The sequence below is a fragment of the Onychostruthus taczanowskii genome, unplaced genomic scaffold, assembly GCF_017590055.1.
Source record: "Onychostruthus taczanowskii isolate IOZ18803 unplaced genomic scaffold, ASM1759005v1 scaffold6, whole genome shotgun sequence".
NCBI classification, from domain to species: Eukaryota; Metazoa; Chordata; class Aves; order Passeriformes; family Passeridae; genus Onychostruthus; species Onychostruthus taczanowskii.
Genome location: NW_024503679.1, coordinates 15,864,998 through 15,926,598, shown reverse-complemented (window position 1 = coordinate 15,926,598; position 61,601 = coordinate 15,864,998). Strand labels below are relative to the sequence as shown.

The 61,601-nt window shown below is 52.1% G+C and overlaps 3 protein-coding genes across 3 annotated transcripts in view; all 3 read left to right on the top strand.

Annotated features, from left to right (window-relative positions):
* Positions 1-13,704: 13,704 nt before the first annotated feature.
* On the top strand, positions 13,705-50,634 carry PCSK6 (proprotein convertase subtilisin/kexin type 6). The gene is made up of 21 exons (XM_041418943.1): positions 13,705-13,759; positions 21,598-21,702; positions 26,306-26,416; positions 27,021-27,164; positions 27,741-27,817; positions 28,475-28,563; positions 31,678-31,850; positions 35,464-35,676; positions 37,038-37,138; positions 38,671-38,774; positions 39,244-39,361; positions 40,189-40,377; positions 40,632-40,768; positions 42,695-42,874; positions 43,453-43,555; positions 44,103-44,299; positions 44,726-44,813; positions 45,922-46,013; positions 47,276-47,405; positions 48,399-48,511; positions 48,950-50,634. The coding sequence occupies exons 1-21, from the start codon at positions 13,724-13,726 to the stop codon at positions 49,045-49,047; spliced, it is 2,598 nt and encodes an 865-aa protein (XP_041274877.1). The 5' UTR covers positions 13,705-13,723; the 3' UTR covers positions 49,048-50,634.
* Positions 50,635-53,819: 3,185 nt separating this feature from the next.
* SNRPA1 (small nuclear ribonucleoprotein polypeptide A') lies at positions 53,820-59,622 on the top strand. The gene is made up of 9 exons (XM_041418725.1): positions 53,820-54,000; positions 54,701-54,848; positions 55,342-55,420; positions 55,772-55,818; positions 56,545-56,647; positions 57,315-57,394; positions 58,499-58,574; positions 58,928-59,021; positions 59,446-59,622. The coding sequence occupies exons 1-9, from the start codon at positions 53,919-53,921 to the stop codon at positions 59,502-59,504; spliced, it is 768 nt and encodes a 255-aa protein (XP_041274659.1). The 5' UTR covers positions 53,820-53,918; the 3' UTR covers positions 59,505-59,622.
* A 169-nt stretch (positions 59,623-59,791) lies between these two features.
* The window catches only part of SELENOS (selenoprotein S), a 5,705-nt gene continuing 3,895 nt past the window's right edge, over positions 59,792-61,601 (top strand). The window contains exons 1-3 of the mRNA XM_041418727.1: positions 59,792-59,934; positions 60,060-60,194; positions 61,560-61,601. The exon at positions 61,560-61,601 is cut by the window's right edge and continues 65 nt beyond it. Of these exons, the coding sequence (XP_041274661.1) occupies positions 59,853-59,934; positions 60,060-60,194; positions 61,560-61,601 (259 nt within the window). The 5' untranslated portion in view covers positions 59,792-59,852. The remainder of the gene's footprint in view (positions 59,935-60,059; positions 60,195-61,559) is intronic.

The window sequence follows — 61,601 nt, the reverse complement described above, 5'->3', positions numbered from 1 at the left end:
CCCGGCCCCCCCGCCTGGCCCGGCCCCGGCCCCCCCGCCGCCGACGGGGGTGGGAGCCCCCGGGACGGGCTGGGACTGAGCCCAGGGGAGGGGCAGGAGCGGGGTCCGTGCGGGCAGACGGCGGCTACGGGGTGGGACGTGGACTCTGGGGTGGGCAGAATAACCAGGGATAACAGGATAGCCGGAGTGGGACAGGGAGCTCGGGGTAGGAGAGATCCCCCCGGGTCGGATGGGGTCATCAGGGGTCAGGCAAAACCGTGGTGGGACAATGTCTGTGAAATCCGAGGATCACTGAAATCAGAAGGCCCCCTGTGTCTGTCGGGGTCCCCAGGGTCCAATGGGATCCCCAGGGTTAGGCAGGGTCCCTGGGGTCACATACAGATCCTGGGGTCAGGCAGGGTCCCCAGGGATCAGGCTGGACCCCGTGGTAGGAGAGTTCCTGAAATCAGCAGGTCCCAAAGGTCAGGGGGCTCCCTGGTGTCTCACACGGTGCCCTGGGATCAGAGAGGGTCCCATGAGGTCAGGCCAGACCCCTGTAGTAAGACAATATCTGAAAGCAGAGAGTCCTCATGGTCAGGCAGGGTCCCGGGGGCGAGGCAGGGTCTGGGGTGGTGCAGTGTCCCTGGAGCTGGGGTGGCACAGTGTCCCCAGGAGCTGCAGGACAGGGCACAGTGTGGAGAGAGGCAAGGGATGTTCCATGAAGCAATGTCCAGGGCTCGGGTCTGTGTAGCCACGTGGCTCCCTCAGCCACAGCAGTGGCTCCTGGCCATGGGGTGGTCTCTGGACACTGGATTTTGGCAGAGGGGTGATGCCCCAAGGAAAACAGCTGGGGAATGGTCTTTGGTAGCAGAAGTGGTTAACACTAGTCGTGCTTAGAGCTATTGTTCTCCGCTGGTGTTCAGCTTTGCAGACTTCTGCAGCTATTTCAGGCCTGCTGGAGGGCTCATGTACCCAACAGCCTGCCTGGTTTTTCTTCTAATTATTTCAGTCAGTCTAAAAAAAGACATTACCTCCCTCTGCAAACCTTGCCTCCATTGTTCTCAGCACAGAAAATAAGAAGGAAAGGAGAATAAAAGTCTGACACCCTCTACCTCCAGGTTAAATGCTCTTCTGCATAGGTGTGGCAAGTGCTGAGAGGAAAAACAGGAGGCAGCTTCTGCTAACCAGAGGTGGAAGGGATAGCAGAGCATCCATCAGGGCAGGCTATCCCCATCCTGCAGGGCCAAGGGTTAATGGAGGAGCTGGGAATCACCCTGGGACACACCAGGGCTTGAAATGAGAAATCCTGGTACTGTCAAGGCACGTTGACAGGAGAATGATTGCCATGTCAGCAGAAAGACATCTCACATGGGAGGGAGCAGCTAATAGCTGTGCTGTGATGAATCTGGCTTTTGACAAGAGGCTGAGGCACCAGACACACTTGGAAAAGCCAAGGGAGGACAGACAGGGTCTAACTGGTTGTAACTGGTGTGAGCAGGAGAGAACATCAAGAGGGAGGATGCCTCTTGCTGGCCACTGTGGTCAGGGCATAGCCCAAGCACTGCACTTGTCCTCCCTCTCCTCTCACCTGCAGGATTTTGGGGTAAAACCCTCCTGTTTGCTCCAGTTTCACAGGACTGCAAGAGCATCAGGGGCTGAGCCAGGACTGGAGCTCCTAAGAGAAACTGCACACAAATAATTATTAGTGATAATTAGCAAAAACACACTGATGACATCTCCTTCCTATCAGCTCAGCTCAGTTTGGCAAAGGCTCTGGTCTCACCAAGACAATCCCCATGTTGTATAAACACCTTCTGTGCCTCCCCTGCTCCTCCTCCATGGCCAAGAGCCAAATTAGGCATAGAAAATGCTGCCACAAGCATCCGTGATGGCACAGAGGGGCCTGGCCAGTGGCCGGGGGTTTGACAGCATCCTTCAGGTTCCTTCTTTACCTGGCACATCAGGCACCTCTGAAAGAGATGTCAAGAAAATCGTGACTGGCCATCAGCATTCAGAGCTGTCACCAAGCCAGCGTTAGCTCTCTGTTGCCTAACACCAGGTGGGAGCTGGTTTTAAAACATATTTTCTTTGTTTAATTTCCTGAGCCATCAAAATGGGATTTTGGGTGGGAAGTGGGATCATCCCAGCTCACCCACAGCCTTCTCAGTGGGTGTATGAGAGCAAGACAGGGCACCAAGTTTAGCTCCAGAATGGTGCCAGACATCACAAAATAAACTATTGAAAAAAGATTATATTTTAGCCAGGCTTTTAAGGGAACCAAAAACGCCCAAATTACCAGAACTGTTGTTCAGTATTCTCTGTTTTCCTGGCAGGGCTGGGGGAGGTGAGGGGAAGCCTCTGGGTATACAGATTGGGTGGGGGCTGTGGTTCCAACTCTCCTGGAAAATTTTAATCGGTCAAAAAGTGAAGAATATTTTTAGCATGCCGTCAACGTGCATGTGAGGACGTGTGTGCTGTGAGAGCATGTGGTGCAGAGGCCACATCCCAGTGATTTATCAGCTATCCTCACCCTTGCAGGCAGACCTGGAGGGACCCACTCTGACCCCCTCCAGCATTGCATGGGAACCTGTAGTTTACAAGAGGATGTTCAGTTCACAACCATGAGGAGGTTGGTCCAAAAATGCTGCAGGGAGAGGTGTTGGGCACATGTCTGCAGCCAGGACAGGCTGCCTGTTGTCTTCTGCATTGATAAGAGATGGTGAAATGCTGCTGCAGCAAAGTGAAACAGAGTCACGAGTGACACCAGGGAGGGTGGGATGGTGAGTCATGGGCTGAGGAAGTTTCTTTGCAAGGGGACCCATGAGTCCTGCTGCTCTGTGCCTCAGTGGCCACATTTGGGGTCTTGCAAAACTTGGGGTGCAGGATGTAGAGGAGTTCCACCAAGGCAGGTGTCGGGATCTCTGGCTGCAGAGACACAGCTTCCCCAAAGCCACTCAGGGATGAGACAGGACTGGGATGGGTGGGGAGTCCCTCCTGCCCTCCCAAACCTGGACAAACCAGTCTCTCCAGCCACAGACACCACATTAGAGAGCTGTGGTCGCCCTCGTGTCTACCTGCCATCCTTTCCCTGCTCCAGGCAGGGAGCTCTGTCTCCTGCATCCAACCCGAGGTACCTCGTGACCAGGGTCAGCCACTCCACCTGCTCTCGCCTTGGTTTTCCTCCACTTCAAATGGCAATAACCCATCTTTGCTCTGAAGCCAAGTTCATTAGTGCCTCCTTGCTTTGTTAATTGCTTTGAGCAGGGCTGGACAGACAGAGACTCATTATGGCAATTGCCCTGTTATCTCCTCAGCGTTGGGGAGAGAGGAGGTGAACATGCCTGAGACTGGAAGCCAGTGCTGGGCTCACTGGGGCCACAGGGATCCTGAGCTGGAGGAGAAATACTCAACCCCTTCATATGCATGGGGAATTAATGGGGATGTTCTTAATTTCATCTGCTTGGTTGGAGCTAAAACAAAGAGGCCCAGAGAAAGTGCTGGATCCGAATGGGTATGCAAAGGTAGGGCTCAATTCCAGCTCTTGATGCCAAGTAGAGCCAGTGGCATCTTCTCAAACTGTACCATGGTTGTGGGATTAAATCAGTTCTCATGTGGACAGCAGTCCTCCAAACTACCTGTGCTAGACAAGAAGTGTGGGGGTGGCCAAATCCTCGGGTGATGCATGGGGAATTAGCAGCAGCAAAGGCTGGAGGAGATGGGAGACCACACATCTGGAGCTGGCATGGAAGAAGGTCTCTCTTCACCTATCCACCAGCTTTCTAGGCTTAAATCTTGTGTTTTATGGACAAGCCATGTGAAAGGATGGTGCTTCCAGCCACATTCCCTGCCGCAGTGGGGCAGTCAGGATTATTACACCTGGTCTGAGGTTTGGCCAGTAACTCCTGACCTGCCAAAATCCTGGTTTTACCTGTTTTCCTCTTGGCTGATATCAGTCCAAGCTTCTGCCCAAATCAAACCTTTCCAGATACTCGTGCTCCCTATTTTAGCTACATGTCTGGAAGAGAAGACCCAGCTATCTACCAAAGCCATCAGCCTGCAAGCGCTCGCAGGAACCCGTGTGCTCTCCCTGCTGATCTTGCTGGTTTTGTCAGGAAAAGCAGTCCTGGCTGCAGAGGATGTCTGGTGCTCACAGCAGGGACAAAGTAGATCCAAAACTGTAGGTAAGGAGGTCACTTGCTGGGAGAAAATTGGGGAGGTGAGTGGTTTAAATGATCTTAAAACCAGCAGTGAGTGGAAGGAATGTGGCCAAGACCTGTGGCACAATGGCAAGTGGGCAAGAGCGATGCTGCTTTGTGCTCTCTTCTTCCTTTCTGTTTTAACTCAGCATGAGCAGTAAGTCCTGGTGAAAGACAGCGAGTGCAGGCTGGAAGAGGTGACTGATGATGCCAGAACATCACTGTGGGTGCCCAGCTGATGGCCACCGTTCGTGCACAGGCAGGAAAGGTGGGAAGGAGTGAAGCACCTGGTGGGTGAGGGCTCAGGATGACACTCCTGCTTCATTGCTGCATGGGGTGAATGGGAGCAGTGTGGGGCTGGAATAGGGCTGGAACAGGACAGTCCATGCTGTTCTTAGTTCTCAGGTGTTTTGAAGCCAGGGCTGTGCCCCACATCCTGCAGGCAAAACCCTATCCCTGTGTAAATGGCTTGGAGCAGCTTCCCACATCCCTCATCTCATCATCCTGTGCCTGGGGCAGTTGCCTTTGGGCTTTCCCAACAGCTCTGCACTGTTCCTGGCCTTCACTGACATCTCCACCAATGACAAAATATGCCAAAAATAACCCCTGCTCTCCGGCAGGAAGGTGGGATATAAACACACTGACTATTTGTTAGTGTTAGTGCTTGCCAGGCTTTCAAACTGGACTGAGTTTGGGGGGGATCACTTCCTGCTCCGCAGTCCTGACCTCCCACTGCCTCCCTACTCTGTCTAAGCATGGGAGCTCTCCAAAACACCTCTGCTGTGTGCATGCCACTTTGAGAAGGTGAAGCTGCGGCCCCAGAGGTTCTGGAGGGATTTTTCTGGGTGAGTTTAAGGTAAGGCAGCATCTCTGGGCGCATTGCAGCCACCAGCTTTCCTGTATGCAATGCAGCATTAAGGTTTTCCTGGAGCTGCTGGGATATTAAAAAATATTTTATATATATATTTATGATAATGTCCTCAGAATACCTGATTTTGTTTGCTGTGGCAAGAAACAAACCCTCAGAGAATTGTAATCTGGTACCTGTAGCACTGATGACCCCTGGTAATAAGATCCTGCTTCATGCACTCTTGCTCTCAGGGCTCTCCTTGGCCATCCTGATTCTGATCCCTACCTGCCACCCTGCCTGGTTCCTGAGCACAAAGGGACTCGTGTGTTTTGGGGGCTGATGGCTTATACAGCAAGCAGCCATGGATTTTGTCTGAAATTATGTTCTGTCTGATTTGGATGAGCATGTGAGTAACATAGAGAGGCAGCAGAAGGGGTTAAATCAATAGTTACATTTAAATCAATATTCTGATTTGTGCTCCTGTCCCAGTGGTGCTGACTTCCTTTGCCCCCTGATTCGAGGGTGCAGACCTCAGTGTCTCATTCTGAGCCACCATTTCCGAGGTGAACATGGATTTTGACAGACATGCTGCAGGATTGGGCTGGTTTGTTTGGCTTTTTTTGAGAAAGAGGGGAAGCAAAAATTAAACAACTTGACCATGGCTGTGATCTATGCACCTAACCTGGTGGTGAGACCAGCTCCTCAAAATTTGGTGTAAAAACGTATATGAACAGTTATTTCTCACCTCTGGGTTTCCCTGCAGATACTGATGGCCAAGTTCCTGCTGCTGGTGCTTGGGTCCCTGCAGAAGGAAGCTGGAAAAATCCTGTCTCTTGGATCAGGACTTCAGGGTGATGCTTTCCCTGAAGATGCTTTGTGCAGTGACTTTGGAAATGAGCTGAGTCTTGGTGTGAGCAGGGAGGGGGTGACATTTACACTGTGCCCTGGTTTTGGTGGTGACTCATGAGGTAAGACTGGATCAAGTGAGCCCTGTAAAGATTTACAGCAAGTAAACCCTTTCACGTGCAGGGCTTATTGCATTGGCCCAGCCAGGTTCTGGAGGTACTGCATGGCCGAGCAGCCAGTGTGAAACACTCCCTGTGATGGAGTTTCCCTCCTGGCATGGACCCATCCCTCTTTAGCCCTGCAGTGAGGTGGTGCTGAGACCACAGGCACTTTGCATCCCTCTCCCAGCGCTGTAGCCACCCCCCAGCCTTTCCAAGAGCTTGGTCACCAACTGCCCAGCTCTCAGCTGTGCCAGTGTCCCACCTTAGCACAGAGCCGTGGATGGAACAAGCTGTGGGATGCAGAAGATCTGACTGAGAACATGTGGGAAATACTTTCTAAAACTTCAAAATGTAATTAACATCAGTAAGAACCTGAGTGGTTACGAGCCTGAGTGGTGCAAGGAGAGGGGCTCAGACCTCAGACCGTCTGACAGCCTCAGCCTTGGCAGTAACGCCTGATGTGCTACCGGCTCCTTGCTGCCTCCAGCATCCCTGCCACTCTGCCTCCAGCACCGCAGCCCGTATCCCTCCCCTCCTCCTTTCCCTACAGCCCCTCTCAGCCCATCCCGGCAGTCCCCCGCAGCCCGAGCAGCAGCAGCAGCAGCAGCCCAGCCCGAGCCCCGGCGCTGCCCTTCCTCCCGCCCTTCCTCCTCCCCGCGGCGTGGTGCCATCCCCACCTAGTGCCGGCCCGGCGCACCGGCCGCGGGCAGCCTTGGGGCTCCCCGGGCTCCCCGGGCTCCGGGGCATCTCCTCCTGCACCCGCACACCCGTGGCACGGCCCTGCGGGGAATTTTCGTGCCCCGGCCCCGAGGGGTGCTGCGGGGTAAAGGAAAAGTGGGAGGAAATGAGCTGATGCAGCCTTTGTGCTGCTACAGAGGACAGGGACAGGCAGAGGACAGGGACAATGGATCCCACGTCTGCTGTGGCTGATGGCTTCCTCATGCCCCATCCTGTGGCCCGGAAAAACGGGATTCCCCCTTTCCAGGAGGAGGAAGCCAGCTGGGGACGAGGGACAGGGCCACATCCCGTCCCCAGTCACTGAGCTTGTCCCATCACCAGGGCTGGATCCCTTTGGGTATCACTTTGGGGATGCTCCTGCACATCACAGCTTTGGAGTTCTTAGTGGCATTTCCCAAGGACACATTGCCATGGACCCCACAAATCTCCGTGCCTGGGGAGCATCACCTCCCTTGCCCCCCTCCAGACCCTGTGAGCACCAGTTGTAGATGTGTAGGGCAGAGTAAGAAGCCAGGAAAAGCCTTCAGCAGTGCCCCCCTGTACCAGGTCTGCTTTTGTCCCCCTCCAGCTCATCAGAGACTCCCAGAGCCACCACCATGTCTTTACATTTCCTTCCCTTCCTTCACCCTGTTACACCTCAGATCCACATACAGCTTCTTACCAGCCCTGTCCCTGTGGCCAAGGGCTGTTCCCTCTGCCCAAGTGCTGTCCAAGCCAGCCAGGGCATCCAGAGCTATCTTCTCACCTGGAACAAGGAGGTGAGCAGTCATCCTCTGCTCAACCACACCAGCTTCCCTGCTTGCAGCATACTCATCCAGTATAATTTTGGTTGGATGGACCCTCTACATGTTGCTGCACCCAGTCCCTGGAAAGAAGTGGCTCTTTGCCCTGACATTTTCTGAAATTTTGCTCCTTTTTTTTTGTGCATTCCTATCTTTTGTCTGTCTCCACTCTCCCTGGCTGTTGCATAGGCACTTTCCTCAGCTCCCTCAGGTGCTGTGGCCTTGCTGTCCCTGTCCCACGGGAGATACCAAGGTCCCCTGGAGTTTCCCCATGGCTCAGGAGTACACAGAGGGAGGATGCTCTGCAGGGGAATGCTCCTGCTTGCCCATAGCATCCTATGGAAATCTGGGAATATGCTCAGAAATTTCTGGAAATCACAGGAAAGCACAGGAAAGAAAGACTGCAGGGTGGGAGAGGAGGCAGGAAGAAAGGAAGATTAAGGGGTGATGTGGCCTCTTTCATATTTCCTGATGAAACAAGGAAAAAGCCCAACACTGCCCCTATTTTTTGTTGGAAAACCCCTTGCAGCTCAGCCCTGAAAGCAGGATTCAGCAGCTTGGCGCAACTCAAAGGTTTCCTCTGCTGCTTTAAAGAAAATGTTGGAACAGAGCGGGCTTAAAGCCTTCTGAAGAGGCCCATTTATCTGGGAACTGAAAGAAAATATTGGGATAATATTTGGAAAAGCCTGTGAATGGGCATGGCTCAGCATGTGCCGGGCAGCAGCAACCTGTGAGCTGCAGGGGGAGAAGCCACCCTCTGCGTGTGGTTAATTTTCCCCTTTTCCTTCATTTCCTTCCCATTTCCTTCCTGGCTCTGAAAGGTTTTGCCGTGCCTAGGTGGGTCCTTGAGATGTATTTTCCCCAGGACAGTGGTAGTGCTGGAAGAAAAAGGGATTTTTCATGAGCAGGGTGGGCACAAACCCTGCACAGTCTGAGTGTCTGGGGGAGCTGATGGGGAGAAGGTATTTCTCTCCCCTGGTTAACAACTGAGGCTGATCTGCAGGACACACTTAATCAGATATCACTAAAAAGCAGGGTTGATTCCTGACTAATTGGTCAGTAATAAGCATCTAATTGGCAAAGCTGCAGTGAAGCTCCAGCCCTCCCTTCCCAGAGCCATTAGCAGCATCTATTTTATCATTTGGAGCCTGGCTGGGATTCAATAAATAGGGTTTTGTTGTTTTTTTTCACATTTAAAAACATTAACGTGTGTTCAGAATTCAGTTGGACATCTCATTTGGCTTTGAAGCATAATTATGCTTGATGAGGACTAATAAGCAGCTTTCAAATCAAGACCAGGTTAACATCTCTCCTGCTGTCTCCTGCAGGGAAGCCGATATGCCACAACAGCTGATTTTTATGAGACTAATCCAGATATGTCCAGGGCTCCATAGAACCCTGCTTTGTCTTGCTTTTTCCACCAAGGATGATTTATTATTGTTGTGGAGTTTTGCTCTGTGTGGGATTTCCACCCACTGTGGGTCTCAGGGTGCTTTTGCAGGATGCAAAGGGTGATTTGCTGAAAACAACCTTTTTTACCCCACCTCACTAGGTAAGAAAATAAACATTAGAGGGGATTTTTTTTTCAATGTGATTATGGGAATCTCTAAATTTTCAGCCCAAAACTGATCCCTTGGTGTTTGCTCCAAGTCTGGCTGCAGGCTGAAGCAGATGTTGCCAGTCCCTGGTACAGATGATGGCTGATGGCTGATGGTTGAATTGGTGTCGAGGTCGGCCCTGCTCCAGCACCAGCGCCTGCCCTAAGGTGGAGCTGCTTCTCTTTGAGCATCGAGGCTGCCCAGAGAACACTGGATCCAGTCAGGTCACCCAATACCACTCGCCTGCAGCTTCTGAGCAGGGCTCAGCCAAAAGAAAACCCATCCAAACTGTGGGTTTGTGTTTGTTTTCCACGCTCCACCATTGAAATTCCATGTCAAAGGTAAGCTCACTTGGAGATTAGGCTTTGGCAAGTCTTGCTATGCTGCCCAAAACCTTCAGAAATGCCCTTGGTGAGCCCCAAGCATGCTCTGCCCCTGGGATGGGGAGTGAGTCCTGTTTCTGGCTTGCCAGGGGATGAGGGGACACAAACCCATGGGACACTCCCTTCTCCCCCAAAAGCTGTCCCTTCCCAATGGGGGCCCTCCTGTTCTTTGCCAGCAGAGCCCCTCCACTGTCCCATGGAGCTGTTCTCACCCATCACTCCCACAGTTGTCTCTCTGGCGAACCACAATGCTGCTGCTCTAAACCCCCCAGATTCCTAGCTGAGTCAAAATGCTCCCAAAATCTAAAGGTGGCAAAGGAGAAAGCCCCCCCTGTCCTGTCCTGTCACCGCTCTGGAGGCTGGTACAGGGGTTAATGGCCATCAGCCAAAAGCTGTGGAGGAAAGACCTTCAGTTGTGAGCACTTGGTGCTTGGGCAGCTTTCCTGCATTTTTTTCTAAGACATTTTGCAGCAATTAAAAAGCTGCAGGTAAATGCCAAACCCCAAATCCTGGCAAAGGTGCCAGCTGCTCTGCAGTCAGGACAGACCCAGCCACTGACTCCGGGCTGACCATGTTCCAGCCCTAAATAGCTGCTTTTCAGGGACAGGTGGGTCACAGCAAACTTTATTTTTCTGGAAACAGCAAGCACATTGTGCAGGGCAGGCTTTCCAAGGATGCTCCCCACACCCTTTTCAGGAAATACCACGCAGCTCTCCTTCGTGCCATGCCAGTTTGGTTTTTTTTTTTTAATTGGCATAAATGATAGCCTCGGCAAGGACACACCGTGTTTTCCCTGGGCTGTTGGACTTTATTTTGAAATCGCTGCTGGTTTGATCTTTGCATCTCTCCACCCCCAGGCTCATTGCTCTCCTCTTGTGCTTCTGCTCCTGGTGCTTGCTCCAGTGCAGTGGGGTTTGCTGGGAAGTGAGAATGCAGTGGGGAGGCTCATCCTGTGCCAGTCACAGCCAAGTCCTGGCACATCACCCCACCTGGGGGTGAAATAGAGAAGTCACGTTTGATCTGACATAGCCACCATAGAGAGCAGACAGCAGCTGTCCATTCCTGCTGACCCCCAGCCCCTTCTAGGAGTCCAGCTTTTGATTCCAAATCCAGCCCTGGAGCCATCATTCCAACAGCAACAGCCGTGCTTCCTTTGGGGGAGCCTGAAATAGCCTCCCCCTGCATGGTGACACCACGTGCCCCACGTGGCACCGGTGTAACCGGCTCTTCCAAGACCTGCTCTTCCAGGGGTGGGGTTGGCTCGGCTCAGTTTATTACCAGCACCCTCTTGACTCCAATGCTTCTCCCTGGTACAGTGCTGTCAGATGAAGTGGGATAGTGGGAACAACCAGGAGAGGTGGAAGGATTCCTATTTCACAAGTGGTATGGGTGCCGCATCCTGTGGTCCCCTCCCTGTCCCGGCACCCTCTCCAGGAGAAGCATTTTCTCATTCTACCCCTCACTTGGGCATTTCCTTCCTTGCCCTAATTTCCAAAAAAGCAATAAACCTGAAGCCTATTTGAGGTGGGCAAAAAGGCTTGGGTTTGTTCCTTTTTAGTTCAAGACCAGCACACAGTCAATTATCTTTGATTGATTTCCCCACCCTATGAATGTGTGTGCTGGGCCCAGCAGTCCCCAGAGTGCCCTTTAGCCACCAAGCTTCAATTGTTTCTAAACTTCAGGATCCATCTTTTGGATATTTTTTCAGGCCTGAGTACATAATGGGCCCTTTCTCTTTTATTTTTTATTACTAGCATTTTTACTAGGATGACATTTGAACTAGGTAGGGAAATCTTCTTGCCTGCTACAGCAGTACCTGACAATCAAGATTTAATCTTTCTGGAGAGGAAGAACTCATCAGATGGAAAAAAAAAATTTCTGATATCTGTGAAATTGCAGAAAAGCAGAGCAGGAGGAGCCTGTGGGAAATCTCCAGCCCAGCCTGGAGCAGCACAGCAACTGCGCAAGCCTCAACCATGGCCGGACAGATGTTGGTCTAATTACAGCTAAAACCTCTGGTGCTGGGGATGCTCTGTACCCCGAGTGTATCACTGCAGCCAGGCAGCCTCTCTAATCCCCAATTTAAATCCCTTTGGCTGCTGCCTTCAATGCTTGGAAGAGGTGCTGGACGGCAGAAAACCATTGGCACATCCTCCTTGGTGATCCCTGTGCTTCTCAGCTCTTCCATCCTGGCCAAAGTGCTTTTTCCTCTGTAAGTTTCCCCATTTCTCACTGAGAGATGCCAGGAGTCGGAGATTTATAAATGAGTGTTTCAGGAATTTGGAAATTAATTTCCCTGTACCTGTAGTGTTGTGACCAGGGCTGGGCATCAACACAGAGCTGCTGCTTGTCCACACCTCCTTGGGCCTTGCTCCACCTCATCCCCTCCTTCCTCTCCGTCACATTTGATGTCACCTCTTCAGCCTGAAAGCTTAATCCAGATTTAGAAAGGGAAGGAAAAAGGCAGGGACAGGATTTTTCCAGTGAGCATGAATCTCCTGGGAATTCACCCAGGGCTTTCCCAGCTGCAAAGCTGGTGGCTGCTGCACGTTGACAGCAGCGGTGGCATTGCCAGAGCCAAGTGCTGCTGTGACACATCAGCCATGGGGATGAAGCTCCACGGAGGCTCCAAATCTTATTTTCCACTGGCAAGTTTCACTGGCAGCTCACTTGTGTGCAGGATTTTACCATTAATATCCCCAAAACCATCTGGCCGCTAGTGAATCTGGGGTTATTTTGACACCCAAAAGGGCAAGCAGAGAGGGAAAAAAAAAAAAGAAAAGAAAAAAAAGATTGTTTGAGATGAAGTGAATATAAATGTGTCATGGTTTAACATAGTTAAAATGGAAGAATACTGATTTCTCCTGCAGATTTACAAGTCCCTGGAGGAGAGCAGGGACTGCAGCCGAGAGCCATCGGTGTTTTGCCATCTCTGCTGTGTGCTGGAGCGAGCCGGGGCAGCTGCCGGAGGACGCTGGAGGCATTGTGCTGCCGGACAGGTTTGAAGGCTGGTGTTAATGAACTGATGTTAATGGGCTGGTGTTAATGGGCACCCTGATGGTGAGAAGTCAGCACTGGAGCCGAGCCGTGCAGGGGCTGGAGCTGGGGGCTCTTCCACGTGGCTGTCACCGGAGAGTGAAGAGTCGAGCTGCAGTAACTCCCCGCTGCAGACAAGATCCTGAACCGCATTGCTTTAATTACGCCAGCGCAAATTTCATTCATTTGGTTAAGCCTGGGAGCTACAGAAAGAGCTATTTCCAGGTGTGCTGGTTTAATTATTGCATGCCCTGGATTACCCACCGTGCGCGGCTGCATGGTCGGGGTTTGTCGGGCTCTCCGGCAGACCGGGACAAGTTCGCAGCCATCAGCACGGCGATGGCCCCGCTCACGCCTCTGCACATCCCAGCACACGGGCTCTGCTTGGGTCAGATAAATGGGTTTTAACCTGATTTGTGCTGTAATCTCCATGTCGACAGGCTCTCATCACGCACAGGATAAAACCCCGGCTCCTCTGGCTGGGCAGCTCCTGCCAGCAAGGCTGGCCGATGGCTCCAAGCCAAGTGGCTTCCCTGTTCTGGCATCCCAGGGACACCTCTGAACCGTGGGTGTTTGCAAAACTGCTTTTGTTTGCTTAACTCCTTGCACTGGAGCAGGCAGAGGCACAGCTCCCACTGTCCTGTCCCTCCTCCACAGGCAGGAACAGGGTGACAATCCTGCTGCCCAGGGCAGCCAGCTCAGTGCCAGCCCTGCCATCCCACCCCTGGAAAAAATAGCACCTTCTGGGTGCATTATTTGTACTTTCCTTTTCTGAACGTGCCTTAAAAAGAAGGGCTTGGTTTTCAAAGGAGCAGCATTTAAATTACATTCTTCCCTGCTCGTCCAGCTCTTCGCTGTAATCTTATTGCCGTATGGAGCAACGAGCGTGCGTGGGACGTGGTGGGATTTTAACTGTAATTCATGGACAGATATAAAATGCCAGGGTTATTATGAATTTTATTCAGGAGAGTTTAAATGTTACTGGTTCAGCAGTGCCTCTTTCCATGCTTCCTTTGCAGCAGCTTCTGTTTAACCTCTCAGTACATAAAATTTATTGTATTGTTGGTGGCTCACTGTAATTCTCCAGGTTTTCAAATAATCCCAGGAAAAGAGTTAACTGGAGCCTCTGCCTTAGTCTACATCCACTGCAAAGAATGTGGGGCCAAAGTGTGTCTTTCCTGACACCCCTGGTAAGTCCCTTGGGTTCATTTGGGAAAATTGCCACTCTGAATTTCAAAATTATGTCAGTGGGAGATGGGTCAGGAGCAGTGCAGGGACCAGGGAGCAGCAAAACTGGGGTCCCAACATTGCAGTCAGCATCTGGGCAAGCTCTCACCCAGCTCACATGATGTTGCAGGCTGAGCTGGGCACGTGGTTTTACTGGTACCAGTAACTATTCCCCATACATTGGGAGTTGTGGTGAGTGGCCTTGGGATGGAAAGTCTGTGATGTAGCTTGTAGCACGGTTTTGATGGCCATGATGATCACTGATGAGCATTGCAGTGGGATGTAGAGCAATCCCAAACATGGATTTAGCCTGATTCTCCTGGGATTTGCCCATTTTTTTATCACCTAGCACAGACACAATGAGGTTTTGCACACACACTCCAACAAAGGCAACCTCTTTCCTCTCTTCACTCTCTTCTGAAAAGCTTCAGAAAGCTCTTCCCACTGCCATAACCTAAATCCTCCCTGCTGCTGCCAGAGCTCATTCGCCCTTCTCTGCTCCCTGTGGAGATACTTTGCCCCTACTTTGCATCCCCTGCCGACGTTCCTTCCCCGGCAGAGGAGGTGGATGTTTTGAAACCAAAGGGTTTTCTTTCATCTATTCCCACCTCTCCTCTGGCTCTGCCCCTCTGCATCTCTCTGGACGTGCATCACACACAGAGCACACCCAGCACCAGCCAGCACTGCTCATCCATCTCACACACCTTAATCAATGAGAAACTTGAGGAAAAGCCCATAAACCAGATGGGAAGTGAGGATTGGATTTGCAATGTGGTGGTGCTAATGGAAACCATCCTTCACTGCATAATCAGAAGGAATGGTCACACACAACCCATCATTCCTGCCCAGGGTGCTCACAGGGCAGCCCTGTGAGGACATGTGGGGTGATGAGCCCTGGAGGCTCCAGTGTCCCTGCAGTGATAACCCACAGTGATTGCAGTGAGAGTCACCAAACTCCCCAGTGCCTGCAAATTGTGGCAGCAAATTGTCACATCCCTCATGCCAGCACAACACTGTTTGCACACAGAAACCCTCCAAATCCCCATTTTGCTGATATTTGTAATTTCCTGGGATAAGCCTGCTGTGGCAGAGGGACTCACCTCCATCTGGCCCCCCCATGTATTTGCTGCCTGGAAATGGGTCAAAGTCAGCCCAGTGCAGGAGCTGCCAGAGGATTTTGGCCCTGTCTGATGCAGAAGAGGCTCCCTATAAATTTACCTTGGGTTTATCTCATGGCTGAGCTGGGAGTACTTCCCTATTTCCTCAGACTCTCAATAGCTCACCTGCTCAGTGGCAGGGCCGGTACAAGTGGGTGGCACCAGACTGTGATTTTCCTCTCCAGCTCCAGTGATGGGTTGTACTTACTGCTCTTTGGATGCCCCCTCACCCCTGCACACCCAGGTAGGTTTTGCAAATCTGTTTGGGGCTGGGGAAGGTGTTTGCATTCAGAGAGACGGGATGTGGGGCTTGTGCCTAAAATACCAGTCAAATCTGGTCAAGGTCTGGAAAACAAACATCCACTCCAGGAATCACAGCCACCCTGAAACCATCCCGGCTAGAGCCTGTGGATGCAGCTGCTCAGTGTCAGGGCCCTGGGAGCCCTGGGCACGTTTCTGAAGGTCAGATGTGATTCAGGTGAAGCTCTGGTGTGATGTGAGTGAATGCAATGCCACTGAAACATCTTTTCATTTTGGGCAGCTCCCTGCCGGCCTGGGCCCGCATTGGCAGGGAGGGCTGTGGAACAGAGCATCCCCGGGCCGCTCCTGAGCCCGGCCTTTGTATGTGCCACCACCTTCCCCAAACAAAGCCCAGTTTCTGATATCCCGCGAGGTCCCTGCTGTTCCCTGAATGGCATCCGTGGGAGGCAGAGTCAGCACTCCAGCCTGTGTGCCCCAGCCCGTGGCTTATCGGTGCCCCTCGGGTGGCCACGGCCAGGTTTATCCCGAGTCCTGTCCCAAAACTCTCCCCCAGCAGCCAGTTCCTCCTGGCCTTTCCCAAGCCCAGGAGGAGCTGTCTGGGGTTCACCTAGAGGTGCAGGGGGGATGCCAGGGGTGTGGGGGCAGTGCTGGAGGGATGCAGGAGGGAGGTGCAGTGGGATGTGCCTGTGGGGGTAGTACAGAGGGGTGAGGGTAGGGGAGATGCCTGGGGGGATGCAGGGAGAACGGGTGGGGGAGACGTGGGCAGTGCCAACGCATTCCAGGGAGACAGAGGGGGAGGGGGGCTCAGGCTGGCTGCCCAGGGGGATGCAGGGGCTACGTGGGGAGTGGAGCCAGGGAATGCAGGATGGGCTGGCTGAGGGAATGCAGGGGCAATGTGGGGAGTCTCTCTGCGGGGTTCAGGGAGAGCCTGCAGAGCAGATCTGGGAGGATGCATGGAGGGCTGCCCGGGGGGAATGCAGATGCACAAAAGAAGATGCAGTGCCGGGGCACGCAGGGGGATGCGGGGGCGATGCGGGGGCTCTCTCTGAAGGGTGCCATGGGTTACCTGAGGAGCAGAGCTGGGAGGATGCACGGGGGCTGTCTGCGGGGGAAGGAGGGGAGGTGCCCCGGGGAATCGGGAGCACAAAGGACGATGAAGTGGGGCGCAGGGGGAAACCCGGAGGGCATGCTGGGGCATTCAGAGGGATGCGGGGGGATGCAGGTGGTTGTTCACGGAGGAGCACCGGGGCGCGCAGGGGAGGATGCAGCGGGGACAGGGGATTGCCCGGTCACATGCAGGGGGAGGCAGGGGGGGTTCCGCGGAGCAGCACCGCGGCACCCGGGGGGACGCAGCGGGTCTGTTCGGGAACCAGCGCCGGGACGCGTAGGGAGAGCGCCGGGGTGCACAGGGAGTTGTCCGGAGATACGCGGGGAAGAGACTCAGAGCCGTGCACGGAGAGGTCCGGGGAGCTGCCCGGAGTCGGGCAGGGGGGCTGCAGAGGTGTGCGGGGGGGTTTCCGGGGAGCAGCGCCCGGGGGTCCCGCAAGCGGAGAGGAGCTGAGGGTTCCGGGAGGCTACCGAGGGTCCCGGGATCGGAAAGGCGGAGCGGTCTCGGGAAACTGCCGGGGATTCCGGCTCTGGGAGCCTGCGGCAGATCCCCGGAGTGGGGAGCTCGGCGCCGGGGAGCTGCCCGGGTGTCGCGCTGGGACTCCCGGTACCGGGAAGCTGACGATGGTCCCGGGACCGGGGAGCCCGCGGGGGTCCCGCGGAGCTGCCGGCACTCCCGGCACCGGATCCCAGGAGCGGGAGATGGACCCCGAGATCTCCCCGTTGGCGGAGGTCTCGCCGAGCTGCCCGGTCTCCCGGGACAGAGGCGATGCCGGGGGTCCGGGAGCGGGAACGAGCCCCCCGGAGCCGTGGGGATGAGAACGGGGCCGATGCGGGGATGCTGTCGGAGCGCTTTGGCCCGGGGGCGGGCTCCCCCCGGGTGGACGCCCCTCCTCGGGGTGCCCTCGCCCCCACCGCTGGGGGGTTGCACAAGTTCCTCCCACCCCGGAAAGTTGTATTTGTGGGTTTAACAAACTTTGGACTCTCTGGCCCGGGTTTTTATCGGAGATCCTGGGAACACAGAGAACTTTTGCTTTCAAACCCCCGCAGAACACTGGTGTCTTAAAAGAGATTTTCCGCACAGCAGCTCGTTTTCCTTTCAATTTCTTCATCCTTTGCAATCCCAGATGCAGACTGGTGTCCTCGGAGTTTGTTCCAGAGTTTAGTGCCATGGCGCTGCCCGGCGCTTTTTTGGCTGGGTGACACTTCAGGTTGTCCTCCTGCCCAAGGTGTCTCCCGGACTACAAATTATAACCTTGCTTTATATCGCAACCCTGCTTTTAACTATAATTAAAGTCACGGGGTGCTGCATAAACATTTTTTTGGGGGGGGAGGCTGAATTGAGCACGTTGTCTCCTGCACCCGTGTTTGTGACCTCCCGTGGGGGATAACCCCTCACATCGCACCCTCAGTCTCCTACCTGCGTGCTCAGCTCCCGTCCCACCAAGGAGAAAATCACATGGATTGTTCATTTGCGTCTATCACAGGGCTGGGCGAAGGTGGTTGTGCAACCCAAAGGGCTTTTCAGTGTTTATCCCTCTTCAGGCAGAGAATATCTTGATTGAACTTCCCACTCTCCCAAGTTGCATCAGCCTAACGTCAGCTCCTGGTTTGGGGTTTTGCTGTGTCCCTTCCCTGCTGGAGCATCTGTTACCCCTCCCTCCTTCCCCAGCATCCCGGTTATGTGAGCTCATCCCTATGATGCTGGAGGCATTTGGCCCATGGGTGCGATGTGGCTCCACTGGAGCATCCATCCTTTTCCCCTGAGCTCTTTCCCCGGGGCAGCCCTGTGCAGGCTGGAGAGCAAGGGAAATATTTCTGTGGTTGCATCAGGGTGTTCCTGGCTCCCGCCTTTCCCGTGGATACTGGGAGCTGGTGCACCTCTGGGCCTTCCCCAGCTGCACTCAACGCCCTGCCTTCAGCCCTCCAGCTCTCCAAGCATTTCCCACTGGCTTTTGGGCTTTTTCTACTGGGTCCTGTCCAGGGTTAAACCTTGAGGGACTGCTTTCCCTTTGCATGTGCTCATTTGTGACATTTGCAGTGTTGTGCTCAAGGTTCGTGGTGTGTTGAGCCTCGTGGGGACCTGGGTGTCCCCCTCTTCTCCTGCATCATCAGCTTGTGGAGCTGCTGGTAATTGCACTGTCCCCAGTGAGATGTGGCCTCCTAGGGGCCTGATTCTGGAAAAAAACCTGCTGGAAACCTCTGCCAAGGATGTTATCACCCTGGGAAGATGTTTGAGTGGAGTCCAAAGTGGTAAGGGAGGAGGAGAGGTGATGGTCGCTGGAGGACCCAGCCGGGTGCAAGGAGGCTCAGCCCTGCCTTGGTGGCTGGTGACATCTTTTCCTTTGCAATGCAATCCTGCAGGCTCCTGTCCGGGAAAGGCACTGCTGGGGTTGGCACACAGCTCTGAGCTCTCCCCGCATTTTCCCGTGCCCAAACCACGAGCCAGGACACTCTAAACCCTTCTGGGTCATGGCAGAGTGACATTTCCCTTGGGGAATCACTTGCGTCAACTTCTATTTAAGTGAAGCAAACAACTAAACAAAAGAAACGGCTTTTACACCCTCGAACGCCTGCTCATTCCTCCCGCCGGGCTTTGTTCCCGGCCGTGCCGGGGCGAGCCGGGACAGGCCCTGGCCGAGGGCAGTGTGGGGACGGTTCGGTGCCGGAGCCCCGGGCAGCGCTGCTGGCAAGGGGTGATGGTGACCCCCTTCCCATCCTGCTTGCAGCGTTTATATGAATTCTTCCATGTGTGGTGTCCAACTCTAAGTTTTGGAAGGGCTGACACATCCTCAGTGGTCTCACCTGCAGTGCAGGAGAGGGATGGGATTAATTTTGGGCTGTATTTGGAGCTTTCCTGGATTCCTGTTATCTCACAGCTCTTGGCTTGAGCCTTACTGAGCTGAACACATCCGTGATCATTTGAGAATTACATTCCTGAAGGCAGGAGCTCATTGACTGGACCCCTTGTCCCTGATGGGAATGGGTGGTGTCCCCAGGAGGGGAGGGCTCACTGCCTTCTCGGTTGGATCCACCCTTCTGCAAGGCACCAGTGCTGGTGTAGCTGTACTTTGAGCAGATGAAATGGTTTGGGTGAGATGGGGTTGCATTGCAGAACCCTTACTGAGCTGAGTGACCACGAGGAGGACAACAAATCCTTTTTCATTTAAAAGAAAAATGACATTTACAAGTTCTTCTCCTTAGAATATCTTACGTGGAATAGGACATTTGGAGGTCTACCAGGCTGGTCCGCTGGGACCAACCTCTGCTCAGACTTTCAAGGTATTCCCAGCATGGGAAGGTTTTTCTTATTTTCCTGCCCATAAATCCCAGGAGGATAAAGAAGTGGGGCACAGAGTTCTTTTCCTGCTGCTATCCCCAGAGCCTGTGATGAGATCCAGGAGGATAAAGAAGTGGGGCACAGAGTTCTTTTCCTGCTGCTCTGGCTATGTATCCCCAGAGCCTGTGATGAGACCATTACCTTCCCTGTGCTCTTGCTGCTTTGCATCACACGGTAATTTTGCATTTATTTGTGAAAAGGAAGGAAGAAATTCTTTACTTGGGAAGGAGTTGTTTATTGTGGGCATGTTGGGGCACTGGCACAGGTTGTCCAGAGAAGCTGTGGATGCCCCATCCCTCTTTAAGGCCAGGCTGGATGAAGCTTGGAGCAAGCTGGTTTGGTGGAAGATGGCCCTGTCCATGCAGGGGGTTGGAACTGGATGTTTTTAAGATCCCTTCCAACCCTAAACCCATTGCAGGATTTTGTGGTAAGCCCTGTACTCCAATTTCCAGGCAGAGTGAGCAAGAGGCAGGGTGGCCTTGTCAAGGTTTCCCTAAAATATGGAGAGGTAGAAGCACTCTGCTTCTCTTTTTTAAGTGCAAATAGATTTGAAGAATGGGTTTAAAAGGCAAATGTAGATTGCAATGAGCAACCTCTTTATGTGGATGTTAAAGAAAATGCCCAGCTATGCTGTAATGTGAAGGGGGAAGAGGGAGGGTTTAAATTCATTTGAGTGGAAATAAATTATAAAAATCACACTAACAGCAGTAAAGTTGGTGAAATGACATCCTGGCATAAAAGGCAGAGGAAGACTAATTAAATATTTAATGCTTGTAAGAGACACTGGCAGCTCTCAAGGTATCAAGTGTGATAAAGATGTAAGTAGTTGTCATCTGCTTCAGCATCTGATCCAGACAAACCTGTTTGTTCCCTGCTGTTCCATTGCAACCAGGCCTGATCTGCCCTCAGGAATGTCACCCTGGCCCCTGGGTCACACATGGTCTTAAAGATGTTGCCTTGTGTGTTGCAGATGGGTGCTTGTAGGATGGGCTTTCTGTCCTGTGAGCAAGACACAGAGAATGTCACTGGCTCCCAACATCCAGCTCCTGACATGGAATGTGGGTTTTTTTGGCGGGATGGAAAAAAAACCAAGAAACCAAACAGACTCAGGCAAAAGTGAATTTAAAGCAAAGTCCCAATTTGTACCCAAATTATGTGATCTGGGAGCCACATACCAGTGAGTGCAGCTTTTGGGTCACTCCTGTCCCTCTGGCTGTGAATCCCCGTGGGATGTTTCACATGCGGTGTCTGGCTGAGATCCCTCGATTCATTGCATAGCCCCGGGACTTTATCCGTGCTTCTGGGATGAAAAAAGAGGAGTTGTGGTGTCTCCAGATGCCAGGCTGAGAGGGCCGGAGGCAGCACAGGCACCCCGGGGCTTGGCAGGGTGGTGTGGCTGGCACCGTATTCTCCTGCAAATGCTGCCATCCCTCACTCCAGGCGATGCACATTTATATCCCACGCTTCCCAGGAGCATCCCAGGGAGGGCAGGGATCGCATCACCTCTCCTCATGTGCAGCCGGGGCGAAGCCGGAGCGCTGGGCGGAGAAGGCAGGAGGATGAGGCACGGCTCCCCTGGCTGTGCCGCAGCTGCTGAGCTCATTTTTAGCTCATTATTTCTGCTTGGGAGCTGATGAAAGGCAGTTTTCAAAGATGCATTTAATGGGTGAAAATTCATAAAAATGTTTTCCGGGCTCTGTTGTGCCAGTGCAGCGTCCGACCACCAACGCTGTTTGTCGCAGCGGTGGCACCGGGGCTCGTGCCAGCATCCTGCATCCTCCCGAGCCCCAGGAGCTCTGTGGGAGTGAGGGATTTGGGGTGCAGGGCACGGCTGCACTGATGCTGCCAGTACAAAATGGGGGGGCAGCCACGGGAAAACAGATTAAAAAAAACCAAAAAAACCAAAAAAACACCCAAACAACCTCTTTTTTTACAGATTGGAAGCTTGGAAGACTACTACCACTTTCACCACAGCAAGACGTTCAAACGCTCCACGCTGAGCAGCCGGGGACCGCACAACTTCCTCCGCATGGACCCCAAGGTACGGGGCTGGGCACCCTGGTGTCCCCCAGCCCCTGCAGGGTGGTGGGATGGGCTCCCCACCTGTCCCTGGAGAAGGCTGTTGGCTTGATCTGGGTCAAGAGTGAGCTGTAGCATCTTGGGATGACATGTTACCCTTGAGCCACAGCCCTGCACACACGAGTGATTCATTGGGCACGGGCACGGAGAGCGGTGGTGAAAAATACGTAAAAGTGACTAAACACTAACATCTGCCTGAAAGCCGGGAGGAAGAAAAGGGGGAAAAGCTTTCCAGGACAGAAAGGCTGTTGCATGCTCGGGGTGTTGATCCAGTTGCCACAACACTTGCTGCCTCAATGGTTGCTATGTGTGAAATCCTTGGCAATAGCTCTGCATTGCTTTTTTTCCTAGAGCAAGCATCCAAAGGGATTTTTAGTGCAGCTGAATTGACAAAAGTAATGGGGAGGGGGGGAAGAAGGCAAGGAGGGACCTGGGTGAGCTGGGTTTGGGGTGGTGGGGAAGGGTTGTGGCTCTCCTTTGGCTGTCCTCCTCCCCCAGCTCCCCCTGAGCACTGTGAGATGTGACTTGTGCAGAGCAGGGGAAGGGTTAATGGTGGGAAGGTTTGTTTGGGAGAGGGGGACATAAAACCAGAAAAAGCCATTTTGGTGAAGGATAGGTGGCAAGCTGCTGGTGCCTGCAGCGATGCCTGGCCATCCCATCCTTGTGCTCAGACACCCGTGGGATGCTCCTTCCCAAGACATCTCCAACCCACTCCACACCCGGCCCCAGACACACACAGCAGCCCTGCCCTCCCCAGGCTTTCCGGAGAGATTTGCTGTTAAATATTTGGACAAGGTCTGTAGCACATTTTTGAGGAGGAGGCGTTCGCGTGGCTGCTTTGCCAGCGGGGGAAACCTCGTGGAGGGGAGCCTGGTGCCCTGGAAGTGTGCTGGGCTTTAATTAAAGCTGTTTGCCCTCAGGGGGTGCACAGGCATCCCAGCAAACAACGAATTCTCTGCATTTGAAATACCCCCATTTAAATGAGTCTGGTTATAATGCAAACTAAATCAATTGGCTTTTAGTCATATTAACCTTTACCTTACCTTGCTCTGTGGGCTCCAAGCTGGAGCAATTAACTCCTGTTCTCTTAATCCTTCCTTATCAGTTCAAAACCTGTTGACATGTCTCTCCCCCTCTCCCATGTACATTTACAAATCGTTTAAGTGATGCATTTGGATGGCACCAGCTTAGCATGCATGCAGGAAAACATCACCTCGAGGCACGAGGACAGGAGCTGGAATAGGGAGGATGGAAACAAATCTTGCAGAAATCCTGACTAACCAGCCAATCCGGTTGTTTGCAGATGTTGGGTGGTTCATGCCTTCTGGGGGCTATTGTTTCCAGTGCTGTTATTTGTTTGCTGTGGGGTTCGGTGGCATGAGCTGGGCAGGAGGACCACTGCCAAGCTCTCCACCCCCAGGAGAAGTCTGGGAAAGGGGAGACTCCAGGACACAGAGGGAAGCAGCCAGGGTCCTGATCCTTGTGTGACCATGCTGCTGCTGAGCTGCCCTGTTGCCCCAAGAGACCCTTGGGGCATCTGGCTGCTCCTGCTGGGGCTGATGTGAGCCAAGAGATGTGGCACGTGATGGAAAGGGAGGAAGGATGTGGCAAATCCAGCAATTTCGGGGATAGGTCATGGTGGTGGGAGGTGGGGAGGGACAGTGGGATGCAGAGTGGGGTCACACCATGCTGTGCCACCCCTCTTAGGGCTCCACTTGCAGCTCTTACTGCCATAAACTTTCCTTGCTCACTGGAATGCTCGTGTTGGTCCATGCAGTGCTTGAGCCTCCATCCTCACTGCTTGAGTCTCCTAATCCCCGTGAGCAGATGCCACGGCCTTGGTCCCTCTGCCTCTGGCCATGCACCACGGCAAAATCAACCCCATCTGAATTATTTGCTGTGCTTTATGGCAAACATGTGCTGGAACCATCTTGTTTAGCCTGGATCTCCACTATAACTCTTGCACAGCCACTGGGATAAGTTAGACTGTCAGTTTTCTGGAGCTGCAAAGGAAATTGCACCCTCACATGTGCTGGTTATTGTGCCTCCCAGAGCCTCCCAGGCAGGCTGGATCTGGGCCTCATCCACTGAAAATCTCAAAGTGAGGGGAAACATAAAAATCCCTTGTTCTGTTTCCAGCAAGGGTGTAGGGTCCAGCTTGGGGCTGCCTGTGCTGCCTCCTCATGGGGTCCCTTGGTGCCACTCACAGTCACCTCCTTATTGCTAATTGCTGCCAGCACCTAAAGGAGCTCCAGGGGAGCTGGAGAGGGACTTAGGATGAGGGCTGGGCGTGTCAGGACAGGGGAGAATGGCTTCACACTTACAGAGGGCAGGGGAAGATGAGATACTAAGAAAAAATTATTGGCTGCAAAGGTTGTAGGCCCTGGCACAGGTTACCCAGAGAAGCTGTTCCTGCCCCATCCCTGGAGGTGTTCAAGGCCAGGTCGGATGGGGCTTGAAGCAGCCTGGTCTGGTGGAAGGTGTCCCTGCTCATGGCAGAAGATTTGGAGTGAGATGAGCTTTAAGGTCCCCCCTCAACCCAAACCATTCTGTGATTCTGCAATAATTAGGGTTTGCAAGGGTAGAGCTGGGACCCTGGGCCCCGGGACTATAACAGTTTGGGCCATTTCTAGTAGAAAAAAGCCTTTTTTCCCCCTTTATTTTACATTTCCAAAAAGCTTTTCCCCATCCTGGATCAGTAATGGAAGTTGATCTGAGTTTCATGAGCTGCAGGAGCTGCTGCAGGGATGCCCCAGACTCCCTCCTGCTTGCCTATTTTCCCATGCCAGGCACACTGATTTATCAACTCTTCCTTGAAATCAATGTCCTTAAACTGCTGATTTCTCTGTGTCCACACACAATGACTCCATCGACTCCTGGCTGGCAGTGCTGGGGTCGATCAGGAGCCTGTTTGAGATGAAGACATCCCCGTGAGGCAGCTCCTGGCAAAACCCCCCAAAATCCCATACCTTACCATCATTCCTGCATCCTGCAAAGCAGCAGGGAAAAGGTGGTAGCTGTGGCTTGGGCAGCCAGACTCATGGAAATGCTGCCAGGGAGTGGTGCTTTAAGGAAAAAAGCCTGTTATTTGGGCCATAACCTCTATTTAATGTATTTTTATTTTTTTTTAACTAGACCATGAAGTTATATTTTTGCTTCCAGTGTTTAAATCCATCACTGTGTAAGCAAAGCGGTGCACTCTCGGCAGCCAAGGCAGCGTGGAAAATCATTTTTCTATGAAATACATTTTTTTTCCCCCTTTCAACAGTGTTTTTTTCTTTATAATATATATGTGTTTAAAACCCAAGCTCTAGGCTGGAAGCTGTCGGGTTTCTGACATCCACCTCCATCTGAGGCACAAAGCAATAAACTGTGCAAGAACTCAGTTCAGCTGACAGTTTTACATAAATGAGCTCAACAAAAGTTGCACTTTGTATTTTTATTCCTTTTGTTACAAAACCTTCGTCACAACAATAGAGACATCCCCACGAGCAGCTCCCAAAAGACCCAGAGCCATCAGGAAGAAAGCATCCAGCAAGGAGGGATGTGCCACACAGCCCTCACAGTTCATTGGCTGGTGCCTCCTTTCTCCCCCAGCATGAACATCTGTAAAGATTTGGTCTATAAATTACTTTTACACCCTTTCTTCACTAAACTTGCGCTTCACCTCCACGCTGAAGGCAGGAAAGCCCTTTGTGTGGCAATAAAGGGTCTGGGGGGTGGTTAATGTTTGATGGGGATGGGATGTGGCTGCTTCCAAAGCAGCACCTCAGGCAGCTCCCGCCGCAGCGCCATGGGCAAACACCAGCATTTCCCAATCACGGCCTTTTCCAGATCATTTCCCGTTTGATCTCCCTGCGTGTCATGCCCCTCTGGAACGCAAACAAATGTCAGAGTGCTCAGCTCCAAGGCCACCTCGCACGCAGCCACTGCCAAAAATACTTGTGTGGAGCTGGCCACGTCCCCTGAGATCTGCCACAGCCGTGTGTGGCCATCACATATTTTTGGGAAATGCGTGTTGTGCTTGGGTAAAGCCCCCAGTTTTTGTTATTTTATCAGGAGGAAGGCGCTCGGAGGATGAGCAGCCCTGGAGCCAGGTGGAACGGCCTCAGGGCTGAGCTGCTGCCTCCCAGCCAGCAGGAAGGATCAGCCCAAAATCTAAGCCAAGCACCTGAGTCTTCTCCAAAACTTTGACTAAACACTGAAATATGCTGTCTGTCTCCAGCGGGACTCCAGCGCGTGCTTCTGTGCCTCGCTGAGCCGGGGGGGTTCAGGCACGCACTCCGAGGCGACGTTTTTGTGCTCCAGGGCTCTGCTGCTCCAGCAGAGGAATCTGGTCTGGCTCAGGCAGCACAGTGAGCTGAGCTCACCCTGTCTGTCTGTCCATCCATCTTTCCAAACGGAGCTGCTGTCTCCACAGCAGCTCTGGCCACGGAGATGGGGGTTTGCCAGACCATGGGGTTCAGGCTGAGGCTGGCATTGCTTCTGCATCCCACATCCCATTTCAGTGGGCAATGCCAGGCTCAGTGCCCATGGGTGGTGCTGACCCAAGTCTGTGCTTGCAGGTGGACTGGCTGCAGCAGCAGGAGGTGAAGAGGAGGGTGAAGAGGCAGGTCCGAGGGGAGCCACATGCCCTGCCCTTCAACGACCCAGTGTGGCCCAACATGTGGTACCTGGTGGGTGTCTCCCTGTCACTGCTTCATGGGGGTTCATTTATTTCTAAGCAAATGCATCATCAATCTTTGCTCAGCCCAGCCAGTAATGAAATAATAGCATCAAATGGGCTTGGCAGCAGGATTTTAAAATTGTGAATTAATACACCTGAAGAGTTTGGTTTGAAGTGTTTCACCCTTGTTAGCAACCCCTCTTCATGGTCTGCAAAGGCTTGGGAGCAGCACCACTGTATTTTACCCATCCCAGAGCTGCAGCCATCTATTTGTAATATAATTTTTCTCCTGCCTGCTTCATCGATCTGTATTTGACAGGGAAATTCATTGAAAATTAAGGGTGGAAAGGAAGTGAGCACTTCAAAACCCAGGAGCCCATAGTACTTGAAATGGAAGAGGAAAAGAATAATGGGGAGATAGCATTGCCTGGATTAACTGCTGTTGGATGGGTTTGATCTGTGGAGTAAAGTTATAACAAATCTGCAAGTTATATGGCAGGGGGTGGGTTGTAAATATATTTTCTGGTTGATTAAATGGGCTCCCAGCCTGGCTGTTTGCTTAGATGGGCTGGAATGGGGTTGCAGCCCTTTTGCAGCTGTGTTTGTCCCCATAGCACTGCGGTGATAAAAACAGTCGGTGCAGGTCGGAGATGAACATCCTGGCAGCCTGGCAGAGGGGCTACACGGGCAAGAACGTGGTGGTCACCATCCTGGATGACGGCATTGAGAGGAACCACCCCGACCTCCTGCAGAACTATGTGAGCTGGGGGATGGATGGGATGGACTGGGGCTGATCCTCACCATGAATTGATTTATGGAGAATTTCAGTGTGTAAACACAGCTGAAAGTCTGTGCATTGGCATATTTAGAGGAAAAGGTTTGTTGTTGTTGTGTTTGTTTTTTTTTTTTTTTAAAGAAAGGCTTGAGATGTTTTTAAGAAGGAAATGAGGTTTTTAGATAAAGAGGATTGAGGGAACTCCCTTCACAGCTGCCTGGGAAGCAGCCTCCTCCCTCTGCTCACCAGGGCAGAGCCAAAAACCTGCATGAACCCGTTCAGCCCCAGCTCAAGCCCCACATGGCCACAGTGGGAGGGAAGGGGGTGCTGAACCCAGCAGGATTTGGGGTTCAGAGGAGCAGCTCCTGAGGTAGCAGGATATTTCCCCTAGGAAACACACAGGACTGCAGCCTAAAACTATTTATACAGAGCAAACAGACAGAAACTAAAGCGAAGATGTAATTTTCTGCTGTGCTTGTCTGTACTGGGCATCACTGCAGCTACTGGCCACCATAACCACCTAGTAAGTTGAATATAATGGTGAATCTAATATTTCCAGGACCCTCTTGCAAGCTACGATGTTAATGGGAATGACCATGACCCAACTCCACGCTACGATGCCAGCAATGAGAACAAGTATGTGATGATAATTGTAATGGAGCAAGGGGTTTGGGGGTGTTCCTGAGGCTGGGTGTCCCCTCTGGAGTGACTTCCAGGTCTCTTTCCCCATTCCCAGTGCTGCAGAGTAGGCTGTGTTAAGGGCTTTGCACAGAGTCCTTATGTTTAATGCAAATTCAACCGGTGACAACCACTCTAATTGCTAATGAATCCTCCAGCCACCCAATAGAGCACCAGGGGGTTCCTTGCCCTGGCTGGGGATTGAACCACATGAGTCAGGATGGGTGGCTGAGATGGCAAAGCCTGGATGCATTTTTTGGGCTTCAGTTAAAGTGGGATGGTTACAGGTGAAAAGGAAACAGGAATGGAAAGAGCAGCCTGCATAGAGATGCAAGATGCAAAGAGGAAGTTGCATTTAGGTGCAAATTGTAAGAGGAAGTTGCATCAAGGTGTAAAATGCAAACAGCAAATTGGATTTAGGTGCAAAATGCAAACAGCAAATTGCTTTCAGTATTAGTTTCCTCCACCCGCTTGGTGAGGGCTTTGGGTAAGGGCAGTTTCTTCCTCTGCTCCAGCCTTGGGGCTGGTTTTGGGTGCTGGGTGGGGTGTGGCTGGAGGGATCCTTTGCCGTGGTCATGAGCTCATGGGGGTTTCTCCTTGGCTTTCTCCTTGCAGGCACGGCACTCGCTGCGCGGGGGAGGTGGCGGCGGCGGCGAACAACTCCTACTGCATCGTGGGCATCGCCTACAACGCCCGCATCGGAGGTGAGGCTGCCACCTCCATGGCTCCCCTGCCCTTCACCATCCCCCTGAGGGACCACGGCCACCCTGGCCACACCAACTGGCTCCTGGGGGAGAGGTGGGATACTGCTCCCCCAGGACAAAGACTCCTCCCTGGTGCCTTGGGTGCAGGGAGCCCCGGGGGTGTTGAGGGAGGAGGATGGGTGCTGTGGCAAGCAGGGGACTCTGGCTCCATGGATTTAGGGTGGAAACTTTCTGCTTGGGCTGCATCCTTGCTGTGAGGGTGCACGTGGATTGAGGATGTGGTGTTTTCACCCCAAAAGTCCATAACTGCAACTGCTCTTGTGGGGTCTGTCCTTTTGGGTGGCTGTGTTTGCTATGGTCAGTGGTGCTGGCTGAGGTTCAGGGCTGATGTCACTCATTTGGGGGGTCAAGGGATGCTGAGGAGCTGCTCAGAGCAGGGGGCCTGGGGAGAACCCCAAAAATACCCTCAGGGGGAAAAAACACCAAGAAGATCATAGCCCCTTAAATAACATGTGTGGAAAGCAAATGAATCTTTATCACCAAATTCAATCCCACTGCTAATTAGCATTGCTGACTTCATTTGCGTTAGCTGAGCTGGTTTGAGCTGGGGCAGTTCTGGCTAACCCAGGCAACCCTGGGGAGATGAGGGTCTTAGCGGGGCTGGGAGTGTGGTGGTGTCCCACCTACATGGCTGGTGGGACTGTGTAGGGGACAAATGCCTGGAGCTGAGTTCTTTCAGCCTTCAGCCCCATCCCTGGCATGGCTGGAACAGGAAAGGGGCTTTTCCTGCAGCCCCTCTTACCACCTCAGTGCTGGGAGAAGTGACCATCAGCAGCAGGGACCCAAGTGCCTACGGGTGGATTCGGGGTTTAATTCCTTCTTTTGGCTTATTCATCCTGGCTGTGCAGGATGTGTTAGGGTTGTGTCTGTATGGGAGCAGTGTCCACAGGGATCTTGCTCTTGGCCAAGTACCTCCTGTGGTTGTCTGTGCTGGGAAAATCCCCAGAGGGAAGAAATAACCCCAGGGAGGGTGAAGAGCGGACTGGTAGGGCTGTAAGGGCTATGGCACATCATCCATCCCATCTCCTGTACTCCCTCTCCCTACACGTGTGATGGCTTCTTGCTTCATAGAGTCTTCTTGCCTCTAAAAACCCATCTCCAAGCACACAGCAAGCAGCAACAGAGCAAGGCAAAGCTTATGGTGGGATTTATTGGATCCTGCAGGATCAGGCCATTCCCTTCATGCTCCTTTCTCTACAGCAGCTGTGGAGACGAGCGTTCCTTGTTGACTTTATGACGACCTCTGGGTCTCATTTTAATTTGCTCCCTTTAACGAGTGCCTTGCCTCAGGGGTGTGCTGGGGAGGTGTTGAGTGAGACAAGACACCTGGCAGAGGGCTGGGGGCTGGGGGCTTCCCACAACGTGAGCAGGCAAAGGGGAAAAATAGAGTCTGAGCCGTATCAAGTTTGGGATCATGGAGAAAAATACGCTATAGCTGCAGTGAGAGTGATTTTAGATGGATTACACAAATAAAGCAGCGATTAATGAGCACAACTTGTTGGGGAAGCCTATTTGTCACACTTGGAGAGCTCCCATCTAATTTTACTGGCTGCTCTTCAGTGCTCTTGCATTGCTTTTCATATGCCCTGGGCAAAACACATCACTGCTCAAGGAAAGGGCTCCTGCCATTCCTCCTCCTCTTCCCTCTCCTCCAACGCTCGCCTTGGAGGTCGTTGCTCCCTGTGTGACACAAAGCTCATTTATTTTGCAGCAGCCACCCCTGCTCCCTCCTGCTCCCCATTATTTAACCAGCGAGCCCCCCATTGTGGGTGGCTGTGTCTGGGCAGACTTTGGGTTGGCTTTGGGTTGACTGTAGGCTGATTTTGGGCTTGCTGATGAGAACAGCCACATACAGCAAGCACAAACCCCCTCCTTCAGCTGGCTTTCCTTGTCATGTGCAGCTCAGACACTGGCTTGGCTCTTCGCCTCTTCTCCCTGTGTTTTCTTGTTGACAAAGAGGAATTTTTTGGGAACAGCTCTGCTCCCTGATTTTACATTTCTAAGCTTGGTTTTGGCTGGTTGGGGACAGCGTCAGAAGGAGATATTTGAGTTGACTGGTATCCAGAGCACAGCTGCAGCTGGAATGACATCTGCCTGCATTTGTTTGCTTTAAGACAAAATACATGTGGAAGGGGAAATGCGTTTTTATAAACCAGACTCTCCCTGGCTGACAAAATACGATGCTGAAATTTCCAGCATTGCTTTTCCTGCAAGGGCTGTTTCTGGGCAGCCTGTTGGGGTGCCTGGCACCCTCTACCCACTGTATGGAGAGGAAACCCAGCAGGGAAAGGGTGATGGAGAGCAGAAGGGGTTGTGCGGTCATATTGCAGCAGTCAGAGGCTGGGGGTGTGCAGCAATCCCCCAGCCCATCCCACCATGGCTGGTGGGCTCTGCCTGTGGGCATCCTGGCTGGCACCTGCTGGCATTCCCAGCTGAAAGTGAGAGTTAACCCAGGTGGCATTGTTATCCCAGGTGTTGGGGTCCTGGCTCTGATTTTGGCCATACAAACCACAGCCTAGGTTTTTTTTTTTCCTGGGGCTTTTCCCTCTCCAGGGAACTGCTGGCATCAGTTGGGCAGTGATGGGGTTTGGGAAAAGTCACAGTCATCCCCACTCCAGGGCAGAGGCTTCATCCCACCAATGTGCCTGAAGCTGGGGGCCATGAATGTTCAGGAAACACCAAAATCTTCCAGGTGGAGAAATGAGCTAGCTAAGGAATCAAAAGGGGGGAAAAAAGGATTTTAGTGGGGGGATTTTGTCCCTGGGGAATGCAGTACCACTACCACCACTCATTCCCCACCAGAGGAGGGGAAGTGAATTTTAACACCCCCTTCTCCATCACTTGCCATGAAGCCAGCAACACAGAAAACTTTCCCCGTAGCTCCCCAGCATCCTGCTGCCTGGCTTGTTGGCATGCGGGGCCACGGGCTGAAGCTATTCCAGGCGCGCCTGAGCCGTGCGGTTTCCGCCGCCGTTAACAAAGCCCTTTGATTGCAATCCTCACGCTGTCATCCACGCCATGAAGCCCTAATGTCTGATGTTTTTGTGCTTTTAGGCATTCGTATGTTAGATGGAGATGTAACAGATGTTGTTGAAGCGAAGTCGCTTGGCATCAGACCCGATTACATTGACATTTACAGCGCGAGCTGGGGGCCAGATGATGATGGGAAGACAGTTGATGGACCTGGTCTATTGGCCAAACAGGCTTTTGAGCAAGGCATTAAAAAGGTGTGGATCCCACAGCGCCCAGACGCGCTCGCCCTCCTCCTCCTGTCCCGTGGGAAGGGCCGTGGCCGGCCCGGGGTCTGGCACAGGGATGGGCAGCTCAGCCCCCCGAGGCAATGCCAGCATAGGGCTGGGGTGGGGGGGAGCCAACCATCTCTAATTTTTCCTAGTTTTCCCTAAGAGCTCCGGTGGATTTGGCGGCCGGGGGTGGTGACGGCGGGAGGTGCCTGGTGATGGTGGGACCCTTGGCACACCCGGCAGAGCAGGGAGGCCCCAGGCTGTGCAAAGCTCTGCCGGGATGAGAAACCCAAAGCGGTTCTTGGGGGGGTAATTTTGCACCCCAAAATGTCCCCCCTGGATGCTGGTGTGGATGGAAACAGCAGTATCCCAAACCCTACTATGTCCAACCCTCTCCTCCATGCTCTTTGGGCTCCTGGTATCCTTTCCCAGGGGCCTCTTGTCACGTCAAGCATTCCCTTGGTTTTCCAACCAGAACAAGCGGCTGTGTCATGGCCGGGGAGGGACATGGGTGTTGCCACAGGATCTGACAATGGATTGTTGTCCTTGTTTAGCCAACATTATATATGATTGACAGCTGCCAACCTCTGCTGGGGATGCCCTTTTCCTTTTTGGGCACTTAAAAAACAATGCCCAATATTGGCAAAAAGCATTGAGAAAAAAGCCTTTTTGGCAGCTCGGTGGGCACTGTGGGTAAGTGTCGCAGTGGCTCAGGGCTCCACAGTGGCTGTTCCCTGGGTGCTCCAGAGAATCTGGGGTGGGATTCCATTGCCAGCAGCCCCAGGCTGGGCTGTGAAGCCCCCACTTCAACCTCTGCCACCACTCCTTCCTCTGCTGCCTCTCCCCGCAGTGTGCCGGGAGTTGGGGCGGCCTCTTATCTAAAAATAGGGTGGAGTGTTTTCCCACTGTTGACTTGATTTCCTGCTGGGGCGGTGAGCCTGCCGAGGAATCCATTGAAGTGCTGGGGAGTTCACGCCGTGTAAATACAGGGGAACAAGCTGCTTTTTAGACCTTCCTTTTCCATGCAGGAGCAAACAGGCGGCAGCAGGGTACTTGCCTAGCACAGCCCCACTGTCTTAGGATGCTTGTTTTTGCTTCCCAGGGGACACCCTGGTCCCCCCACTGCCACCTCGTGTTTGCAGCACCCACTACCCCACATGCACAACTCGTAATTGCCAACTCCATCTCCTTAAATAACAAGGAAAGCTGCAAGCAGATAGTTAACTGCCACCTTTAGCCCGAGCAAACAGCTGTAACCAAGTTATAAATCCTTAAAATTGAGTTTTTAATGGAAACATTAAAATAACCTTTATCTATTAGCGATAGGACTGCGCTGGGATAATTTATAATCTTGTTTCTTGTTCCTCCAGACACACTTTATTAGTTCCCGAGCTAACGAGGGGATATTTATCCTGGTCATTCATGGAGTGCTGTTGGGCAAACACCCAGGCCCTGCAGTGCTGTGGAAGCAGGAGATGCTGTGCATCCCACAGCCAACCCATGAGCTGCTGGGGTGAGCTGGATCAGCCCCAGCTTGGCCAGGGAGGGAGTCCCTGGTTTAAATGATGCCCAGATTCAGGTTTTATAGCAGCCAGGAGACCCTCACTGGCATTGCACTGTCTTAGAAGGACGGCAAATTAAGAAGCTGGATGTTTGGGGTCTGCTTACAGAAATCTTGATTGTTCTTTGTTTGAGAGCAAAGGGAAAGAATGGATTTTTCCAGTCTGAAGGAGCTGCAATATGTGGTGAGCTCTTGTTCTGCCAGGAAATGCTGTCAGGTGTTAGCTGTGCATTGTTGTAGTGTCATTCATGTGCCTGCTCATGTCCTCATGTGACCGTGCTGTCTCCAAACCCATTTTCCCCCAGTGCTGCCCTGCCTGGGTATCAGGGGATGTGGGTTTGGAGCAGGTCTGAGCCTTTCTTGGGTCCTGTGGGTGTGACGCTCAGGGTGAGGGATGAAAGGGAGGTCTGGGCTCCCAGTGTTCTGATCCCAATCAAAATCATTGCTCCATCTCCAAATGCTTGGCCAATTGTGTTAGGTTTTATTCCTCTGATTAGTGATTTGGGAAAGCTTGGCTTGCATGCAGTGGGACCCATCCTTGGAGGTATTTTGACTTTCGTGTGGGTGAACTGGACGGTTGCTGTCTGTGCCGAGCGTGTGGGCTGGGATGCTGCTTCCTTGGAGATCCAGGAAACCCTGGGAAGTGGGATGGGAGATGCCAGCAGCAGGCTTGGTGGGCTGGCAAGCTCTCTGTGATGCGGAGCAGGGCAGTAATTCCCTTAGCAATTGCACTTTTTCTTGCAGAGCTCCAGACAGCTCTATTAATCTTTGCTAGGGAAATACCCACCCAGTTTTGCTGGGAGGCAGCCCAGATAATGAAAACTTTCATAAAGTAAGGAAAGAGCCTGACTTAGACTGTCTATCCAGAGGCAGGGTCAGCTCAGAAAGCCTCTGCCCCAGGAGGGGGGCGAGACAGGTAATAAACCTTCCCGCTCCCCCCGGCGCCTAGAGCCCACAATAAATCCCGGTGAATTCCTCCAGTGCAAAGCTGCTTTATTATTATTATTATTGTTGTTATTATTATTTTTTGTGGAGGAAGCTGCCACAGAGCAGTGGGAGGGAGGTAAACACCAGATCTGCCCAGGCCAGCGCTGAAATCTCTCCGTGGCAGGAGCAGCCGCGGGGAGGACGGCGCTGCTCCGCTGCTTCCCGCGCCTGCCAAGCCCGGCAGTGCTCCATCCTCCCCGGAGAGCCCTGCCTTGTGGGGCACGGAAGAGAACCAGCCACTTCATTTCCTGCCCCTAACCCCTTTTGGCTCACCAAAAATCCTCCTTTTTGTAATGTTCACCTTGCTGCGAACCCCCGCAGGGCTGGGTTGTTCCTGGGTGTCCTGGCAGTGGGTTGGATGGAGGAGTGAATGGGGCTCATTCCCGTGGTGTTGGCTTCTTTAGGGGCCCCTTGCTGGCACCACGGCTGCTGCTGCCAGGTGGGATTTTCCCCTGGCTCTGGGGAGGTCTGGGCAGCAGGCACACCCCTCCCACCCCCCAATTCCCAGTGGGGTCACAGCTGTACCCAGTGGGGATGGCTCCGTCAGAGGTTCCAGCCAAGTGATGGGGGGGAGAGAAAAGGGTGGGATCTGAAAAATACAAGACAAGCAAAAGAAACCTAATGGGAGAAGGTTTCTGGTGTTTTGGGTGGTTAACAAGGGGCTTTGTGGGCTTGGGAGATTTGGGGTTTGGGGGCTCCCTGACAGTTCCTCCTGGAGGGCCACCCCTAAAAGCACCATGCTGTACTCCAGGGATTTTGAGTACCCAAGATGTTTTCCCTCGTGGAAAATGCCAAAATCCTGTTGCTGGAGGCTCTCCCATCCTTTTGGGGAGTCACTGCCTATAAACTGGGACTGACTACTGATACAGGGGGCTGAGCGCTGGGCAGGGTGAGACCCATCCTTCCACCCTAACCAAACACCCAAAAACCAGACTTACCCCTAACCAAACACCCAAAAACCAGACTTACCCCTCCTCCCCATGCTGAGATGACCTCTCATCCTGGGCAAACACCTCCTCTAACCCTCCTCTATCCCCTCTGTGCCCGCAGGGTCGCAGGGGACTGGGGTCCATTTTCGTCTGGGCGTCGGGGAACGGCGGCAGAGAGGGCGATTACTGCTCCTGTGATGGCTACACCAACAGCATCTACACCATCTCCATCAGCAGCACCACCGAGAACGGCTACAAGCCCTGGTACCTGGAGGAATGTGCCTCCACCCTCGCCACCACCTACAGCAGCGGGGCGTTTTATGAGCGGAAAATTGTGAGTTTTACCCCAGCATCGAGTGTGGCAGCACCCACTGGGTGTTCTCTGCATGGCTGGGCTTGGGTGATGGCTCAGTTGTAAGAGCTAGGCTTTGTCCTTAGCTTGCTGTGGGTTTTGCTCTGGTTTTTGCTCAGGGATGTTGTGTTTTCTCTGGTAAATGGGTGCAAATGGAGGTTTGCAAAAATACCCATGTAAATATTTACCTGTTCCCCAAGGTGCTTGCTCACTGTATCTTGGTTCGTTTTGGTTTTTTTAAAAAGTGAATTTTGAGGATTTTTAGCCTGAGAGAGAAAAAAGGGAGAGGATGGAGGCATTTAACAGGGGTGTGGCAGCCCCAAACTGGGAGATGAGATTTTCTGGAGCCAAGGAGCTGCCTGAAGGTGTGTGCACATGTCGATCAGTGCAGTTTTCCCTGCCACCCAGGCTGTATTTGCCCGGTCCCAACAGCTGCTGTGGCCTGGTCACACCTTTGCTGATCATTACTGACATCCCTGTGCATCATCTGAACCTTGGGAAGTAAAACATCTCACACCAACACAGCACCTTACTCAGCCTGGGGATTTGTACCCTAGTGGAGTCTTCTGACTAAAAATTGTGTGGGGTTTTTTTTTAACAAGTAAATAATTTTTTTTGGTATCGAGGAGTGATTTCTTTGACCCCTAAAAGATGAATTTCCAGCCAGAAAACAGAATGCAAGTGCCATTTTCATGGCACTCCAGAGTGTTTGCATGGCTGAGGACAGCCCCAGTCCAGTGCTACTGGAGCACTGTTGGGCAAAATCCCAAACCAGCTTCCCATCCAGAAATCACCAGATTAACTCAAAATTTAGGAGCCTTTTGAAATGAGAAAGCATCTCTTGGCCCCCCACCTCCTCTCCAAATTTTTAGTACCCAAACATCGTGCTCTATCTTAAAACAAAAAAGCTAGAAATGGCTTTTTTCCTCTATACAAATGGCAATTCTTGTGCAAGACCAGGAGCTGGAGGCATTAAGGAAAATGTTTGATATGGCCCAGCTCAACATGCACTCCTGGATGTGTACCCACACCAGCTCACACCACTCCATCTACATTATCCTCCAGCTGATCCACACCAAATCGATTTTTTTTCCCCCTTTCAAATAGTTTTTGCACCTTTGAGCAAAGGAAAATGTGAGTACAGGGGTGTTTTCTCATGCACCAAATGTATCTGCAGCCCATTTTTGGGGCTCTGTGCCCTCTGATGACATTGGAGTCGTGGCAGGGGTTGGGTACCAGCAGGCTCATCTCCTCTCCAGCAGCATCCCAAGCAAATCTGGGGTGCTGGGTGGGGTAGTGTCCATGCTGGGAGCGTTTTGGGGGCTGCAGCTCCTCTCTCACAGGTCACCACGGACCTCCGGCACCGCTGCACCGACGGCCACACCGGCACCTCCGTGTCCGCCCCGATGGTCGCAGGCATCATCGCCTTGGCTTTGGAGGCAAAGTAAGTGTAGCCTGGTCAGGAGAAATGTTCCCTCATTTAGCACCTGGTGAGCAAAACCTGAAAGAAACAAGGTGGCTTTGTTTCCTCTGGAGTGGCCAAAATGACACAGAGTTGTTTTAAATCGCTCCTTTCTGGCAGTGTTGTTGTTTGGAATCTGATCTTCCCACAGGTGTTTTATTGATCTAATTCTTCACGTGTTGCCATCTGTTGAAAAGTTTGGGGTTGGTGACATCAGTCAGGCTTTTCAGTAGGTGCATTGGAACCACTGACAGCCAGCTCCAATGGGAGTTTTATAAATACTTCCCGGGAAAAAAAAGTCAGAAAACATCACAGACATTGGGAAATGTCAGCAGAAGTGATGGTTTTCAGCAAGCGTTGCATTTCTGGGGGAAAAAGACTACTTTTTCATAATGTCAAAAACTCACAGAACTTGATTTTTAGCAACACACCCCTGTTTCAAACAAGCTGCTTTTTCCTCTTGTCCCCATCCCAGTCCCATCCTGGTTCCATCATGGTCCCCCAGCCCAGGAAGAACCCTTGGGCATCCCTGTGTTGCTTCATGGAGTGTCTTCTCATGAGCTTATTATTATTTTTATGGAGTGGAAATAAAATAAATGCTGGGAATAAGAATAAGCCTCAGGGCAGCACTGCACTCTCATCCAGGGATGGTGATTGTGGCTCCATTCCTCCTCGTCTGGTTTAATCCCAACACCCAGGTCGGGTGAGAGCATTTCCGGAGAGGCAGTTTTCATTACAAATATATTAAAAGCTTTAGATGTAATTTTTGAATAGTTTAGCTGAGGCATAAACCGCAACATTAACTACCAGAGCTTGGTGCTCAGGCATTCCATTATGACAAGAGAGAATAAATTGAATTTCTTTCTTTAAATGTTGCTCGAGAGCAATATAAATCCCAGCTCGAGATGCTGAACAACTGACTGTAAGTAAAGTGAGGAAAATTCTCCAGCAATATCCCTGAGCTGGGGTCATGAGGGGGCTCAGAAGCACAGAGCACTCAGTGTCCAGCACTCTGAACACACAAACCCAGCCTGGGGAGGTAGAGGCGATTTGGGTTTAATTTTTCTGTTTAACGAACAACCCAGGTTTTATTTCCAGCAATTTTTTGCTGTTATTTCTCTAAAGGGAAGGTTTGCTCAGCACTGTGTATCAGCGAGCTGCTGAGCCCAGCATCCTGCCTCAGCTTTGCTCCCTGTCTCCTTCAAAAAAATGGGGAAAACCTTCCTGATTTGTTTCATTTCTACCCTAGAACCTGCGAGCTAAATGGCCTTATCCAGGAGTAAATCCTGCAATTCCCATGGGCATGTGGAGCACACCACTCTGCTCGGGCTCTTCAAGTGGTGGCAGGGTGTCAGCATTTAAATCATCAATTCTTGCTTTTTTTCAAGCTGGAAAAAGGAAAGAGGGGTGGCTGGTGTGGCTTTTGCTTTTTTTTTTAAACTCAGTGGGGTACCTGCTGCTGCTGGGAGGACTGGGAACAGCAGAGCCACCCCATGAGCCACGTGTCATTGCAGCCCCCTGCTCACCTGGAGGGATGTGCAGCATCTGCTGGTCAAAACCTCACGGCCCGGGCACCTACGAGCGCCCGACTGGAAAACCAATGGAGCAGGGCATAAAGGTGAGAGGCTGTGGGGATGGCAGGGCAAGAATGGCCAGCCAAGGGAAAATAAAGGTCTCCTGAGCTTCACTTATGGGGACAATTCACTGTGGGTGGCCACTATCAGGGTCATTCCTACCTTCAGGCTGTTAAGTGGAGGGAGGAGGGGGCAGTAATTCATGGGGTGAGATGCTTGGAACTCTTGCTTGGTGGAGATTTGGAAAACTTGTTTGGTGGAGACTCTCTTGAGGTGCAGAGTTTCTTGCTGCTTTCCTTGGACTGCTCCCAGCAATGGGTTTTCCATGGTGCCAGTGTGGATTTGGGATGTAACTTGGCCAGAGTGATGAGCTCCATGTGCTGAAACACCTCACACCCCAACAGGGTGAACTCCACATCTTCCCTGATGGTTGGAGGATGCTCCACCGAGCACTGAGGAGCTCCTGATCCCTGCTGGGAAGGCTGAGGGTTTCTGAGTCTTCTCTCTTTCCAGTTAGCCATCTATATGGCTTTGGGCTGGTGGATGCTGACGCTATTGTGGTGGAAGCCAAGAAGTGGAGGATGGTTCCTCCCCAGCACGTCTGCGTGGGAAGCCTGGACAGGGTGCCCAAGTGAGTGTTTTGGGGTCTGTGCCCATGGCTCAGTGAAGTGCAGGTCCCATTAGGGCTCTCCAGGGCCAACTTTGACAGTAGGTGGGATTTTTTTCCCTTTTGCAAGATTTTGCTTCTGAGGTGAGTGATCAGCAGGGAATTTTTGAGGGCATACAGTGAGACCAAACCCACCTTGGCTGCTGGGTCCTTCATGAGCAGTGATGTGTTAGTCTCTGCACCCTTATACTGAACACTTTGTCTTGATGGAAGACACCAAAAACTGATGATTTGTTGCAAAGATTACCAAATTTCCAGTGTCTTGGTTCTCTTTGAATTTGGCTTCAGGTTCATTCCAGCTCATGTTCACTTCTCATCCTTGGTAGGTCAGTCCCTCCTCGGTGAAGAGTGGGATCAGGGATGTGACCAAGTGGACACTCCTCATTTACCAATGCCTGGCTGTAGAGCAAGAGAGCTGTTAATCAGAAAAGTATTTTAGAGACTTGCATATGCAAAACAGGAATGAGTGCAGAGCCAAGTGTGTTCATGAAGCTATTTATCTGATACAGACACTAATTACAGCCCAAAGAGGAGTGCTGCACTCGTAATTATAATAAAGCAGCGCCCTTGCAGCCCATAAGGCATAGATCTTCGAAGCACTTCAAACTCATCTGGTTACCATCCAGCAATTCAGCAAATTCCCCTGCTAGGACACTGGGAATTGCAGTGGCAGATAAGATAATTTTTGCTGTGAAGCAGCAGGAGACCGGGGTCTAATCTACCAGGGCATCCATGCCTGGGAGCCAGGGGCACTCTGTCCCCATCCTGACGCCATGCCCTGTCCCTGGCAGGTACATCCGAGCTGAGCACGTGCTGCGGGCCAGCACCCTGAGCAGCGCCTGCGCCGAGCAGCGGGACCAGCACGTGCTGTACCTGGAGCACGTCGTGGTGCGGCTCAGCATCGCCCACCCGCGCCGGGGGGACCTCCAGATCAGCCTCATCTCCCCAGCCGGGACACGGTCACAGCTCCTCGCCAGGAGGTGAGAGCAGCCAGAGCCACGGCGTGTCTGGGCTGGGCAGCATCCTCCTTTAGGGGGTTGCTGTACGTTTTCTTGGGTTTTGGGGGGAAGGTGGGAAGCATGCGCAGGTTTTAGCTGCAGGGGAGCTTTGTGCAAGGGTGTATGCGTGCAGGGATCCCTAAAATCCTCAATGTAGGATTTTAACCCATCTACCCTTTCTGATAAAATACGACATTCAAAGTCACATCTCTTGGTGTGTGGCATTACCGTTGCAGGGTGTTTGACCACTCCAATGAAGGCTTCAAGGGCTGGGAGTTCATGACTGTCCACTGCTGGGGGGAGCGGGCGGCGGGGGAGTGGACCCTGGAGATCCATGACACGCCGTCCCAAGTGCGCAACCCCGCTGTGCAAGGTGAGGATCCCGCCGTGCCCACCAGGCCCTCCTGCTCCCAAATCCCTTTCTAGGCTGCTTTGCTTGGCTTTAAACTTTGCCGTGAGTTCTATGGTCTTCAGCAAAAATGTGTTGCCCAGATTTTCAAAAATGGGAATGAGATGTTAGCTCTGAATGCAGGAGGCTGCTGGTCTGGCTGAGCTGGTGGCTGGTTTTCTCACAGCAACGGCAGCAGTAGCAGCAAACCGGCTGCACCCGAGAGCCAGGTTTCCAAAATTAAACTGTAATGAGTCAAAACGAGGAAACCCAAGAGCTGTAATTGTTGTTTGTTTGTTTTGCTTCGCTGCTGGGACATCTGGCATGTGGGTTGGTTGTGCAACGGCGCAAGGGGACCGTGCCCCTCGGGCTGCAGACGGATGGACATCCTCCCTGGACTGCCACCATGCTGGTGGGGGGTGGCTGGGCTCAGCCTGGCCCCCTGCATGTCCCCAGCCCTGCTGTGTCCCCCCCTCCCCAGCTTGGCCGCCTGCTCCCTGACCCCGTCCCAGCACAGGAGCCGTGTGGGCAGGATCCGGCCCCGCCTCGCTGGCTGGGGGTAGCGGGACATGAAGCATCCTGCCTGGGGCTGGCGTGTGTTGTGGGGGTGTTAAATCCACACAATCATTGATAGGAAGCCAGAAGTATATTAAAAATTTCTCCCACGCTACTTTCTGGCGGGAGGTGCACGTGGAGGTGCATTGCACAGAAAGTGTTTCTGTTTGCTGCCCTCACCCCAAATCTTTTGAACTCTTGAGAGCAGCAGCAAAGCGCCCACAGAGCTGCTTTTGCCCCGGTATCTACAGTTTGTAGATGGTGTTTCCGAGCCCCTCACGGGCATCAGGGTTTGGCAAAACAAAATGAAAAGACATTAAGTCATCCCCTCAAAAAGTCTGAACAGGGTTTGAAGCAGAGAGGGTACAGCAGGAGGAAAAAAAGGAAAGAGGCTCCCAGCTCGTAGCAGAAATGAGTATTAAATGTTGATTTAATACCACTGAATTGGTTAATTTAATACAAATTAAATACTATGAGTCTCATGTCGCTGGTACTGCTGCACCCCCACATCAGCCCTGTGCAGCCTGGGCTTTCCTCATGCAGGATATTTTAGATTTAAAGCAAATTCAATTCTTTTGGCAAAGGCACTTCCCCAGCTGATGCTGCCGGAGCTTGGCCCTTTTGCAGGCTCCAGACCAGCACTGCTCAGTGCAGCAGGTGTGTCCTCTCATGCCTTTGGGAGAGCCAAGGGATTTGGGTATTGCAAATTTTAAGCCCTTCCTGGTAACACAGGGATTAGGAGTTAAAGCCAAGCACGCTGCGGGCATGAAGTGACTCGCATTGATGGGGAATTGAAATAAAAGCAGCATTGGAAAGAAGCAGCAGCATTTTTGGACTCTCTCCCCAAAAATGTGGGGAGAGAGTGGCTTTGGAGGGTCTTGGTGTGGTGTAAGGCCTTGGGAAGGGTCTCACCAGGTGCACTACAGTGTTTTGGGGGATGCCAAGCTCAGACTTCTGTTGTGTCAGAAAAATAGAGGGCTGAAGCAACAGCAGCAAGAAATAATCCAGTGTGTGCCGGGTGGCTTTTGTCAGACAGAAATAATCCTCTATTGTGAAGTTTTTAAAATTACTGGTTCTCTCCAGTGTTGGACTCAGAGACTGTGGTGATGCTGCAGTTCTTCAGATGAGTTATGGAATTGAAAATCCCTTGTAAGTGGCTTAAACAGCTGCATTTGTGTGGGCTGGAAGCTCAGGGGCTCATGAACATTTCTGGCTATTCACTGTTTCCTTCGGCATTGCTGTGCCAGCAGTGACACCCTGATGGCCCAGTCCACCCTCCTGCTTCCCCCAACACCAGGTCCCCCGGAGATGGGGGAGACAGGGAGTGGGATGGGTGACGTTGTGTCTGCCCCACAGGGAAGCTGAAGGAGTGGAGCCTCATCTTCTACGGGACAGGCGAGCACCCCTACACTGCCCTGAGTGGGCCCCAGTCCCGGGGCAGGTCACTGGAGGTGCCAACGTCGGAGATGGAGCCGTCCAGAGCCGCCTTCCTGCAGAGCCAGGTGGAGGTGGCGGAGGAGGAGGAGGAGTACGCGGGTAAGAGCTGCCTGAGCTGCCACGTTGTTCCCCCCAGAGTACCCAGGAAAATGAAAACCTTGATAAAAACTGGGGGAGCCACGAGGCCTCATCCTGCCTGGGGCTGAGGCGGGCTGGGAGGAGCAGGGCCTGTGGCCACCACGGGGCAGCAGGATGGTGAAATTAGAAGGTAGGAGAATGCCCCGTCCCAGCCACAAATTGGTGGTGCAGCTGTCTGAGGGGTAAAAAAAGCTCCTCTGCCCACCTTCCCTCCTCCAGCACAGCCAGGGGCGGGTGTCTCTGCTGCTCCCTGAGGAGCAGGTCCCTCTTTCAAATCTGCTCTTGCACCATTGTTCAGCCAGAGGATGGGATTCATTCTGGGAAGGATGAGCTGCAGGAAAGACAAGCACCCAAAGCCATGCAGCTCCATAGAATAGATAGGATAAAATTTAAAATATAATAGATATAGGATAGAGAATAAGATGGGGGAAGCGTCCAGGTGTCCATTGGTCCAGGGAGAGTGTGCTCAGGGCATCCTGGCAGTGATGTCTGGAGGGTGCTCAGCTTCTCCCACACTGAGCTGGTCTCTCCCTCCTCAGGTCCATGCCACCCTGAGTGTGGTGACCAGGGCTGTGATGGCCCCAACGCTGACCAGTGCTTGAACTGCATCCACTACAGCCTGGGCAGCATGAAAACTGGCAGGTGAGTGGTGGTGGGGTGTCCCCATGGGGTCTCCAGGTGACAGCAGCACCTTTCCTCAGGTCTCACAGCATAGTGTGGGTGATAGATGTTTGCATAGTAAAAGAAGTGTATGAGAAATTAAATGGGTGGAAGAGGAGGTGTGAGGATCCCTGTCCTGAATTAGGGTGCAGTGGGGTAGAGGACATGGAGCTGGAGAGTCCTGGAGGATCTTGACCACATAATCATGTTGGGGAAGAATCTTTGGCTTCACTGGCTGAGGTCAACCACACCCAAGGGACAGCCAGCTGAACTGTCAGGAACTGGGGTTTCCACTCCTCAGGGATGGCACAGGGAAACTCTCTTGCTGGGACAAGAGATTCCCGTCTCCATATTAAAGCTGTGACTTCCAAGACACTGTAAATCAAAGAATAAGAAGCAAACGAGCTCCAATTGCTGTCAGGGCTGGGGGACACCCCAAACACTGCGGGCGAGGGGACAGGGGCGGGTGCCTGAGCGGGAGGTGACCGCTGCTGGCTCCAAAGCCCAGTGCCTCTGGTTCCCTCCCCAGGATGTGCGTGAGCTCGTGCCCCGCGGGGTTTTTCGGTGACAACGGCGCCCGGAGGTGCCGGCGGTGCCACAAGGGCTGCGAGCGCTGCGTCGGGAGGGGAGCCAGCCAGTGCACGGCCTGCAAGAGGAACCTCTACCACCACCCCGAGATGGGCACCTGCCTGCTGCTCTGTCCTCCCGGCTTCTACGCCGAGGAACGTAAGGATGTTTATCACTTGCAAGTTGCAGCATGAGGACGTGCAGGGGTTGCTTCTATTTTAAGCGCTCTGGGTGGAGAACACACCTTGATTCTGGAGTATTGGCTTTGAATTTCCCTCTTGACACACTTTGCACGGTGAAGGGAGGAGGGAAACCTCTGGGTGTTCAGAGGGTGGTGCAAAGCAGAGGTGCTCAAGTTAATTAGAAGACTGTAATTAATGATCCTGGCTGCTTGCAAAGCATATTTCTTTTAGCAAGTGGTGACAGATAAGGTCACCTGCAATAGCAGGGATCTGCTGGGGAGGGATGTGCCTTTCCACCCTGGGGAGCTGGTACTGGGGTGCAGTGGGGCTTTGCAGCCCCGACTGCTGCTTGCAAATCACTGTCCTGATTTTATTCTCCCTGCTTTGCTTTGTTTTTTGAAAGGTCAGAAACGCTGTCTGAAATGTCATCAAAGCTGTAAAAAATGTGTCGGCGAAGCAGACAAATGTACTGCATGCAAAGAGGGATTCAGGTAAAACACCAGCACGGGAGGAGTTCATACCTGCAGCACTCATACCTGTGGTTTAAATTTGGGAAAACCGATGGGAAATTAGAGAGTGAATTAAGTTCAAGACCAGAGATCCTGCTTCCATGGTGCTGCAGCTGTGGTGCACTGTGCTGGAGGTCTGGGAATTTAAAGGTGGTGATTAGCGTCTCTTTCTTAGCTGAAAACTGTGATTTAAATTTAATTTCATTTTCCCCAGCTCTTTTCAGGGTGGTGGGTAAGTGCTGTATAGAGCTGGTACCGGCCTGAGCTGCTTCAGGCAGGCTGAGAATGCTCCCTGCAAATGCAGAAACCCTTCCCTCAGATTCATCCATGCTGAAAATTTCATTTGATGTACCTGTTGAGTGGGGCTAGTACATGACAGTGATTTTTCAGCACTGCAGGGGCAGACAGGGCAGCCCTGGCCCTGTGAGGGCCACTGGGTGCCACTGCTGCTGGTCCCATGGCATCTGTGGGACACAGAACCCAATGTCAGCACTAGGGAAAAGCTGTTTTCCATCCTCAATTGCTCATGGAAGTACAATCCCATAGCTTTCTGCAGTGCTCAGGCACTGTAAGTGAGCCAGAGCCATGGTGTAGCAGTGGGGCTCTCTCAGACGAAGAAATTCCCGCTGCCAAAAGATTATCTACTCCCTCAGAAAAGCACAAGTGGAGGCACTTGTCAGACATAATCCACACGGTGCTTGTTTTTTATTGTCCAATATCCTTTTAAGCCAGGACTTCAAATCATCCCTGCCACGAAGCAGCACCGGCCCAGCCATGGCACTGAACCAATTTCCTTGTATTCCGGGGAGCCTCACTGGTGCAAAAGGTCTTCAGGAGAACCTGGCTGGCTGCCCATGGGAAAAAAATAATTTTATTTCCTCCTGGATACTTAATTAAGGAACCGGCAGCTGTCCCTTTGGTCCAGGCAGGATTTTAATTTCTCCTAAAATGCTGGCTGGCTTTCCAACACCTCCTGCGCTGCAGGCTGAGGATGCTGTAGCACACTGGGGGATGAGGAGATTGGAATGGGCTCTGTTGAGTCCCCATATCCTGTAGCTTTGGGTGCAAACGTTCTCTGCTTTCCTGGCAGCCTGGCAGGGGAGAGCTGTGTGCCAGAGTGCCAGCCTGCCATGTACCTCAGCCGGGAGCCCCGGCGGTGTGAGACCTGCCCCGCCAGCACAGGTATGTCCTTGGCCCCATGCATCCCATGCAAAACCCCAAACCCCTCTGCATCAGATGCCAATCCCTGCTGTACCCACCCTGAGCCGAGGCAGAGCGTGCTGGAGGGAAAGCAGTCCCAAGTCTCCAGCACGTCCCGTGAGGTATATGTTCATGCTGGAAAGGTTTTTAGGGGAGTTTTTACATTTTTATTAGAGCCATTTTTTATTTCTCGATCTCCCCGAAGCCAGGTGCTTCAGTTTAATAAGGTTGCGGGGGAGGCTGTAAAACCCTCTTGGAGTGATGGAAGGTGGCTTTGCAGCGGATAAAAATGTCAGGCAGCTGAGGTGTGTGATCCTGTGTTATCCCATGTTATCCCAGCCGCCCCACGGTGCCGGGCTGGCTGCTCTTGGCTTCCCCCAGCTGCCTCAAATTGCTCAGCATTCCCTTTAAATACTGTCTTTCTTGCTTCCTGCAAGTCTAATTATTTTCCATTGTTAATGTTTGCATCTGCCCTCAAAATCATCATAGATCTGATGATAATATGATCTCTAGACAATCCATGTTCAGTGGCATGAACCTCTTCTATCATACATGGGCAATTGCCTTTGTCTAAATCCAAAATATTTATTGATCTTGTTGGCAAGGCTAGAAGGGAATGGGCTCTTAATCCCTGAAGAAAATTATTCCCCTTCTAATTCTTATTCCAGTCAGTGTGAAGGTACTCCACCACAATTATTTTTCCAGCCTTTTCTTTCCTCCTTTTCCTGCATAACCATTTCTCAAGCTTGGTGCATGGAAGCCCTTTAATGATACCACTTCCATCACTGAGCTTTGCTGTCCAGCCACAGCACACAGGCATCAGAGTGGGGCCCTCTGCTTTCCCAGCTCCTCTCTGGAGCACTTTCCCCCTCCAGCTCCTCCTTGGCCCAGTTCAGCATCTTCTTTTCCACCCTGGGGAAGTCCAAACTGGTGCATGCTGGGGAGTGGTGGCTGATGGTCCAGAGGGGATTTTGATGTGTTTTTCCTCACTGAGTCCCGGTAGGCAGCTCTTGGCTCTCCAGAGGGACAGACACTGGGTCCCAGCTGGGTTTTTGGGGATGGAAGCTGAGTTGTTTGGGGTGGGAACCAAGCACATGCACAGGACCCTGTGGCACAACAAGCATCTCGTGCATGAGCAAGACAAAGCCAAGCTGGTGCCCCCATCACATGTGGGGCTGTGGCCATGCTTGCACTGTCTCCAAAACCACCCAGGTGCCATTTTTCCCTTTTCCCTGTCCCCACAGGGCCAGGCGAGGAGGACTGCACCCCCTGCACCCCTGAGGCCCCTGCACCCCACTGGCGCTGTGTCCCCGCCTGCCGTGAGGGTTTCTCCCCCGCCGACAGCCACGGGCTGCCCAACAAAGTCTGCAAGAGGTACAGAACCACCAGAGCAAAGCCAGGGCTGATGGGGAGCACTGCCAGCCACGACAGGATCACGCTGGAAACAGCTCACAGCTTGATGGAAATGAAAACAGGGCTGAGGGAGCCAGGGCAGCTGTGGGGCTGGACCCCACATGGCCCTGCCCTGTGGATTTCAGAGCAGGGGAGCCGCACGCTCCCCCGCCAGAGCCAGCCAAGGTGGCTTAGGGCTACGGTGGAAGGGGCTCAGCCTCAGCCCCGGGCTCTCTGGAGGAGGTGTGGGAGGAACAGCAATGTTTAGATAAATATTTCAGCTTTCAATTAAACCTGTTCCGTTCGCCCCGTGGCCAGGTTGGAGGAGTGTTCCCCACTCCTTGGCCCAGCACGGGGCTGTGCGCGGAGACAGGGAGATGCCGCGAGGCAACAATTTGCTCCCACTCTCTCCGGAGCTCTGCGCTTTAAGTGGGGAGTGGGAGTGGATTCAGCCTCATGAAAGCAAACATGAAAGGCAAGGATTAAAGTTGACTTGGGAACACACAATGCCTGCTGGGGTTTCACTCACCTGCACTGTTTCTTCAGCAGGGAGGAACAAGGGACCAGCATCCCTTCCCAGAGATTTCAGGCACAGTCTCCACAAGCCACTGTCCCCAAGCAGGAAGCACAGTGCTGAGCTCTTTACTCTGGGCAAATGGATGGGAGCAGCACAGGTTCCCTTTGCAGCTCTTTTTCTAGCTGGGGTGGCTGGGAGGTGAGGTGCATGTCGCACTGAATCTTCCCAGAAGGCAAGAGCTTTTGGGATGTCACTAGCTGTCACTGGGCATTGAGCTGACCTCACCAAACCCAAGGCTTTAATAACATTTCAAGCTTCAAATTTGCCATTTCCCACATCCTCTGGTTTGGTCTGGCTGTCACAGTGCCAGCAGGTGTCTTTTGGCTGACAGCCCACTTAGGGTGGCCTGACCAGGGTGCTGGTGCTGGCTCAGGCCACAGCAAGGTCTCTGTCCCCAGGTGTGATGACCACTGCTCAGCCTGCGAGGGCTCCAGTGGAAACTGCCTCAGGTGTAAGGAAGGTTACAGCCTTCTCGGTGGCTCCTGTGTGACAAATGAAACCTGTACCAATGGTAAGTGGCAGCGCTGCAGGCACAGTGGTGCTCTCATGGTAGCAAAAATGAGAGGTTTGGGGGATTCCCTTCACCATTTAAAGCTAAAAGTGCTGGAGCTCCTGGGCTTGCTGGGGCATGGCTACAACGGGCTGGGCTCTGGCTGTGGGGTGCAGGTGGCTCACCTGGCATTGCTTCTGGATATCTGCCTTTTGCTCAAACACATCCAAGCACTTGTATTTTGTTATAGTTTAGTCTTGGGGCTAATTCTCCCACTCACTGAAAGCTCCTTTATTCCTTCATTAAAACCATGTGAAAGATGCCCTTAAAAAGCTACTCCTTTTCAATTCTGTCTCCCCCAACACTGGCACAGTTGCTGTGCCTGTTACGTGCAATGTTTGTTTATTTAAAATGTTAATCTGCTCTCATTTTCTCTTGTTCCTCACCCCGGCCTCCCAGCTGACAAGACTTTCTGTGAGATGGTGAAATCAAACAAGCTCTGTGAAAAGAAGCTGTTTGTGCAGTTCTGCTGTCAGACGTGTCTTATGGCCGGGTAAAGTTCAGCGGCTGCATCCATCCAGGACTTCCACTGACTGCCAGCCCAGTTTTGCCAAATGTTTAGGACAAAAGTTTATTTTTTCAGCTTTGGGAGAGTTTACATGGTGCTGTCAAGCATTCGCTCGTAAGTTTGATAGCTTTAATATCACTGTCGGCGCGTTTCTATAGCAATATGTTAAGCAGAGATTGGAGCGTACCCTGAGTGATCAAGGCCTGGAAGCAGCAGACAAGTGGTGATATTAACACTCTCAAACACTCCTGGTGAGCAGGGACCAATGCATGATCCACGTACACACACCTGGTTCTTCGCAGAAATCCCACTGATCCGCCCGCTCCGAGCGGCCGGCGGGAGCCCTCGCCACGAGGGAGGCAGGACTTCACACACCTGCGAGGAAAGAGCCGATTCTGGCTCATTTTTGGTACCCTTTTGTGCCAGGTGCCAGCTGATCTAGCCCTGCACTGCCAGCGCCGTGCTCTGTACATAGGTAAAACGATGAACCAGGCGGCTCCGGAGCGGGGCCCGCGGCCCACTCCGGCTCTCCTGTTCGGATTCCGTCGGTCACCGCTTCCCTCTGGCCGTGGCAATAACTGGAGGTTTGAGGACCAAAGCCAGAGCTGCCCCACGTGGCTCTGCAGGTGTGTCAGCCCAGCAGGGCTTTGCCCTGCAGGTAACTGCAGCCAGGCAAAACCCGTGTGCGTGCCTACAAGGAGTCGCAGGGTTTTGGGGGGTGGTGTTGTCCACACAGACCAGCCTTACCACGAAATGTATTTCCCTTATTTCCCTCCTGGAACTGCTTGTACATTGCTGATCAAGTCAGTTCTGGAACAAGCTAAATTCTTCCTCTAAACGAGATGTTGCCCCAATTAATCTTTCTTGGCATTTTGCGTTATGATCCTCCCCCTGTTTTGCTGGGTACACCCCTCTTTCTCTCTCACAAAATCCTCCTGTTCATGGCAGTGATTTTTCTTGGGCATCTATTTCCCAAATGAGACATTCCAAGGATCCAGCCAGGAAACTTAATTCTACAAAACCCTTCCCCGAAACAAACCTTTTCATGCTCTCTCTTAATAGTAAGTCACGTGGTGTTTATATAATTGTGTTTAAAATATCCTTGGCTATGTTGTTTTACAGATTTTTAAAAAATAACTTATACAATCCTTGTTTTGTTTTTTTTTTCTCTGTGGACTATTTTTTATATGGGAGTGGGGTATCTTTTTTTGTCTTATTCCTTCTCCTTTTTTTCTCTCTGACCCTGCAAAGCCACTCTTTGCACCAGACATATGTAAACACTCTTTCCTATGCTGCATGTTCTGATTTTCATTGTTAATAGTTTTAATGAGTTAAACCTTTCTCCAGTGAAATTCCCAGTATGAATTGTCACCAGTTCCACACGGAGCTGGGATAATCCCTGCTTGGTTTCAGCTGCAACGACACCTGCCCTGCCTGGGCTTGCCCACGAGAGCTCACCTCAGCCAGGTGAGGAGGGGAAAGCCACACTGTCTCCAGCCCTCACCTGCCTGGACCAAATCCAAGGAAAGATGGAGCTTTGGTGAACTGATCTTTAAGTTAATAAACTATTGATCTCCCCTGACAAATGAATCTGTGCTTTTTCCAAATTCATGCAGCCCTGACTGGAGGTGCTGCACGTCCTGACTTTGCTGGACAGAGCAGCTCCCCTGGCTGGAGCTCCTGCTCAGCTCAGAGCACCAGTGGGAGAAATGCTCAGGAACAGATGAGCTGCATCTGCAAAAACCTCACTGTTGTTGTTGTAAAGGTCTTTTACCTCCACAAGGAACTCAAATCCTGAATACTTGCCCTGTGCCAGGCTGGGCTGGTGCATCAGGGCCCTCTTACTGGGGTTTGGGGCTGTGCTGGGGCACGGGTGGGTGAATTCTCCAGTGTGGGGAATCCTGGGTGAGCTGGCAGAAGGGCTTGCTCCCCTCATACACTCATACAAGGAGCATCCTGAGCACCCCAGTTTCCCAGCACGGGGCCACTGTTCCCTGTTGGCTGTCTGGGAGGGAGAGGAGCTGCTGGTGTGGCTGGGCATGGAGGGAGCTGTGGAATCCTTTGTTTGTTGTGTTGGTTTTGCAACAACCATGGGCCAAGTGCCCATATCTGGAACTGAGCTTTTCAAGTGGGGGAAAAAAGAGATGATTTCCCAGAGATATGCAGCTGTGGGCTCCTGCATTTTGCTGGTCTTCACATTCATCAGATGATAAATGTGAATTAATCACACACAGAAATTCCTTTTGCTGCAGGATTTCCCTTTCACTCTCAGGCCAAACCAGAGGTCAGAATGGGAGTGACACACTCCTGGCTTCTGCCCCTTTGGAAAATACTTTTGTGGAAAATACCAAACTTCATTTCTCCTGCTGTGTTAGTGAGAAAACAGGAGCTGTGGATCAGGAGAACCGTGCCAGCCTTCCAGTTCTCTGGCTCACAGCAGCCTGCCTCTAAATACTGCTCCCTGGTATATTTAGATGTACTGAAATGCTACAAAGAAAGCAAAATGCTTACTCTTACATCTTGACACCACTTAAAATGCACACTGGGGAAGGCAATGCAATTTAAGATGACCAGTCCCCAGCAGTCCCAGCTCTATCCTGCTTTCTGCTGCCTTCCAGCCTGCCAGGGAAAGAAAAACAAATTCTGCACATTGAGTTCATGCAACAACATCAGCTTCCAGCGTTTCCCTCAGAAATCATTCTTGTAAAGTAATAAAATTCAGATTATTTCTCCAAGCTGTTGCAATACTTGCTTGGAGCTATTAAAGTCTGACTGGTATGCTCAGAGGATCAAAGTGGCTGTGTCTTCCAGATAAATGCATATTTAGGCAATTTATTAAAGCTCATTTCTCTGTTGTCTCTTGGCACCAAAGCCAAATCTATAATAGCTGTTTTCTGGAAAATCTTAGCACAGCCTGAGTCCTCGTTTGCAGTTTGGCTGTGGGGCTGCAGCCACGGCCATCTGCCATTGTGCAGTTGGCAGGTGGGGAGCACAGATCTTAAAAATCATTGCTTTTAGTTTCCACTGCAAAGAAAGGACTGTGGAGAGCTTGTGTGCAGTGTCTGAGACCCAGAATCCATCTGCTTGCAATTACAATTCTATTGTGGCTGCAGAGCTGAGGCAAACATGTATTGTGCTAAGGAAGACAGGTCCATGCTTTATTTGGCCCTGTCAGAGGCAGGACCTGCTTTCCAGGAGGCTGGAAAGAGTCTCCTTGCAAGAACTGCCTGAAATGACTAAAGTCTCTGTTGTCTTTAACGCTGCATGATGCCTGAGTCACGTACAGCAGAGCTGCTAATTCTCGGGTTTTTCCTTGTGACAGCTCCCTCTTGTTCCTGCTCCCTCCTATGTCATAAAACAAATGCAGCTGTTATAAAAACCTGACTCTGTGCTTTCCCATACGGCTTTGGTGAGGGAGTTTTCCCAGCAGGGAGCACAGGAGCTGCCTGAGCCCAGCTGATCCCTGGCAGGGCCAGCTCTGACGCTGGGGACAGGCAGGCGTCATCCCAGCAGGGAGCACAGGAGCTGCCTGAGCTGGGGACAGGCAGGCGTCGTGCCCGGGGTGATGCCCTGAGAAGCTCCCAAAAGAAAGGCACGAGCCATCCCTGAGCAGTGCCAAGCGTGGCAGCACTGTTTAGCCTGTTATCACATCCTCTGGGTTCACACAAGTGTCATGGCTCACAAAAAATATCCTTCCCTTGATAGCAGCGCAGACAGAAATCATCCTTCCTCATCCTGCTTCATGGCCTTGAAGGCCTGGGAAGGATTTCCCCAGAAGCAATGGTGACATTCAGCAGATTTTGGGGGTCTGGGGGTGTCCCTTGATGTGCCACTTTCAGTCCAGACACCTGCAGTGTGGCTCACCCCCCAGCTGAGCCCTTCCCTGTGGTGCCAGGCAGAGCCCCAGCCTCAGACCAGGACCTGGGGGAGCTCCTGGCCAGCCACAGCAGCCAGAGCCACCTCAGCTCCACTCCCAGCCCTTCCTTGCTGTTCCCCAAATTCCCAAAGCCGGTTAGGGGGATGCAGTGACATTTGCAAGCACGTTTTGTCTCACAGATAAAGGGCGTGCGTGGTGCTGCAGCCCGTGGGGCGTTCCCAGCCCATCACAGCACCTCAGACCGGGAATGCACATGGAAGTGACAGAGAAACTGCCCCAAAAGCTGCAGGGAGAAGGTGCTCGTGGGCAGCACAATGTCCAGGAGCAAAGGCTGACCTGCTGCTGGGGGGGACGGAAAGCACCGAGAGCTGAAGGTGCCCTGGGGAGCAGCAAGTGCTTGAGCACGGCTCTGTCTGAAGGGAAGCACCAGCCACAGCATGGAGCGTGATCCTGCTCTGCCTGGATTCCTGCAGAGAAATCTGTGCCTGAAGGACCAGAAGGTGGGAGGGAACCTCTGGGGGCACCTGTGCTGACAGCAAAGCCAAAAACTCCCTCCTGGGTTTGTGAGCCGTGGCTCAGGCGTGGGGCTGGGAGCTGGCCCTGAGGGGGGAACGCAGGGATGGGGTGCTGGGGCTGTACCGGTCCCTGAGGAGAAGGGGAGCACAGGGATGGGGTGCTGGGGCTGTATTGGCACTGAGGAGAAGGGCAATGCAGGGATGGGGTGCTGGGGCTGTATTGGCACTGAGGAGAAGACGAGCACAGGGATGGGGTGCTGGGGCTGTACCGGTCCCTGAGGAGAAGGGGAGCACAGGGACGAGGCGGTCTCTGCCGTTCGCTGTCTCGGCGCTCGGCTGCCCGGCCTGCGCTTGCTCGGCGCTCGGCGCGGTGTCCTGCGGCGGCGCGGCCTGTGGCGGAGTGTGGCCGTGTGCCCCGCTGTGCCCCGGTGTATCCCGGTGTATCGCCGTGTGTCGCCGTGTGTCGCGATGGTGAAGCTCACGGCGGAGCTGATCGAGCAGGCGGCACAGTACACCAACGCCGTCCGCGACCGGGAGCTCGACCTGCGCGGTGCGCGGGCCCCGCGGGGCGGGAGGGGCTGTGCTGGGAAGGGGCGGCCGAGGGCTGAGGGCTGGGGCTGTGGGGGGTTATGGGGCGTGTGTGGTGGGGCCTGGCGGTGGGACTGTGTTGGGTTCCGGAGGAGGGGCTGTGATGCGTCTCCCGGTGGGGCCTGGCGCCTTCCGCGGCCGGAGGTGCCGAGGCAGCGCAGGGACGGTGTTGGAGGAGCTGCGGTGGCCGGGGATGAGGAGCGCTTAAAGAGGCTCCCCTGGCTTTGTAACCTGCGGGGCACGTGAGGGGCTGAATCACAGAGTGGTGGAACGGTTTAGGATGGAAGGAACCTAAAGTCACCTCGTCCCGAGCACCAAGAAGGGGAAACTGCGGGAAACGTGGGAGGAACGTGCTGTGGTGGTGGGGTGGGATGTGCCCCTGCACGAGGGGCGTGCCAGAAAGGTGCCTTTGGCTCGGAGGACACCTCCAGGGACCTGGGGTTTTGCTGAGGGAGGGGGAGGAGGATTCCAAAAGCCACGAGGGCTGTTGGGTTTGAGGGGCAGGGTTTGGTCTGGGAGCTGTGTGCGGCAGAGTCGGTCCCGAGGTGTTTTGTCTGAGCCTTATCAGCATCCCCAGTCCATCCCGATTTGCCCCCACACACACTCTGCTCTGCTCTGCTCGGGCACCATCCAACCCCTGCCCTTTCTCTCTCTCTCCCCAGGCTATAAAATCCCTGTCATTGAGAACTTGGGGGCCACTCTGGACCAGTTTGATGCCATCGATTTCTCTGACAACGAGATCCGCAAGCTGGACGGGTTCCCGCTGCTGCGGAGGCTGAAAACGCTCCTCATGAACAACAACAGGATTTGGTGAGGGGCTCTGCTTCGGCCTGGTGGGGCCCTGGGAGGAGGAAAATGCTCTGGGGAGAGAGGTGTGGGTGTCTTTCAGTGCTGGCAGGGCCAGGAGTGTTTGTTTCAGGCAGGAGAATCAGCACTGTGTGGGCTCTCTTTCAGTGTCCTCCCTCATTCAGTGCAAAAGTCAGTGTTTGTTTCTCAGCCAGGACAGGGAGATGCAGAGTTTGGGATCTGGTCACATCTTTGGATTTCAGTAATCATCTCCATAAAGACACAAAAAGAAGGGATTCCTGCAAGGGGGTGGATCTGAATCTCATATTGCACCGAGTGTTTGCAGTGATTTATTGCCAGTTTTATTAGAAAAGTGTTTTGGATGCTCACCCAAACTTCTGCCAGTGCCAGACTGGGTTGTTCACAGGGAGATCCTCTGTGTTGCTGTTTCTCTGTGTATTTCCACCGTTGCTAATTCCTGCCCTAAATGAAACCTTTGTTTTCTGCTGTTCTTCAGTCGCATTGGTGAGAACCTGGAGCAGGCTCTGCCCAGCCTCACAGAGCTCATCCTCACCAACAACAACATTGCTGAGCTGGTAAGCTGCCGTGCAGGATAAAGCTAAACAAGCTTAAAATTTGTGGTTTTCATCCCTCTAATTAACCATTTTCCTGAGAGTAGTGCCATATCCTTTTGGCAATAGTTGGTTCTTTCTCTTTAGAGTAATATCCTACAGTTTTGGCAGTAGTTAATGGTGTACATCCTTTAATGAGCATGACTTGCATCATGCAGTGGAACAGCAGTCACAAAGTTTAGTGGTTTTCCTATTAAAATAATTGTAATTTAATTAATCTCTAAAATAGTTATGAGTTCAGGAGCTTTGTTTTCAAATATTTGATTTTTTTTGCTAAAGGGGCTTAAAATTTCTTGCTGTGCTCCCTTTACCCAGGGTGAACTGGATCCATTATCAACAATTAAATCATTGACTTACCTGAGGTATGTAACCCCACAAAGAAAAGCTGCTCTTTCTCTGGTGTTTGAACTCTGCTGCTGGCCTGGCCCTTTGCTTTGGTCTGAGATGCTGCTTTTGATGAGCTGTGACAGATCCTTTATGTCTAAAAATTGAATTGATAAACAGTGTTTGCTCTACTCCTAATGAGCATCTGGTAATTAATGTCTGAGGTTTTATATCACTGACATGCCATTGGGATAATGAGATCTAACATCTCCAGAAACCAATACACAAGTGCTGAAGGGAACTTAACCTTCAAAAACCTAAAACCAAAAGGTTTAATCTGTTGATAAAAATAGTTTAAAATACATGTAAACAAGGACTTTTCAGTAATATTACAGTTGGTGTGAGAGACAGAAAGAAACACACTTTGTCCTGTGATTTTTCAGTTGATCAGTGTCCAGATAGGAAAAGTGATGTTTCAGTTATTTTGGGGAAGTATTATGATAATTTTGAGGTTGTTCTTTATGTCATCCTTCAGTTAAATCTACTGAAATGCTGAAGTGCAAGTTTTTATTACAGTGTCCATTATATCAAAGCACTGTCACTAAGCTTATTTCATGGTGTTATTTTTTACCTGTTACATTTCAAATATATTAATATATTTCAAATGTATTAATATATTTCAATACAAATGCATTTCAAATATATTAATATATTTCAATACAAATGTGTTTTAAAATATTTTCTAACCTTTATTTACTTCACAGCGTTCTGAGGAATCCTGTAACAAATAAGAAACATTACAGATTATATCTAATTCATAAAGTTCCCCAGGTCAGAGTGCTGGATTTTCAAAAAGTGAAGCTCAAAGTAAGTCTGCTTGTTTGATTTAGGTGGCTGGGTTTTTTTGGTTGGTTGATTTTTTTTTAATTGGGCTTTTTTGTGGGGTGATTTATATAGTTCTTTTTTCGTTTAGTTGTTTTGGGTTTTTGGTTGGTTGGTTTTGGGTGGGTGTTTTTTTTGTTGTTTTTGTGGGTTTGGTTTTTTTGGGATTTTTTTTTGCATTCTTGAAAATTCACCACTAACAGCGACCTTGTTGTCACAGCTGTAAATTTTATTGAAACTCTGTAGGTGGCTCTACAACTCTCTCATTGTTTTCTTCCATGCTTTCGTTCTGTTAAGGAATATAATCTGTTTAATTATGTTTAATTATGTTTCAGTGCCTTTGTTTAGTGTTACTCTTTCCTGTCCCTCTGGTGTTGGGAGGAGACACCTAGAGAAAGAAACGAGCAGACACCACAGCCCTGAGCTCTGGGTGGGGGATGAGTGTGGGAAAGAGCTCTTCATTTTAAGAGCACGAGGTTGATAAATCTCTGAGTATTTGGGCAATGTTTATCTGCTTGTTCTCACATCTGGTCTCCATGTACCAATTTCACTGATGAGGAGGAGCCAAAGTGTCTTTCTTGGCCGAGACAGAAGCTTTGCAGACTGTGATGTTCTCAAATTAACTTTGTGTGTGTGTGTGGTATCGCTGTAGGAGCGACAGGAGGCAGAGAAAATGTTCAAGGGCAAACGGGGTGCACAGCTTGCAAAGGATATTGCCAGGAGAGCAAAAACGTAAGATAAAGCAAACAAATTTACACTGGCATCCTCCTTCAGAAACACCACTTGTTTTGTGTGCAGTATCAGGCAGAAAACTGAAATATCAGCTGCTGGCAGGGTGCCTCAAAAGCTTTGGGAGCCACAGGTACCTTGTCCAAGCACCACGAGTTTTGGATGGTGGTGAATACATCTCAGAAGTATTTCTGAAAGAGCTGGCTTGGTCAAGGTGGATTCACTGAAGTCAACAAGCAGGAAAGCTTTATTTTATGTTTGTTATTTAACTGCAGAGAGGTGGCCATTATTTAATTTGTGGTTGGTGGGGTTTTTCTCCTAGATGATTTGTTTTGTTATTTCCCAAAATAAATAAATTTGTATTTATTTTGGGAATAAACTGCACAATCTGCTGTAGGTAGATGAAATACAAATGAAAATCTTTAATTAAGCTATTAAAGTATATATTTATTTAGTTTAATTGTTAAGTGGTACATCACATGTTTTGATCAACCTATTTGATAATAAGAATTCACATCACAGCATTTCCAAATTCATGGTTAAGTAGAAAAATGTCTTGAACTTATTTAGCATTTAAGCCTGTAATAGATGGATTTCAGCTCCAGTTTGTGAGGGGAAAGGGATTCAGGTCAGGTGATCTCCTTAAAGCAGCAGCAGCAGATAACCTTTATCTTTTGACTGTTAAGATGATTCCAGTTTGATGTAGGCTTTACTTTAGGCTGCTGTAATTCCACATTTGACACATGGGAGCAGAAACCCCATTTTCAGTTACTCTTTATTTATCCACCCTGCTTTTGTAATGGCAGCAGAGCAGCTGAGTGTTCAGCAACATCCAAATTGAAGAGCTTTTGTCAACTGCCTGATGAATAAAGTTAAGTTCTGCCTCTGAGCAGATGAAAAGGTGGGGGGGAATGGGACAGTGAGGACAAGATGCTGGTGTTTCTGAAGGAGGCAATTCTTCACTGTATCAGTTTGTTAACAAAGATAAGATACTACACTTGATGGAATGAAATGCTTTCAAACCTAGTTTGGAAGCATTTCAAGTTAAGAGAAGCAGCTACTCTTCAAAAAGTGTAACAGGTCTTTTTTTTTTTTTTCCTTTTGAAGCTTCAATCCAGGGGCTGGTCTGCCAACAGACAAAAAGAAAACCGGGCCCTCTCCAGGGGACGTGGAGGCAATTAAGGTAAATATGTCAGGAGAAAAGCTGTCATGGATCCAAACTGAACAAAAGTTTCCTTTGTGCTGTTCAGACAAATAGATCAGGCAGTCCTGGCTCTGGTTTAGCTTCTTTTTCTGTAAGTTTTTCTTCTGACCTGTCTCTTATTTTGAAAACTTCAATGAAACGTCAACCTGAGCTTAGAGTCCTTCCAGTGGAGGGCGAGGTAACGATTTGTCATTTGTGGAATTTTCTAGAACCAGAATTTAGCAGCACTTCCCCAGGCGCTGGGCGTCCCTGGGCCGGCAGAAAGGCGGGCTGCGTGCTGCTGTGAGCAGAGCGCCCGGGCTGCGAGGACTGACCGAGCTCTCTTTCCTCAGGCTGCCATCGCCAGCGCCTCGACCCTGGCGGAGGTGGAGCGGCTGAAGGGATTGCTGCAGGCGGGCCAGATCCCCGGCAGGGAGCGCAAACCAGGTCACTCTGCCTCCGCTGCTCCCCCAAACACGGCCCGGCTCCCCCTGCTCCCCGCTGCTGTGTGCGCTCTCTGTTTGTCCCCTGGCTCCGTCCTGTGCCTGGCTGCAGCTCCGCGCTGTCCCCGGCTCTCCCTGCAGAGCCAGGTGCCAAACGAGGTGCTCCGGAGCTCATCCCAGTTATTTAACATGATTGGATTAATTGCAGTCTGCCCGGCCTCTGCTGAGCAGCGGTGCCTCAGCAGTGAGCCTGGCAGCTCAGCAGAGGTGGATCTCAGCTGCAGGCTGGCCATAGCACGTCAGGGCTACCCGATTATCCTTCCTGCAGAGTTTTTAAACCTTCCCGTTATTACTCTTCGGGAGAGGGGTGGGAAAAGGAACAGCAACGTCAGCAGCAGCTGCCCTAAAACTCTGACGTGTCCTTTCAGGCCCATCGGAGGACGGCGAAGAAGAAATGGAAGAGGACACAGTGCCAAACGGATCGTAGCCCGGGCCGTGCGCCCCAGGAGCCCTTTCCCGTGCCGTGCCGTGCCGGTGTCCCCGGCGGGGCGCGCCGCCCCCGTCCCCGCGCATTTCGCTGTTCAATAAACGAACGGTCCCTTTTTCTCCCGGTGCTGCCGCATCCGCTTCCCGGCCGGGGCGGGGCGGGACGGAAGGCGCTTCGGCGCGCCCTGATTGGCTGCCTTGTGCTTGTCCCCTTCTCTCATTGGCCGGCGCAGCCATACGTGACTCCGGGCACTCTGCCAGTGGTGGCGCGGCGCTTCCTGCCGGTGGCGGACGGGGCGGTGATTGGCGGAGAGGGGCGGTCCCGGACGTGAGGCGGCGGCGGCGGGCGATGGATCTCGGGGACGGCGGCGCCGCGGCGGGGCCCGGGCCGGCGCTGGGCCGGGGCGGGCTGGAGGCGCTGCAGCACACGGGTGAGGGGCCGCGGGCCGCGGGCCGGGGGTGAGGGCGGGGCCGGGGCGCGGCGGGGCCGCTCCCCCGCCCGGGTGGGCCCCTCGCCGTGCGGCCCGCGCTCACCCCCGGCCTGTCCCCGTGGCAGTGGGCTCGGTGCTGTCCAGCTACGGCTGGTACGTGCTGCTGGCCGCCGTGGCCGTGTACCTCCTCGTGCAGAAGGTGTCCCGCGGCCTGGCGGCGCGGCCGAGCGGCCGGCCCGGAGCGGCGGAGGCGGCGGAGGGTGAGTGCCGGGCGCTGCGGGTGCCCTGGGCTCCTGCCGAGGGTGGGAGTGGAGAGCCGTGCTCGGGGAACCGTCCGGCCCGCAGATGCCGAGCCTGAGCAGAACCGGGGAAAGCCGGGCCGAGGGAAGCGTTTGTGAGAGGCTCCGAAGGAGAAGCCGTGTCCCGAAGAGACGCGTTTGGGATGGAGGAGCGGTGATGTCCCATCCCCGGGCTGGCTGCTCTTGCTGGGCAGGAGCTGAGGGCACGGGGGCCCCGCCACCAAATAACTGTTTACCGAACAACGCCAAAACGCCCGAATCTAAATCCTGGAGAAAATACTTCTGTAAATACTCACTTTTTATGGATATTCATCACCCCTTGCAGCTCCTCTTTCCCAGTTCCTGCTGTGGCAGGGCTGTGTACCTTTGGGGTGTGCCAGCCTGTGTTATCTTTGGGAGCGTGGCACAGGTTGTAAATCTCACACAGTCACCACCCTGCTGAAAAGCACAGGCTGTGCTCCTGGACCTGCCAGATCCATGAGTGCTTGGCACTGATCCCTTGGCCCCACTGTCAAATCTTAGTTGTGTGCTCTTATCCTCCTGCTGTTCTTTTGTGATGGTAATTAAATGGCTATTTAATTGCCCAAACTGACTGTAAAATGAAATTATTGAAAGTAATGACATTTCTTTTTCATATTCATCACTGGATCATAGCAAAAAATGAGGCAAACAAATGTGGAGATGCTTCAGCTGCTGGAAGAAAACAGAGCAACACTGGCCTTTTTTGGGGGGTATAATTTTCCTTTTGACCTTCACAGGTCAGTCATGAAGAGCAGTGGTGACTCAGTGTGGATTTTCTGAGACCTCCAGGTGTCTCTTGAGATGTGTGTCATGTTTGTAAGTGATTTCTCTGCTGATGGAGGGACTTGCATCCACTGCTGCACTGACACCAGCAGGACCCATTGCCAGAAGGAGTAGGAGTGAATGTGGGCTGGTTGCCTCATCCTTCTGCGTAAAAGAAGTTCTCTGGGTAAAAATGGTCCCTGCGAAGCCTGGGTGATATTTCTGAATTAATTTGTATCTAACAAATCCTTCAGAAATAGAAAGAAGTGTCCTTGAAGTGTGAGGTTTAAATTTTATGGTTAGGTACACTTGTGTCCTTATTAAAATCCTGTTGAAGTAATTGATTTAAAATAATAAAGCATGATGTAGTTTAATTCAGCCTTATAAATTACTAGAAAATATTATCTGGAAACTGAACTTAAATTGTGATTTTCTGCAAAACAGCTGCAGGGAGAGAAGTGAGCTTTCTTTATTACAGTTCTTTGAGGAGACCATCTAGGATTATCTTTGAGCAGCTTTTCAAACTCTTCCCTGATTTCCTAGAGCCTGATGTGGTGGTAAGAAGGCAGGAAGCTTTGGCAGCAG

What these genes read in the sequence shown, in the direction of transcription:
- PCSK6 (XM_041418943.1), top strand. Translation starts at nt 13,724, where the DNA reads ATGTGGGGCCAAAGTGTGTCTTTCCTGACACCCCTG. An exon ending in GATGCCAGCAATGAGAACAA is followed by an intron (nt 27,818 to 28,474) that starts GTATGTGATGAT and finishes TTCTCCTTGCAG; the next exon opens with GCACGGCACTCGCTGCGCGG. An exon ending in GGAGGAGGAGGAGTACGCGG is followed by an intron (nt 42,875 to 43,452) that starts GTAAGAGCTGCC and finishes CTCCCTCCTCAG; the next exon opens with GTCCATGCCACCCTGAGTGT.
- SNRPA1 (XM_041418725.1), top strand. Translation starts at nt 53,919, where the DNA reads ATGGTGAAGCTCACGGCGGAGCTGATCGAGCAGGCGGCACAGTACACC. An exon ending in AAATCATTGACTTACCTGAG is followed by an intron (nt 55,819 to 56,544) that starts GTATGTAACCCC and finishes TTTACTTCACAG; the next exon opens with CGTTCTGAGGAATCCTGTAA. An exon ending in GGGACGTGGAGGCAATTAAG is followed by an intron (nt 58,575 to 58,927) that starts GTAAATATGTCA and finishes CTCTTTCCTCAG; the next exon opens with GCTGCCATCGCCAGCGCCTC.